Below are 72089 nucleotides of genomic sequence, written 5' to 3'. Positions count from 1 at the left end.
TCTGTCACCTCTCGTGCCAGAATTCTGATCGATTCCTCACTGTACTACATATCAGGCCAAATCTCAACATCCATCAAGGAGATAACATTTGAAGGGCCAGATCGGTATCGTCGTAACATAGACACATGAAAGACATTATGAATCTTTTTTAGTTCTAACGGTAAATCTAATTGATATGCAATAGGTCCGATTCTTTCAGTAATTTCATACGGTCTGATAAATCTTGGCCTTAGCTTTCCTTTGCGGCCGAACTGAAGAACTTTCTCCAGGGTGATACTTTCAAGTATACTCTATCGCCAACTTTCAATTCTATGTCTTTATGTTTAAGATCTGTATATGATTTCTGATGATCTGAAGTTGCTTTCAAACTATTTCGGATCATTTTTGCATTTTCTTCAGTCTCACGAGTCAAATCAACCCCGTGTATCTTTTTCTCACTGAGCTCAGTCCAATATAATTTTTTTTGCATTTACGACTATAAAGAGCTTCATACGGTGCCATCTTTATGCTCGACTGATAACTGTTATTATATGCTCGATTGATAACTATTACTATACACGAATTCAATCAATGCCAAATATTTGTCCCAGTGGTCTTCGAATCTAATACACAACAACGAAGCATATCCTTGAGTATTTGAATTTCTTGCTCAAACTGACCATCGGTCTGAGGATGAAATGTAATGCTAAAATGCAACTGCGTACCAAAAGCTTCTTGTAACTTTCTCCAAAATCGTGACATAAACTACGGATCTCTATTTGAAATAATGGAAACTAGTACCCCGTGCAATCTCAAAATCTCAAAAACATATAATTCAACTAACCTCCCAAGGGAGTAATCTATACGTACCAGAATGAAATGTGCAGACTTCGTCAGACGATTAACAACAACCCAATTTGCATCTTTCTCCCTCGGATATAAGGGTAAACCCGATACGGAGTCTATTGTAACTCGATCCCATTTCCATTCCGGTGTCATCACTGGCTGCAATAATATAGAAGGTACTTGATGTTCAGCCTTAACTTGTTGACATACTAAACATCTCAATAAAAAATCTAAAATCTTGCGTTTCATTCCTGGCCAGCAATACATCTATTTCAAATTATACATCTTATTACTTTTCGAATGAATAGACAAGCTACCATTATGAGCTTTGTGTAAGATTCTTTGAATGAGCTCTGGATTCTTGGGTACGTAAATTCTACCTCTAATCAATAAATAATCATTGGGTCTATCTGAAATTCTGAATCAAAAGTTGACTCACTCTGTGCTAGTTCATCTAGCAACTTGTCGTCACACTTTTGAGCTTTATAGATCTACTGTAAAAACATTGACCTAGCTTTCAACTCGGCTAAGATCGAGCCATCATCAGATAATGTCAGTCGTGTATTCATCACTTGTAGAGCAAATAAGGACTTTCTACTCAAAGCATTAGTAACTATGTTTGCTTTTCCCGAATAATAATCAATGATCAACTCGTAATCTTTTAACAGCTCAAGCCATCTGCGTTGTCTAAGATTCAAACCTTTCTGTGACATTAGATACTTCAAACTCTTATGATCAGTAAATACATGACATTTTTCTCCGAACAAATGATGTCGCTAAATTTTCAATGAAAACACAATAGCTACTAACTCTAGGTTATATGTCGGATAGTTCTTTTCATGCGGCTTTAACTGGGGGGAAGAATAAGCTATCACTTTTCCTTTCTGGATAAAACACAACCTAAACCATTTAAATATGTTTCGCTAAAAATTACAAATTCTTTACCCAATTCAGGCTAAACCAGAACTAGTGCCTCAGTCAACAGTGTTTTCAACTGATTGAAACTTTGCTGACATTTCTCAGACCATTCAAATTTTACATCTTTCTGTACAAGTTGCATCATTGGTGTAGCTATCATTGTAAACCCTTTTACGAATCTTTTGTAATAACCAGCTAATCTTAGGAAACTTTTAACTTCAGATACACTTCTTGATGGTTTCCAGTCAACAACTACAAAAATTTTACTCGGATCAACGTTGATGCATTCAGCCGATACTATGTGTCCCAAAAAATTGACTTCTCGGATCTATAACTTGCATCTGCTAAATTTAGTAAGCAGTTGTTTATCTCGTAGGGTTTACAAAACAATTCTCAAGTGTTTAGCATGTTCAGACTCATCTCAAAAATAGATCAGAATGTCATCAATAAATACCATAACAAATCTGTCTAAATATGGTCTGAAGATTCTGTTCATCAAGTCCATAAATACTGTAGGTGAATTAGTTAAACCAAACGGCATCACAAGAAATCCATAGTGCGCGTAACTAGTTTTGAATGTAGTTTTCAGCACATCCGAATCTTTCACTCGTAACTCATAATAGCCAGAATGAAGATCAATTTTTGAAAATACTGTGGTACATTTCAATTGATCAAACAGATCGTCAATTAGAGACAGTGGATATTTATTCTTGATTGTAACCTTGTTGAGCTGACGATAGTCAATACACAATCTCATCGATCCGTCTTTTTTCTTAATGAATAAAATCGATGCACCCTAAGGTGAGAAGCTGGATCGAGCAAAACTCCTATCTGTCAATTATTGTAACTATGCTTTCAACTTTTCAACTCAGTAGGAGTCATTCTATTCAATGCTATCGAGATCGATGATGTACCCGGTACTAATTCAATAGCAAACTCAACCTTTCTAATCGGCGATAATCCAAGTAACTCTTTTGGAAACACATCAAGATACTCACAAATCACTGGCACTATTTCAAACTTAAATTCAGAAACTTTAGTATCCAATACATAAGCAAGATAAGCATTGCAACCTTTTCTCACATATTTCTGTGCTGACATAGTTGAAATAACAATAGGAAACCCACTTACACTATCTGATTCAATATGAAGTGTCTCACCGTGCTGACATTTCAATACAATAAGCTTTCTTCTACAGTTTACAATAGCGTCATTTAGAGTTAACCAATCCATGCCCAAAATTTCATAAAACTCGTCGAATGACAATAACATCAAATCAGTTAGAGAATTGTAACCCTAAGTCATCAATGGACAATTCTTGCAAACTTTATCAACTAATACATGACCTAGGGGCTTCGACACTTTAACCACGAATTCAGTGGACTCAAAAAGTAAATTCTTACTAAACACTAAGTTCGTGCACACATATGAATGAGTTGATCCCGGATCAATCAAAGCAATAACATCGGTGCGAAAGATAGAGAAAGTACCCATAATAATATCTGGCACAGAAGCTTCCTCTCGTATGTGCATAAGCCCTAGTGGGTGCTCAAGCATCAGATTTCACATCAGAGTCCTTTGTTACACCATATCTACCACTCATATTTCTAGAGTTACGAGGTGGTCTACCCCTTATGGTAATGTTGTTGGTTCAAACATTCTGAACTTTTTCTTTCTCAAATATTTCTGGGCAATCACGAATAAAATGCTTAAGTGAACCATACTTGAAACATGCCCCATCTTTCGCTCTGAACTCGCCAAAATGTCGGTGTCCGCATCATTGACAATCAGGTTTATTATCTTTAACACTACCTACGTGAGCCACAGACGTACCTTGTATTTTAGAACCTACATAATGTTTGCCTCAGTCTCTATCAGGGTAACCTTCTAAAGTAATCAAGCGATTACGGTATTCTTTTGATCTCTTTGGCTGTGACTGATACGACTTCTCGGTCAACCTTTTTCTTGAATCTCTGGCTTCAAAATCAGCTTTTCTTTTCTCTTTGCTAAGCTCATCAACTTTATGAGCTTTTTCAACTAAAAAAATAAATTCTTTCAGCTTAAGGATCCCAACTAGAAGTTTTATATCCTCATTTAATCTGTCTTCAAACTATTTACACATTGCAGTCTCGATTGAAATGCACTTCTGAGCATATTTACTCAATTGAACAAATTCTCGTTCACCCTCTAACACTGTCATACGGCCTTGCTTAAGCTCGAAAAATTCTTTACACTTCTGATCAAGGAATCTTTCTTTCTGAACTCACTTTGAAAGAATTCCCAGTCGATATGCTCCCTCGGCATAACTGAAGTCAAGGTATTCCACCATTGGATATGTTGAATCTTTTAGTAGAGATATTGCACGCTTTACACATTCAGCTGGTGTACAAGATAAACTCATCAAAAACTTGGATGGTATTCTCTAACCAAAACTCAGCTCTCTCAGGATCATCATCAACTATAGCTCGAAATCCTTTAGCCCCATATTTGTGAATTTTATCAACTGGCGGTTTATTAGCTCGTACTGTTTCCACGCTTAAGGGAACGACAGGAACCTGTTTGGGAATAGTTGGGGGTAGAGGTCGTTAAGCTGTTGGGTTCATTCGTACGAAATTAGTAAATCACTCACTCATCATTTGAAAGAAAACTTCCTTCACTTCCCCTCCCCAGACCTCAGATACGGGCCTCGAACCACTTGATGCTACTCCGTGAACGGAGGCTTGCGCATTACTTTCAACTTTATCATAGTCGGCTTGGTTGGATGTCATTACTATATGAAAACATATTTTAAAATGATTAGGAGATATCACACTATCATAGGTTATATAATGGCATGTATAACTACACTCGTACAGGCCACGCTTAGTCCAAGAATCGACTAAACTGTAGCTCTGATACAAATAAATGTAACACCTCTAACCCATATCCGTCGCCGAAACAGGGTTACGAAGTATTATCAGAGATGACAAAACAAACAGACATAAATTTCAACATTTCAAAACACATCAATATTGATATAAAAAAATCATTCATATTGTCCCGTATATGAGCCCTCGAGGCCTAAAATATGCATTATTAATCAGTTAGGACTAAATTGGAAACTCAGAGAATTTTTCAGAGAACATTGAAAATTTTCAAAGCTGCAAGGGTCACACAGCCGTGTGACTCACATGGCCAAGAGACACGCTTGTGTCTTAGGCTATGTGGGCATTCGAAATGGGGACACATGGTCATGTCCCAACCCGTTTCTGTGCTTATGTAACTCTCTAACTTGGTCACATAGCCAAGCCACTCACCCATGTCCATTCTCGTGTAACTCTCTAACTTGGTCACATGGCCAAGCCACACGCCCATGTGCTAGGCCGTGTACCCTTCGAAGTAACCTCACACACTCGTGTGCTAGGCTGTGTAATAGCCTGACTTACAACCCTTTCAAAGCTACAAGGGAGACACGACCGTGTCACATGGCTGTGTCACACACGGTTGAGACACACGCCCATATCTCTACCTATGTGGACAAAAATAGGTCATTTTACAAGCCTTTTTATCTCATCCAAATTAGCATGTTCCTATAACCAAAATGCACATATGCAAATGCCTTAATAAGGCACCAAAATCAAGCATAAATAAGTTGTGTACATATGATATAGCATCCTACAACCAATATGCCCTTAGGCACCTCAAATGATAATGTATAAACATGTTTAACCATGTATTGAAATTTGCCAAAATGACTAACTAACTTTCAACTAAACTTGCTTCAATTCAAACTATTGAATTAACTTACCAAAGCCTATCAAATAGTACAACATATGTCATTCATTCACCAACATAAATAGACATATATAAATACCTTTCATAGCAAGATACCAAACCACAACAAGATATAAGGCTTATACAAAATGCATATTCATCTATCACAATTCAAACTTATTATTTACATGCCATAAACTAAGCTCATATCAACATCAAAATGCAAAATCACAAGCCAAACCAATTGGCTATTCCACAATCAAAACACATGGCCAACATTAGCCAAAATAACTATATGCCATTACAACCAAAGTTAAACATCTGTAAGTATCGAAAGAGCCTATAGATAGTGTGATAAATCTCCGAAGAATTTTCCTACCCGAACGAACTTTCGACAACTACAAAACACAGAAAATTAACACAAAGTAAGCATGTCATGCTTAGTAAGTTCGTAACACACATAGTCTAACCTTGCCAATACAATATACAACCACAAGGCATGTAAACCCAATCCAACTTAAGAATAACTAACTCAAAAACTTATATATGTACATTTATACTCTTAACTTTCAAAAGGTATGAATTACTTACCTTTCACCAAACTAATGTAATTTACATTTAAAACTCTTATTGAAGTTCACACGAGATAATAATACGATGGTTAACCCATCCCTTTTCATAATTTGATAACTGAAGTTATCCCTTTTTCATAGTTCGATAGTTGAAGCTGTCCCTTTTCATAACTTGATGGTCGTCACCATCTCTTTTCATAAATTGATAGCTGAAGTTATCCCTTTTCATAAATCGATAGCCGAAGCCATCTCTATTCATAGTTTGATGGCCGTCACCATCCCTTTTCATAATCGATAGTCGAAGTTATCCCTTTTCATATTTGTTAGCTTGAAGCTATCCATTTTCATTTGTCGATGATTGACGTTACCCAGTTGGATTTTTCCGTCAACATTCAATATTATATAATAATAACATTCAATTCAAATTTAAAAATGAAACTTAAACATATGAACTTACAAAGACAATAAATGTAGAAAATAAAGTCAACTAATCTGAAGCTTTTTCTTTGCCTCGATATAAAGTCGTTTGTGGTTTATGTTGATCTAAATTGTAATAGCCCTGTTTTAGCTAAATCAAAATAGTGATTTCGGAACCACAAATCTAAAGTCAAAAAAATATTTTAATATTATTTTTGTTGTTTATAGTATATGAATATGTATGTGTGAAACTTTCATGTGATAATTTTATCGTTTAATAGCTCAATTTGAGAAAAAGGACTAAATCCCGTAAAATGCAAATATGGCATTCTATTTGATAAAGGTGTCCATTTGCTATGGCTTATTAAATGGAAAGTCCTTATGTTGATATTAGACCATTAATTATGATAATGGACATTTATGGACATGCATTATAAAATTTTAAGTTAATTTATTAAGGATATATAGGTAAATGTCAAATTAAGTTAATAAATCATAACCAAATATGATTTTCTTATCCATCTTTCATCCATTACCCGAATTTTTTAAGAGAAAAAAATCATCTTATGCTCAACTAGGGTTTGGCTCATTGAATCTTTGATTAAGGTATGTATTTTGCTCGATTTTTGATGATTTCCACATTTTTGTGATCGTTACTTTGAGTACTAGCTAGCCCATGCCTCAATTTTTGAAAGTGTTGATGATTTTGAAAGTTTCCATTGATGAATTCATGTGTTCTTGAATGTTTGATGATGGAAAATGAGTATTTTTTGATAGATTATCATGTTTTGTAAAGTGATTTTTAGTGAAATTGCATAAAATGACTAATTTGTGAAAAGTGTACATTGAAGGGTTAAATGTGTGAAATATTGATAAATATGGACTGTTATGGAGCCTATAGATATTTTTTCAAGCATGGGTTAAATTGAATTTTATTAATTTTGTGTTTTTATGAAATAGGGACTAAATTGAGAAAATATGAAATTATAGGGGTTAATGTGTAAAATGTCTCAAATTGTGTGTTTCAGATGAAATTGAATGAATTGAGGAATAAAAGAGTTAATTTTAAATTTATATAGATCAAGAACAAAAGAAAACAGATTTAGATCGGGGAAAATTGAAAGTTGACGAATAGTCGATTCCATTCATTTATTTCGAACACGAGGTAAGTTCATATGCAAAAAAATTGTCTTTAAATTGAATTATACATGTTTAATTGTCATTGAATTGATATGAATTTTGAATGAGTATATATGAGCAAGAATCAACAAAGTTACGACATCCGAAAGTCCCGTACGAACCTTACGAATAATATAGGATACAAATGTCATGACATTAGGTTATCGAGATGTGATTACATGTAAGACCATGTCTGGGACATTGGCATTGTATTGTGATCATGTGTAAGACCATGTTGGACATTGGCATCGTTCTTCAATTTCATGTAAGACCCTATCTGGGACAGTGCCATCGATATGTAATAACATGTAAGACCATATCTGGGATATGGCATTGTACGAGCTTATGTAATTTTTAAGTATCCTTATTTATTCTAAATGGTTCAATGGGAAAATTCAAGTTGAGAAAGATTATGTGAATAAGCTAAGTGACTCAGGTACGTACGAAATTCATACGAGAATTAAAAAGAGTAGTGGTTGATGAAATTATAGGTGAATTTGAATATGTATTCATTGAGAAAGGTTTGTGTATCTATATGTGTTTACTTGTATCTGGTATATTAATAGAAATGTTGTGATTAATGTGGTAAATTTATTTGCATATGGCTTACTAAGCTTTTAAAGCTTACTTTGTTGTTCTTTCCATGTTTTATAGATTATTGAAGATAGCTCAGACTCGGGGATTGTCAGGAAACATCATCACACTATCGATCATCTTGTTGGTACTTTTGAAGCTTTGTATATATGGTACATGGCATGTATAGGCTAGTGTCATCTTGGTATGTTTTGAGTTTTGATATTAGCCATGAGATTTGGCTAGTAAATGGTGATGTATATGGCCTTTTGGAGTTGGTTTGAATTATATGATGGCAAGTGATATATGTGATGTTTATAAATTATCATGTGTTTTGGAATGTTTGACATGGTTGTTAGTATGGCTAAGTGGTTGCTCATTTGGTTAGTTATTAGTTGATATATTAATGCTTGAGAAATGGTATATTTTGGTATGATTTATAGATGATGAATTGGTAAGTTTGAGAAGCATGAATTGGTTGATAGAAAGGTGAGGAAATTCATTTAGGAAATATGTAAGATTGATGATTGTGGCATTAATTTGGTATGTTATTGAGTATGGAATGAAGTAGTTGAAATTGTTGTGAATAGATAGCATGATATGTGTAAGGAATAGTATGTTTTGGTTGCTTATATATGTGTTGAAAAGATACAAATTTGGTTGCTATGTGTGTATGAGAGTAGGGTGATAAATTTGGCTTATCGAATGACCTATTTTTGTCCACACAGGCATGTGTCTCAGTCGTGTGTGACACACGATCATGTTACAGGACCGTGTGTCCTGTAACACCCCCTTACCCGAGACCGTCGCCAGAGTCGAGCACGAGGCGTTAACAGACTTAAATTATCACTTAAACAATTTCAAACAATTTATTTCACCATTCGTAATAAACTGTCCACCTGCATCATAGTTGCTAAAAAAAATTATATCTCGAGTTACGAAAATTAAAATTAAAATTCGTAAATTTTCCCTGAAACTAGACTCATATATCTGTTTACTAATTTTTTTCTAGAATTTTTGGTTAGGCCAATTAGTACAGTTTATTAGTTAAAGTTTCCCTTGTTTCAGTATTTAACTACTCTGACCTCTATTCACTACAAATCACTTTTCTCTCTATACAGATTTCAAATGACTATTCCGTTTATTTCTCATAGAAGTAGACTGAATAACAAATCTATACATATAAAATAAGACTCCTAATTATTTTTTTAAAATTTTTAGTGAATTTCTAAAGTCGGAATAGGGGATTCAAAAATAGCTCTAACCCTATTCCACCAAAACTCACATTTGTCATAAAATACAACTCATTTACCTATATTGTTTCTTCCATATGAAAATAGACTCAATAATATTAAATTTCAAATTTTATTCATCATCTAATTCTATCTCTACTATGTTTAGTGATTTTTCAAACTCACATCATTGCTGTTGCATGATATTGTTTTATAGCAAATTTCACCTTTTTATGAATTTTCGTGGATTAGATAGCACATTAAGTATACATAACACCAAATATGATCTTGATCAGCCATTCCAATGGCTAATCATTACCAAACATATCCTTACCACACAATAGCCATATCATAAGATCATATACACAAAATGATTATAATGTTATACATGCCATACTCAAAATATACAAGCCACTATACCAAAATGGTCCACGGATAGTGTGAGCGAGCCTCCGACCGTTCCCAATTTCTAAGCTGGCTTGTCAAAACTACAAAGAATGGAAAGGAGGGAGTAAGCATAAATGCTTAGTAAGTTCACATGTAAATAGCAAGTAACATAATCATGCAATCCAACATAAAACATCATTTGCATAAATATCACCAAGCCATTCATGTTACATTTGCATTTACTATCTTACCACAATTTCATCATTCCAAGTTCTTAACCCGAGGGTTTAAGCACATACCTGTCCAATTTTCTCATTGATCACACTTACCAACATGTCACCTTCGTCTTAAGTATTCTCCATATTCACTTAAGATTCACCTGTTGAACACATCGGAATATAATTTGGATAAACGGATTGCATGCACATAAGTGCCATACCTGCAATGTAACACCCCGTACCCAAGACCGTTGCCGGAGTCGGACACGAGGGGTTCACAGACTAAATTCGCTTACTATCGCAGTCCATTTTAAAATTTTCCAGGCAGTTGGCTAACTGCGACACTGTCACCTTAAAAATCATATCTTGAGTTTCAGAACTCGAAAATCAGTTTCGTAATTTTTCCCTGAAACTAGACTCATATGTCCATCTACATATTTTTTTCTAGAATTTTTGTCGGGCCAATTAGTACAGTTTATTAGTCAAAGTCTCCCATGTTACAGGGATCGACTACACTGACCTTTGCGCATTACGACTTGGATATCTCCCTGCACAGAGCTTCAATACTGATTCCGTTTGTTTCTATAGAAACTAAACTCAGAGAGGAATCTATACATATATGGCATGACTCCTAATTATCTCTGGTTAATTTATAATGAATTTCCAAAGTCGGAACAGGGAATCTAGAAACCGTTCTGGCCCTGTCTCACGAGAACCTAAATATCTCTTAACATACTCTCCATATGATCGTTTTGTTACTTTCCTATGAAAATAGATTCATCAAGGTTCGTTTACATGATTTATTCATTATTTAATACCAATCCTACTATTTTTAGTGATTTTCCAAATCTACATCACTGCTGCTGCCAGCATCTGCCTTTAAGGTAGACTTTACCTATTTCATAGTTTCCATGATTCAACTAGCCCTTTTAGCATAAATAGCACAAATTATGATAGTGATTAACCATTCCATACCAAATGATTATAACATTATGCTCAAACATATATAAGTCATTTTCGCATGGCTATATACATTAACCAAAATATTCTTCCGCCACTAGTCTATTTTATACATGCCATAAGATAATCCAAAACATAGCAGTACCAAACAGTGGATAGTGATAGTGTGACTAGTTGCTGACGATCCCCGAGCCTGTAGCTTCGCAATGAGATCTATAAAACAGAGGAAACAGAGTAAACGGAGTAAGCATTACAATGCTTAGTAAGTTTTAAGCAGTGTCAACAGATAACAATCAAATTATAACATAGTTGTTCGTATTTTTATTTCACTCTTCCTTCGGGCATACCATCCCTTTACCGAATATGCACATCTCATCATATACAATAGGCAGATAAACTTTCACATAAAAGTGAGCTCATGTGACATAGATATATCGTATGATTTCACATCACCTCTCACACTGATCCGATGTCACATAATCATAGGAATAGTCTCATAGATTGCTCTCGTATGCATCACATAACTACCTTATGATTTAGTGCAAATCAAGCTCACATATAAACTTGGAGTACATACATGTTTAACCTTTCGCATTGAATATATTTATAAGCAATTCTTATTACGAAGTCTTACCCGGACATAATCTCCATACGAAGTTATCGGGTCTTACCCGGACAAAATTCCCACACGTAGTCATCGGGTCTTTAGAGCTCGGATATAGTACGAGCACGAAGCTTACGGACATTAATCAGTGATAATATTCTCGCATAAAGCCTGCGGAGTTTTAACCCGGATATAGTACTGACACAAATGCCCTTCGGGACTTATCACATTTATGCACTTTCACATCCATCTCGTTGTCCACTCGGCCCTGTCACATATATACACTTTCACATTCATCACATCGGCCATTAGGCCTTATCACATATATACACTTTCACATTCATCACATCGGCCATTAGGCCTTATCACATATATACACTTTCACATTCATCACATCGGCCATTAGGCCTTATCACATATATATACACTTTCACATTCATCACATCGGCCATTAGGCCTTATCACATATATACACTTTCACATTCATCACATCGGCTATTAGGCCTTATCACATATATATACACTTTCACATTCATCACATCGGCCATTAGGCCTTATCACATATATACACTTTCACATTCATCACATCGGCTATTAGGCCTTATCACATATATACACTTTCACATTCATCACATCGGCTATTAGGCCTTATCACACATATACACTTTCACATTCATCACATCGGCCATTAGGCCTTATCACATATATATACACTTTCACATTCATCAATACACTTTCACATTCATCACATCGGCTATTAGGCCTTATCACACATATACACTTTCACATTCATCACATCGGCCATTAGGCCTTATCACATATATATACACTTTCACATTCATCACATCGGCCATTAGGCCTTATCACATATATACACTTTCACATTCATCACATCGGCCATTAGGCCTTATCACATATATACACTTTCACATTCATCACATCGGCCATTAGGCCTTATCACATATATACACTTTCACATTCATCACATCGGCCATTAGGCCTTATCTCACATATACACTTTCACATTCATCACATCGGCCATTAGTCCTTATCACATAAATATACACTTTCACATTCATCACATCGGCCATTAGGCCTTATCACATATATACACTTTCACATTCATCACATCGGCTATTAGGTCTTATCACATATATACACTGTCTTGGCTGAATCTACATCTATCATTTTCCAATATCACAATTTAGAATTCACGTATGGGTTTAATCAATAGCTTATGAGCAACTAGAACAAGTTTATCAAGGTTTACAACACAATCTCAAATTCAGCACAAGCTGTTTTTCCTGAGCAATAGTCACTAAATCATTTATAACTGGAGCTACAAAACTCCAAATCACTTTCCGTTAATTTTTCCTGAATATAGACTTGTATATCTTCCATCCATAAAATTTCCAGAATTTTAGGTTTGGCCAATCAATACCAGATTTTTCTTAAAGTTTCCCCTATTTCACTGTTTGACTAATCTGACCACCCTTCACTACGAATCAGATTTCTCATTTTACAGAATTCAAAATGTGTTGTATTTGATTTCATTTGAAACTAGACTCATTAAGGAGTCTAAGCATATAAATTTTATCGTATAACCATTTTTGTAAAATTTATAATGATTTTCTAAAAACGGAACAGAGGATTACAGTGTCATTCTGCACTGTCTCACACAACTTTAAATATCTCATTATCGGAAATAAATTTTCTTACACGGTTTCTTTTATAAGAAACTAGACTCATTAAGCTTTAATTTCATAATTTATTCAGCCTCCCATTCAACTCCAACAATTTATGGTGATTTTCTAAATTCATGTTACTGCTGCTGTCCTGAGCAGGTTTATCACAATTTTACTCTTCTGACATATCCTTTTAGCACTTCATAATATCATATCCATTTGGCAACATATCATATCAATAACTTACCTATACTTCATAATAGGTATTAGGCTATATGCATAAAAATTTACAATAGAGTTATGATTCTTTTAATATGTGCTTAACATATCATACTCAATCACATTATAGGCTTTAATACTTAAAACTTACCTCGATCGCTAATGTACGTCAATTCCGACTATTCGACCAATTTCCCTTTTTCCACGATCCGACTTTGTTTCCATAAGCTCTTGATGCTCAATCAACAATTTTTAACTTCAAATTTGCAAACAGCAATGTCATCACTTTACATAACAGAAATTAAATTTCATTACTTAAACTATCCACGACAATCACCTTCCGAGCACCTTAATTTTCTTTAAGCTAAACCACCTCATAGTATACATATACACATTCGGCTAATTATAAAACAAATCAGCACTCATAACCGAATCATTGACTAAAATCACATTCGGTAATATGCTTTTAAATAATTTCAATATTTATTAACATCTAAAACTAATTTGCTTGGGGTGCCATGAATTATTCAAATCGGCCGAATATCATTGAATCTCTAAAATCATGCTTATAACCACTTGGCCGAGTTTCACATTTCAAAGCCACTTATATATATTATTCAAAGTATTTAACAACACTTAAAAATCCAAAACCATAAAACTCAATTCATATAACACCAAACTCAATGCTAAATCACCCTAGGCACATTCGGCACTAGCACAAGCACACACACATTTAACTTTTCTAAAATTCAACTTTAACAAGCTTCCTATGCTTCCATGATAAAAACCGAATGCTCATCTTACCACCAACATGCATATTTAATTATCTCAAGCCTCTCTTAATCAATTTTATTCATAATAGCATGAACTCAACAATCCATTACTCATACAAAACAACATAACCGAAAACCTTACTCATTCCAAAAATTCAAATCTCAACTTGGTCACAAAAATAACTTGATATCTCACCAACACAACATCAACACCAAGCAAGAATGATGCATCCATGGCCGAGTGTCATTTCCATCACATAGCAAGATTTAGACCATGGGCTAGGTAGAACTCAAGCTAACAACTAAAACATGCATGCATCTCATGGAACATCATCAAACATACCTTAGCCTTGTTACATGCATGGCCGAACCTCTTCAACCTTTCTTCTTTCTTCCTCCTTAAAATTTTCGGCCAAGGATGAACCAAAGGATGAACACTTTTTTTTTGTTTTTCTTTCCTTCAACTCACGGCAAGGGGGGGACAATCACACATATCCTTTCTTTTTTTTTTTTGTTTCTCATCCTACTAACACTAATATTTTATTGCCCATGCTCTTTATTTTATTGTTTCCTCCCATGATGCACCAACACAACATGTCTATGACATGTTTTGCCCATCACCCTTTGTCCATCCTAATGTCATGGCCGGCCACTACTAGATGGGGGAAAATTGACATGCAAGTCCCCCCTTTTTCAACATGCACTAATAGGTCCTTATGTTTTGATCTATCACATTTCAAAAATGTCATACATAAGTCCTATTGACTAAATTCACATGAAATTTACTAAATCGAAGCTTAAAATTTTCACACATTTATTTTAGACAATAAATATCATGTTCAAATAATTTGGTGACTCGGTTTAGCGGTCCCGAAACCGCTTTCCGACTAGGGTCAAATTAGGGGTGTCACATGCAACTAGACAAACTCAATAGGCTGTGGAAATTATGTAGCCAAGCTACCATGTAACTTGCCCATAAGCGAACTCGGACTCAATTCAACGAGCTCGGAACTCAAATATCCTAGTGACATGTCACTTGTATCCTAATCTATTCCCAAGGTTCAAACAGGATTTTCCTCAATCACACATCTTTTCCGTCTTCCACGGAATGTCGGAACCGATACTTGGTAGCATTTCATATTTATCAAGTAGCTCACATAATTTGCATATTATTAAATAATAACCACAAAGCATAATATTTCATGATAATAATCATTATATCATATAAATAACATTAAATTACTTAAAATGGAAATTATGTTACTACATTTACACATGAACTTACCTCGGTACAAAATGTTAGAAATCGAGCCTATTCTCGTAAACTTTATTTTTCCCTTGATCACAATGTGACACCCCTAAAGTGACCCTAGTCGGAAAGTGGTTTCGGGACCACAAAACCGAGTCACAAAAATAATTAGATGTTATATTCTGTGCTTATTGTATGTGGAATTTGTATGTGTGAATATTTCGTGCCTTGATTTTTATCAAGGCGGTGTTAATTTATAAGAAAGGACCCATGTGATAAGACTTGATAATGTGATAGGTGAAATTTAAAATGGCCAAATAATGCATGAGTTATTGACATGAGGGACTTGAATGTCAAATGGACCACTTTTAATTAGTGGCCGACCATAATGATAGTTGATAGATATTATATGCATTTCATTTTAGCATGATAATAGTTAGTGGCTTTATATTATGGAAGAAAGAATAATTAAAGAAGAAATGGGTGATAAAAACAAAGGTGGTTCATCCTCACTCTACCATTGCCGTAACTTGAGATTAGAAAGAAAAAAAAAGAGAACATGCATGTAGTTCATCTTGGAGGCCGAACAAAGGAGAAAGAAAATAAAATTTGTGGCTTTGAAGTTTCGGCCATTTGGAAGCAACAATTCAAGGTGAAATTCAAGTTGTTTTGTTAATTTTTAGTATCATTGAATCCCTTACTTAATTTTCTCTAAAACCCATGAGTTAAAATTTGTTTTGGTGAATAATTGATGTTCGGCCATGAGTTGATGAGCTAAGAAATTTGAGTTTGATGTTAGAATTTAAAAATCAAGTGTTAGATGAATGCCTTTTGTGTTACGATTTTATGTGATTTTTCCTAAATTGTCTATGAATTTTTGGTTGTTGATTTCATGGTAATGGTATATTGAATCCATGATTTGAATTCATGAAAATTTAGTAAGGTTGCATTCGGCAACTTGCTTGGAATTAAGAAATGATGTCTAAGCTTAGGTGATTTCGATGATGATATATATATTCATAAGTATATTTAGCTGATTCGGCTTTGGTATTTGCATAGAAAAAAATATGTGTGAAGTTAGTTGTTGTGTTTGGTTAAGGTACTATAAATAGCTTATGATTAATTCATCTTTGGTAAGTTTCATGTATGATATGCTATGGCTTTGAGAATGCATTTTATAAATTAGTTCGAAAAGGAGTGAAATAACAATTATATGTTTGACTATGTATTGGATATTTTGGTTTGGTTTGTCAATGCAATGTATGCGCTTAGGTTATGCTTAAATGGTTAGTGGAAGTAAATGATGTAATGTCAACCATAATTTTATATGTTAACAAATATTATGCTATTTGTTATGATTGGTATGAGTTAAAATGCGGATGTGTATAGATAAGCAAAAGGATATGTTTAGTATTTAGTTAAAGTAACGAAATTGTACTAAAGAGAGTATTAATGCATGTTTGGTACTTGAGATGATTGAGGTGGTGATCTCGAAGCTAAATGTTATAAGGAATAAGTGTATTTCTTGCTAACCGAATTATAATATAATCGAATGTGGTTTTACACAATAGTGATGTGATAAGTTTAAATTTGGTTCATTAGCTCAAGAACTCAAGGAAACAAAGTCGGATCGTGGAAAAAGGGAAATTGGTCGAATAGTCGGAATTGACGTACATTAGCGATCGAGGTAAGTTTTAAGTATTAAAGCCTATAATGTGATTGAGTATGATATGTTAAGCACATATTAAAAGAATCATAACTCTATTGTAAATCTTTATGCATATAGCCTAATGGTTATTATGAAGTATAGGTAAGTTATTGATATGATATGTTGCCAAATGGATATGATATTATGAAGTGCTGAAAGGATATGTCAGAAGAGTAAAATTGTGATAAACCTGCTCAGGACAGCAGCAGTAACATGAATTTAGAAAATCACCATAAATTCATGGATTTGAATTAGAGGCTGAATGAGACATGAAATTAAAGCTTAATGAGTCTAGTTTCTTATAAAAGAAACCGTGTAAGCAAAGGAATTTCTGATAATGAGAAATTTGATTCGTAGTGAAGAGTGGTCAGATTAGTCAAGCAGTGAAACAGGGGAAAACTTTAAGAAAAAAATCTGGTATTGATTGGCCAAACCTAAAATTCTGGATATTTTATGGATGGAAGACATACGAGTCTATATTCAGGAAAAATTTACGGAAAGTGATTTGGAGTTTTGTAGCTCCAGTTATAAATAATTTAGTGACTATTGCTCAGGATAAACAGCTTGTGCTGAATTTGAGATTGTGTTGTAAACCTTGATAAACTTGTTTTAGTTGCTTATAAGCTATTGATTAAACCCATATGTGAATTCTAAATTGTGATAATGCCTAATGGCCGATGTGATGAATGTGAAAGTGTATATATGTGATAAGGCTTAATGGCCGATGTGATGAATGTGAAAGTGTATATATGTGAATAGGGCCTAATGGCCGATGTGATGAATGTGAAAGTGTATATATGTGATAAGGCCTAATGGCCGATGTGATGAATGTGAAAGTGTATATATATGTGATAAGGCTTAATGGCCGATGTGATGAATGTGAAAGTGTATATGTGCGATAAGGCCTAATAGCCGATGTGATGAATGTGAAAGTGTATATATATGTGATAAGGCTTAATGGCCGATGTGATGAATGTGAAAGTGTATATGCGTGATAAGGCTTAATGGCCGATGTGATGAATGTGAAAGTGTATATATGTGACAGGGCCGAGTGGCCAATGTGATGGATGTGAAAGTGCATAAATGTGATAAGTCCCGAAGGGCATTTGTGTCAGTACTATATCCGGGTTAAAAACCCCGCAGGCTTTATGCGAGAATATTATCACTGATTAATGTCCTTAAGCTTCGTGCTTGTAGTATATCGAGCTCTAAAGACCCGATGACTACGTGTGGGGATTTTGTCCGGGTAAGACCCGATAACTTCGTGTGGAGATTATGTCCGGGTAAGACTTCGTAATAAGAATTGCTTATAAATATATTCAATGCGAAAGGTTAAACAGGTATGTACTCCAAGTTTATATGTGAGCTTGATTTGCACTAAATCATAAGGTAGTTATGTGATGCATACGAGAGCAATCTATGAGACTATTCCTATGATTATGTGACATCGGATCAGTGTGAGAGGTGATGTGAAATCATACGATATATCTATGTCACATGAGCTCACTTTTATGTGAAAGTTTATCTGCCTATTGTATATGATGAGATGTGCAGATTCGGTAAAGGGATGGTATGCCCGAAGGAAGAGTGAAATAAAAATACGAACAACTATGTTATAATTTGATTGTTATCTATTGACACTGCTTAAAACTTACTAAGCATTGTAATGCTTACTCCGTTTACTCTGTTTCCTCTGTTTTATAGATCTCATTGTGAAGTACAGGCTCGGGGATCGTCAGCAACTAGTCACACTATCACTATCCACTGTTTGGTACTGCTATGTTTCGGATTGTCTTATGGCATGTATAAAATAGACTAGTGGCGGAAGAATATTTTGGTTAATGTATATAGCCATGCGAAAATGGCTTATATATGTTCGAGCATAATGTTATAATCATTTGGTATGGAATGGTTAATCGCTATCATGATTTGTGCTATTTATGCAAAAAGGGCTAGTTGAATCATGGAAACTATGAAATAGGTAAAGTCTACCTTAAAGGCAGATGCTGGCAGCAGCAGTGATGTAGATTTAGAAAATCACTAAAAATAGTAGGATTGGAATTAAATAGTGAATAAATTATGTAAACAAAACTTGATGAATCTATTTTCATAGGAAAGTAACGAAATGATCATATGGACAGTATGTTAAGAGATATTCAGGTTCTCGTGAGACAGGGCCAGAACAGTTTCTGGATTCCCTGTTCCGACTTTGGAAATTCATTATAAATTAACCAGAGATAATTATGAGTTATGCCATATCTTTCTGGATTCCTCTCTGAGTCTAGTTTCTATAGAAACAAACGGCATCAGTATTGAAGCCCTGTGCAGGGAGATATCCAAGTCGTAATGTGCAAAGGTCAGTGTAGTCGATCCCTGTAACATGGGAGACTTTGACTAATAAACTGTACTAATTTACCTCACCAAAAATTCTAGAAAAAAATATGTAGATGGGCATCTGAGTCTAGTTTCAGGGAAAAATTACGAAACTGATTTTCGAGTTGTGAAACTCAATATATGATTTTTAAGGTGACAGTGTCGCAGTTAGCCAACTGCCTGGAAAATTTTAAAATGGACTGCAATAGTAAGGAATTTAGTCTGTGAACCCCTCGTGTCCGACTCCGGCAACGGTCTCGGGTACGGGGTGTTACACACAACTCGAATCTTGTTTGTCTTGATCTAAAATAAAAAATTTAGCTTATTTAATACTCACATTTATTAAAACAGTCCTTTACTCAAACTTTGGAAAAATTACATTTTTGCCCCTAAACTTTTACATATTTACACTTTTTCCCCAAGGCTCAGAAATTAAACTTCATCCTATTTTCTTATGTTTTATGACATGCTGATCATTTTTCTCTTGTATGGCAACATCAAATTCTCACTCTAACATGTACTTATGAACATTAGGTTTTTTTTACCGATTATGTCGTTTTACTCGTTTTCACGTAAAATCGTTTAGAAAAAAGTTGTTTAACACAATTTCAAGCTTCATATTCTACCATAAAACATCAAAATAAACACATTTCATCTATGGATATTTTTCCAAATATAAACCCTAGGTTAAATTATTGTTAGAATAAGCTTAATCAAGTTACTTGGACTCCAAAAACGTAAAGAACATTAAAAACGAGGCTAAAATGGACTTACAATCGAGCTTGGAAGCTTGAAAAAGATGGACAAAAATTGGCTTTTAATTTTTTTTAATTCATTTTAATAACTAAATGACCAAAATGTCCTTAATAAAAATTATGGTGTTTTATCTTCCTTTAGGTATTTTTGTCCAAACAAGTATAATGGTCTAATTACTATCCAAGGACCTCCACTTTAAAAACCCATTACTCACAAGTACTTAGTACCTTTGTGAACTAGAACACACATTTTACAACTTTTGCAATTTAGTCTTAAATATCAAATTGGACCTTCTAGCAATAAAATTTCTAAACAAAATTTTCACACAATCATGAAATCATGCCTTAGGCTTTAAAATGATAATAAAATAATTATTTCTATCTCAAATTTGTGGTCCTAAAACCACTATTTTGATTAGGCCCTAATTCGGGATATTACATGTCTCCTGTGAAATAATTAGGGATTCAAGTCAGTCTTGAGCACGGCCTAGACACACGGGCATGTCTGGTGGCCATGTGAATCATACAGCCTTGGCACATGGGCGTGTGTGGCCATTTTGAATGGTACACGGGATAGACACACGGGCATGTGGTCAGTCATGTGACCTAAGTCAATAACTCCTCCAGTTTTCCCACGGCCATGGAACATGGGCGTGTCTCCGGTCGTGTAGTACAAGTCAGTATGTATGTCCTATTTTCACACGGCCTATGACATGGGTGTGTCTGATAGCTGTGTGAGGCACATGGCCAGTTCACACGGGCGTGTGACCCTGAAATCAAAGAAAATTTTCTAAGTTTCCTAAAGTTTGCATATGTTATCGGTTTAGTCCCGAACCTCTTCTAAGCATATTTTAAGGTCCCGCAGAACCTTATAAGGGACAATGTCAATTATTTCAACGAGTTTTATATATGAATGCATAAATGAATACGTTATGTATGTGAATGATGTGTATTGATCGGTAATGCATCGTAACCCTATTCTGGTGACGAATACAGGTTAGGAGTGTTACATTAATGAATAAATTCAACTCAATTCAATAATCATTCTATTAAATTCAACTCAAATTCACATTTTAACAAAATTACAATTTTTCCCCTACATTTTTTTATTTCTTTACAACTTAGTCCTTAGGCTCGTAAAATGAAATTCATGCAATTTCGTCCTTACCCAAGCCTAGCCAAAAATCATACAAACTTATAGCAGCCCACACATTTCATTATTTCACGAATACACCATGAATATTTCACATTTTACAATTAAATCCCTAATTTAAAAATTCATCAAAAATCACTTAACAAAAGTTGTTTATTTAACAACAAAGATTCATTTTCTTCCATTAAACATCACAAATAACTAAAATTCTTTCATGGTAAAACCCTAGACATTCAAAATTTTTGCAAATTAGTCCCTGGGCTTAAGCTACAATGACTCCAAAAGTATAAGAATCATTAAAAATGGGACAAACAATTCTCACATGCAACCAAAATTGAGAAGGTCGAATGTTTAAGCTTCCATGGTCTTTTTCTTCTTTGATTTTTGGTGGTGAAGATGGAAGAAAGATGATATCTTTCTTTTCTTTATCTTATTTTAATTACTTATTTACTAATTTACTTAATTAACCTTGATATATAACCTTTAAAATCACTTAATAAATGTCTATATTTGTCCACTCAACATGTAAATGGTTTAATTACAACATAAACCCTCCAATCATTTAATTTTATAGCTATTAAATCCCTTTAGCTTATAGAACTCCAGTTTTGCACCTCTTACAATTTAGTCCTTTTTATCTAATTAAGCTTGCAAACGGTAAAATTTCTTAACGAAAGTTTTGTACTATATTACTAACATGTTGTAGACATTAAACTAATAATGAAATATATATTTTGAAATCAGATTTGTGTTCCCAAAACCACTATTTCAATTTCACTAAAAATGGGTTGTTACATTTTAAGTACACACCAGGACATAAATGTGTGAAGTCACAATTGTATTAGCTCATCATAGAGCCTTAGTTAGATTTCGAGGGCGAAGGCAGAAGTCCAACATCTAAAGAATTCCAGGATTGCCTTGAACAGTTAAAATCAATGGAGTAATAGACAAAACCCTCTTATAACATCCCGATTTTGGGCCTAGTCAGAACAGTGGTTTCGGTACCCCAAATTTGACGTAGTAGATCTTGTTTTTATTATATTTTCATCGTCTATAGTTTCACAAAATCATTTCGTGAAAAATTAGTTTGAAAATTCTGACGTTTGGGCACTCAGTTTAGTCAAAAGGACTAAATCGTAAAAAGTGAAAAAGTTGAGTTCTACTTGTTAGAGGTGTCCAGTTGATATGAGATTTTAAATTAGAGGTTCTTATATGGTAATTAGACCATTTTTTAAGTTATTGGACAAAAATGGGCATGGAGAGATAAAAATTTCAAAGAAAGGCTAACAGGGCATTTTGGTCATTGGTAAATAAAAGAATAAAAAAGGAAAAGCAAGTCAAAATTGTGTCCATCTTCTTCCTCCCTTAGCGAAAATTTTCAAGAAACCATAGCTAGGGTTTCTTCAACTTTCAAGCTTGATAGTAAGTGCATCCTAGCCCTGTTTTTAATGCTCTTTAAGTTTTTGAAGTCGTATTTACCCTATCTTTCCATTTCTACCATTATTTTGAAGTAGGGTTCATGTTTAAAAATTTACCCATGTGTGACATGCTTGTATTTTGATGTTTAATGTTAGAAAATGAAAGTTTCATGTGTAATAAACAACTTTTAGTAGGTGATTTTTCATGAAAATACCTAAAAGGGGCCTATTTGTAAAAGTTGTAAAATGTGTAGTAAAAATATGATTTGATGAAAAATGTGGGCTGATATGAGCATGTGTGTGGGTCAGCTAGGCTTGGATAACAAAGAAATTGAATGCATTTCATTTTACGAACCTAGGGACAAAAATATAAATATATCAAAGTTTAGGGGCAAAAATGTAATTTTTCCATAGTATGATTTTTGGACTGAGTTGAGTAATGTGATAATTAAATAAGCTAAATTTATTATTATAGATCAAGATAAACGAAGTTCAGACCTTGATCGAGGGAAAAACAAGGTTATTGATGATTAGATCCATTTCTACTATTTTTGTACCGAGGTAAGTTCGTGTGTAAATAATGCAACTTATATTATGTATTCAATATTTTTTTATTGCATGACTTGTGCAATTATCATTATCGATTAGTTTGGCAAAGATTCGGTACGATGAAATTACCGGTTGAACCTTAGGAATAGTTAGGATACAAATGTCATGACATTAGGGTTATGAGTTTACATGTAAGACCATATCTGAGATATGGCATCGTTATGAGATTTCATGTAAAACCATGTCTGGGACATGGCATCGATATGAGAATCGTGTAAAACCATAGCTGGGCTATTAGCATCGATATGAGATCCCATGTAAGACCATATCTGGGATATGACATTGGTATGATTCTATGTGTATGTGATTCCCGAGTATCCTTTAGTATTCCAAGTGGTTCAACGGGTGAATTAAAGATTATGTCAAAGATGTGAAAGGTTATGATTATGTTATGAAGTGGTACTGGTACGTACGCAAAACTCATGAGAAATGATCTCGGTTTAAGATGCACTATTGGTAAGGATGCAAATAAGTAAGATATGTTTATGATCACTTGATGATTTTTTGCTAATTTACATAATGTTAAGTGTAGGTTATTGTATGTTTAAATTTGATTATTATTTACATGCTAACTTACTAAGTTTAAAGATTACCCCCTCCCTTTTCATTTTTTTATAGTGTCAACAAGCTTGTAACAGCCCGATTTAGACCCTAATCGAAATGGTGGTTTTGGGACCACGAATCTGAGTTAGAAAAATATTTAAAAATTATATTTTGTGTTTATTTTGTGTGAATTTATATCTGTGAAATTTTCGTGATTTAATTTTGTCGTTTAGGTGTCCGATTAAATAAAAGGACTTAATTATTTAAATTGAAAATTTGGTGGTTTAAATTGTAAAGGGCTGAATGGTTATTGGTTTCTTAAGTTAAGGTATTTATTTTGCATTTATACCTTTAGATGGATGCTTGGACGGTAATGGGCATAGATTATAAAATTCTATTATTATTTTATAAAGGTTAAATAAGTAATTTATCAAATAACATATAATAAGCTAATATTAAAGTATATAATTCATTTTTATTATATAATCATCTTCCATTGCCGAAACTTAAAAGAAAAAGAAAAGAACAGAGAGCTAGGGCATTCGGCGATTGTTGGAGCTCAATCAAGATCAAGAACTAAAGAAATCGGATTTGGATCAGGGAAAAACGAAAGTTGTCGACTAGCTGCCCGATTCTGTTTTGCGACATCCGAGGTAAGTTTATAAGAAAATAGATGTGTTTATTGATAATTTAACGTTATGTTTACATGCTGTTATGAAATGATAAGTTTAAATTATGGTATGGCCGAATGTGATTGAATATTTTTACTACACTTCCGAGTTCGATTTGACTGAGATACGACATCTAAAAGCCCGGTATGAACCTTAGGAATAGCTGGGATACATATGTCATGACATAGGATTCCGATACATGTGTGTGAGTAAGTCCATGGCATCGATTTGTGATTTCAATATGTGTTTACGAGTAAGACCCTGTCTAGGACAGTGGCATCGATATGTGGCTACATGTAAGACCACGTCTGGGATGTTGGCATTGTATGATATATGTGTGACTATCCGAGTGTCCTACCCAATTCTGAATGGTTCATTGGGAAAATGTAATTGTGATCGGATGTGTTAAATGAACAAAAGAAGTGAAAGGTATGAATTAGCTTGCTAGATAGCAATGATAAGGTTTGTATGTGACTTGTTTGATAATTTAAGTATATATGATATAAAACATGAATTTCCATGTTTTAAATTAAGTGTATTCAGCTTGAACAAGTGGTGCGGATATTATGAAAATGATCCTTGGATATAGATATATATAATCATGTATATAATAGGTTATGGATATACTTTGTGTATGTGATGTTTTAAATGAACTCTTGAGCATATATAAATATGTATATTTGTGAAATAGATTACATATTGATAATTTAACTTAGGAAGCCGATTTATTTTTGGCTAATATGTTCATGGGAGAATTCGGCTAAGATAGCTTTGCACATGGAAATGTAGTATTTTATCAAATTGCATATGTTATTGAGCTGTTTATTTGCTTATAGCTTACTAAGCTACGATAGCTTATTTTGTGTTTATGTGACTCTCTTTTATAGATTTTGAAGTCAAGCTACAAGTTTGGGGATTGTCAGCCAAGCTCATCACACTATCTACTATTTTGGTACCTTTAAGCTAAACTTAAATTATGGCATGTATAGGCTAGCTTTTAGATTGAATATTTTGGGAAATGTTGTAAATTAGCCATGCGAAAATGGCTTAATTATATTGCTTGACTTGTTTTCAGTTTAGTTGTGGTTGAGGTTTATTTTGATTGAGATGCCTTATGCCATGAATATATATATACATATATATGTAAATTGTGCTAGGTGATCATATATCAAGTTTAGTCTTTGATCTTGAATGTGATATGATAAAATCAGTTATAAGCTTGTTAGATAGTTATGTATGTGTTTCATATTATTACATAGCATGTATGTGAATTTATTTATTATGCTTAGTTTCAATCTACATGTCTTTGATTAGAGCATATTAACGAATTCGAATGTTGGTAAGGTGCTAATGAAAGCTGGTATATGTATGAGACTCTCAGTATAATGATTCAGCCATAAAATAGTATGGGTACGGTGTGTATGTTTAATATGTTTAGATTGTTTAATAATGTGTATATTAAATGCGGCATTATTTTATTGATGGTTAGTAGTGATCTAGCTTATTTAATTCGATTATTAAGTGGCAAGTAATGTATGTGGTTCACGTTTAATCTAGTTGATTAATTGTTATATACATATATATGTTTGATGTTTAAAGGTTAGGTATAGTTTTGGCAGTTGAGTAAATGCTCATCTTACATGAATTCATCATAAATTAGTAATACATAAATGTTTGTTTTATATACCAAGAACGTAATGATAGTATATATTTGGCTTGTTGGATAACATGTATAATCGATCATGTAGTGCGTTGTTAAGTTATGAAATTGTTATAAATCGTGAAGCCAGGGTGTAAAGAGGATAGAAAATACATGATATGAACCTTGCAGCACAATTATGCATTAAACTATGCCATATGCATATGACATTTTGACTTGCTATTTTATTTAAATTTTTGAATGCTTTGAATATTTGTCAAGTGTTTACGAATATGAGAGCATATTACCTTTTTCATATGAGTATAGAAATTGATAAATAAATGCTAATAGTAAGTGTGTATTGTGATATATATATAAGATAAATATTTATCTTATTACATGAGAATGACGTATCTATTATGTAAACCTATGAAGTGAAATGTTCTCTTTAAGAAATGTGTTATTTTATGATTTAAATTTTGATTAACTCTCGAGACATGTGTTTACGATTAATTATATAATTCATATGTTTTTTTAAGAATGTACTTTATTTCGTAATACCTTAAGACTCCTTCCGGTGATGGACACGAGTTAGGGGTGTTACATTTTATTAATATCAGAGCTACAATTTAGTTGGTTCTAGGACTACGTAGTATGTGTGAGATTAGCTATGCATGCCATAATTATATACTATGATAGTGTGATGACTTCTGACATTTGAAATGTGTTTTCATATAGTAAATGGATCTCGACAGAGCTATAGCTGATGATGTCGAGAGTGTAGCACCTACTTCCGCACAAGGAACAATGCAGGCTGATTCTTGACCGACTTCAAGTAATCCAGAGAGTGAGGCTAAACAAGCCTTCTATCAAATGATGAATGACTGGTTCACTCAATAAATCTGGACTAACCCGGCTGCACAACAACCTCCAACCCCGACTAATCCATCTTCCATGCCTGCTATACCTCAAGTAAGTGATCCGTTGCGATTGAATAGACCACCTATTGATAAAATCAGAAAATATGAAGCTGAAAAGTTTAAAGCCACCGATGATGATGATGCTGAGCGGGCTGAATTCTGCCTTGATAATACCATCCGTGTGTTTAATGAGTTATCTTGTACTCCTGATGAATGTTTAAAATGTGCTATATCCTTGCTTCGAGACACAGCATACCACTGATGGAATACCCTAGTATCAGTAGTTCCGAGAGAGCAGGTGACCTAGGAATTCTTTCAGACTGAGTTCCGTAAGAAATATATCAGGCAAAGATTTATCGACCAGAAGCATAAAGAATTTCTAGAGTTGAAACAGGGTAGGATGACAGTGACAGACTATGAGCGAAAATTCGTGAGACTTAGCTGGTATGCCCGAGAGTGTGTTTCTACTGAAGCCATAATGTGTAAAAGATTTGAAGATGGGCTGAATGAAGATATCAAACTGTTAGTTGGCATACTTGAGATAAAAGAGTTCGTAGTCCTTGTTGAGCGAGCCTGCAAAGTTGAAGAGCTTGGGAAAGAGAAAAGAAAAGCTGACTTTAAAGCTAGAGATGCATGTAAAAGAACATCCGATAAGTCATTCCAGTCAGCATCAAATAAATTCTGAGATGATTTTATCCATTCTAAAGCCACTTCAGGTTAATCCAGACGGGATCAGAATAGGCCACCAGTGAGCTCGAGAGTTACCTTAGTAGCGAGTGTGGATAATGTCAGATCAAATGAAACCGAGTGTAAGTACTGTGGTAAACGACATCTCGGCAGTTTCAGGTTGCATGATCGGGCTTGTTTTACATGTGGATCGATAGATCATTATATTCAAGATTGCCCAGTGTTAGCTGAGGAAAATTTAGTGCAGAATACGAGATCAGGTAATACTGTAGCTCGAGGTAGACTACCCAGAAATGCTGGTAATATGAGTGGCAGTTAGAGAGGGACTAAAGATACGACAGTTAGATCTGACGCTCGCGCACCTGCCAGAGCCTATGCTATACGTGCACGAGAGGAGGCTTTATGTAACACCCCAAACCCGACCTAGACGTTATGGCCAGATCCGGCGTGCCACATCGAAGCGTTCAAAACATTTTATATTGTTGATCTAGAAAAACTTACTTAGTGTTTTTTAAAAAAAATAATTTCATTATAAGTTAAAGTGAATGGAAGCTGTGCACCAGGTAGGAAATCGAAAAAAGAGGAGGTGAATCCATCGGACTGCTTAAGTACCAAGCTCTCTTCGGATCCAATCCTAGACATGCACACCGCCATTGCCACACCTCAACGTCATGTATATTTTCAGGAAACCAATTTGATTAAGTCCTTTCTGGGAAAAGTGATTAATTTTGGAAAATATTTTCATTGCGGAAGCTTTGCTTGTTGTCGTGTTATTTTGAAATCAATTACTATTCTTGAAAACGCGCCCTAGAGATATCCAATTTCAACAGTTAAATATATGTAATACCTATCTTAACAAAACATATTAAAACCATCAAGAAAAATTAAGCGGCCATATTACATTTAAAAACCCAAAACCTTAAGCGTAAATAAAAGATGTCTAGTTCACCAGAAGAAAAATTGAATTTGCAGAACGTGTGGCCACTCCGAATCCCTCACAGCTCCAAGCCCACTATAGTTGGGGATTACCTGCGTGGATGAAAATAAAGGGGTGAGTTTGGGGAAACTCAATATGTAAACTAACCCAACCATAGCCTATATCGGTTCAAACCACAGAAAACAGAATAAATTGGCCTTAGCCCAGAACATAATTCAAATAAAGCCCATAGGCCCATAACAGATCAGAATAGATATTACATGTTTATGCAAAACCCAACCCATATCCAACCATATGCACCCCCATACCAACCTTTCACCATGTGGGGAGACTACTCGACCCACCCAACCGCTACACGCCACAGAAATATGCAGCATGGCTGCCAGAACAGATAATGTGACAGAGTCACCAGATACAGATAATCGTGGCAGAGCCACCAGAACAGATATATGTGGCAGAGCCACCAGATCAGATAATTGTGGCATAGCCACCAGGACGCTTCCTCCATAATATAGCCCATGTCCCCATGCAATAGATATACAATCATGGCATACATCATACGGAATCAGATCATCATGCTTTTTAGTTAAAAGTAACCCTAGGGGTATAGTGGTAATTTTGCACCTAGGGGTATAACAGTAATTTTCCATACATAGGGGTATTCAAGTAATTTAACTATTCTTAAGGTTTTCATGCATAACATAGCCATTTACGTACAACCAAAAACACTTACCGTGTTTTCTTACCGAATTGGGCCCGCTGGCCCATTATCCCGATTTTGGCCCAATAAGCCCAAAACATCGAAATGCACAAAATCGTGCACTCTACAGTCTTATCACTTTAATTTACCATATACATCACACTATTAATCTCACGAGCATTCGCACACTCGCAAGTTCTCAAAATATCGACTTTTCGGCATTTCGGCTTTTCAACTTTTGCCGATCTAGTCTATAAGAGGGTGTCGGTTACACACCTGTTTGCGATGATATGCTGACGAGATCCACTCACGAACTGCCTACAATTGGATTAATAACACATTAATCTAGCTATCAAAAACAAACTACGTATTAACCCCTTACCATAATCTGCCAATAGCACCTTAGGCACTAGCGACCCTACCTTTGCCGAAATTAGCGATTATGTCTAGATCCAGTCGTTCCACTTGTCCAAGCCTTTGATCAGCAGCCTCTAGATCACACTAGCATCAAAAATAAAATAGTTATCACAACCCTTAGAGCTTCAAGCCCAAATCGACAGTCTCCCTAACCTTTAGGGGTTTTGACTTTTTCTAAAACCTGAAATAAAGATTAGGCTTAAAAACTTACCACCGGCTCCTTTAGCCAATGATTCCAATTAACTTCTACTCGATTCTGATGCAGATCTAACCCCTCAAGTGATAAAAAAATTCGAGCCTTTAGTGATCTTAAAATTCGGCTATGTCCCTATGGCTATGCATTTTCGGTTTTTTTGTAACAGTGGAGAAAAGATGGGGGTTTTGTAGTGGCTTTGTGACAGAGGTTTAGGGTTCAAAAAAAGAAAGAATTGATCAAAAAGGATGAAGAAAAATCAGTAAGTTTTTGCTAGGAGAATTCGGCACAGACAATATGAACTTTCAGGATTTCAGCTTTTATGATATTCGGCTGAAAGGCTTAAAAATAATAGTAAGAAAGTGGTGTAGAGTAGAGTGGTAGAAGGATTCGGCTATGGAGAAAAGAAGAGGAGAAAGTAGATGGAGAGAAAAAGAAAAGAAGAGAAGAGGAGGAAGGATGGTCAGAAAACGGCACAACTTACCCCAAATGCCAAATTTGTACTTGGCATTTGACCTAGCCGAAATTTGCCCCACTAAAGAAACCCTTGGCAGGCCAACTCTTGCTCCTCAAGAGTCCACCATTCGGCCAATACTGCTCTCCCTAATTAGCTCCTAAACCTTCTCCCTTATCCTCTCCTTACTCAATCTCCTGAGCAGCTCAAACACCTCCTGACAAACTTTTACCTGAGTTCTATTACTTACCATTCCTACTCATAAAAATAATTCCCTTAATATGCTCTTATTGTGACTTGAACCTTGGTTCTCCCTAGCATCCACACGCCACTTTTATAGCCTTCCCAGTGGCGTCACATGCCACTTTGCCACCTGCTTCCTTGTGTTTTATTTTACCCAATTAATACTTAAAAGCCCAGTTAACCAGAACCCCTTCTTTCCTATAGAATTAAAATTAATTAAAAATATCAGGTTTTAACTGAAGCTTGGGCCTTCTAGAGGCCCACTAACATAATTAAACCTACGCCAAGTAGACAGAACACAGAAATTTTAAATTTTTCCAGCATACACAGAATTCCCAAAAAATTGGGGCGTTACAACTCTACCCTCCTTAAAGAAATTTCGTCCTCGAAATTTACCTGATCCAAACAGATGAGGGTATTGTTGTTGCATCGCCTCTTCTGGCTCCCAAGTAGCTTCCTCTCTGCCATGATTTCGCCAAAGCACTTTCACTAATAGGACAGATTTCCTTCTTAGAACCTTAACATCTCGAGCCAATATTTGCACAGGCTCCTCCTCGAAGGTTAAATCAATTTGCACTTCAATATCTGCAACCGGCACGACATGAGCAGGGTCAGAATGATAACGCCTTAACATAGAGACGTGAAAAACATCGTGAATCCTATCTAACTCAGGAGGCAATTCCAATTGATAAGCCACTGGGCCTACTCGTTTCAAAACCCGATAAGGCCCAATGAACCGCGGACTCAACTTGCCCTTCTTACCAAACCTTAATATCTTCTTCCAAGGAGAAACCTTTAAGAAGACCATATCACCTTCTGAGTACTCAATCTCCTTACACTTCAAATCTGCATACGACTTTTGCCTATCAGATGCTTCTTTTAACCGATCCCTAATTATTCTGACCTTATCCTCTGGTCCAAGAACTTGTCGCTCTCCTAGCTCAGTCCAACAACTAGGTGTACGACACATTCGTCCATACAGTGCTTCATACGGTGCATCCGAATACTCGCCTGGTAACTGTTATTGTACGCAAATTCTGCGAACGAAAAGTAATCCTCCCAACTACCTCGAAAGTCAATCACGCATCCCCTCAACATGTCTTCCAGAATCTGAATAACCCTTTTTGACTGACCATCAGTTTGGGGATAGAAAGCCATACTAAAGTTCAATTGCATCCCCAATGCCTCATGCAACTTTTACCAAACCCGAGATGTGAATCTGGGATCCCGGTCAAAGATAATCAAAATTGGGACTCCATGAAGTCACACAATCTCTGCCACATACAACTTGGCTAACTTTTGAAGTGAGAAGTCAGTATGTACAGGTATGAAATGGGCCGATTTGGTCAACCTATCCACAATCACCCACACCGAGTCTTTCTTCGATGGTGTCAAAGGCAGCCTACTCACAAAGTCCATGGTTACCCTCTCCCACTTTTAAAGTGGTATCTTCACTGGCTGCAACAGTCCAGGAGGTAATTGATGCTCAGCTTTCACTTGCTGGCATTTCAGACATTTCCCTACACACTCCGTTACTTCTCGTTTAAGCCCAGGCCACCAATACTACTCTCGCAAGTCGTGATACAACTTATTCGCTCCAGGATGCATGGCACAAAGTCCCCCATGAGCTTCCTTCAGTATTGTCTGCCTTAAGTCAGAGTCCTTCGGAACACAAATTCATCCTCAGAAACACATAACTCCTTCGACATTTAACCTAAACTCAGAAGTTTCCCCTTCCTTAACTTGTTGAAAACGAGTGACCAACGACTCATCTTCCAACTGCTTTTCCTTAATCTGGTCCACCCAGGTTGGCCTTACCTGCAATTCAGCCAACAAACTGCCATCATCATACAAACTCAGATGAGCAAACATTGCTCTCAGATCAGATACAGTTCTACGACTTACAGCATCGGCTACCACATTAGCCTTGCCTGGGTCATACTCGATCGAATAGTCATAATTCTTAAGCAACTCAATCCATCTCCTTTGCCTAAGGTTTAGCTCCTTTTGAGTCAACAAATACTTAAGACTCTTATGGTCTGTGTATATAATACACCTTTCTCCGTACAAGTAATGTCTCCAAATCTTAAGTACAAATATCACTGCTGCCAACTCCAGATCATGAGTAGGATAGTTCCCCTCGTGAGGCTTAAGCTGTCATGATGCATATGCCACCACCTTACCCTCTTGCATTAACACGCAGCCCAAACCTACTTGTGATACGTCACTAAACATAGCAAAATCCTTCCCAGACTCCGGCTGAATTAACACAGGTGCTTCAGTCAAAACTTTCTTCAACTTCTTAAAAGCTTCCTGCTGCTTCTCAGTCCATACAAACGGTACTCCTTTCCTTATGAGCTTTTTCAGAGGTGCTGCCATCACAGAAAAACCTTCCACAAACCTTTTGTAGTATCCTGCCAATCCTAGAAAACTCCGTATTTTCGACACTGACCTAGGCGGCTTCCACTCCAAAATCGCTTCAATTTTTCGAGGGTCCACCCTAATCCCCTCAGTAGAGACCACATGTCCTAAGAAGGTTGCTTCCCTCAACCAAAAATCACACTTGCTGAACTTCGTATAGAGTTCCTTCTCCCTTAACACTTGCAGCACAATGCAGAGATGCTCATCATGCTTTGCTTTAGTTTTAGAATATACCAAGATATCGTCAATAAAGATGACTAAAAACCGATCCAAAAATGGTTAAAACACACGATTCATCAGATCCATAAACGCTTCAGGAGCATTCGTCAGTCCAAATGGCATAACCAGAAACTCGAAATGACCATACCGAGTCCTGAATGCCGTCTTATGGATTTCTGCCTCCTTGACCCTTAACTGATGATATCCAGATCAAAGGTCGATCTTGGAAAATACAGAAGCTACTCTAAGCTGGTCGAACAGATTATCAATCCTTGGTAGTGGATACTTATTCTTAATCGTCAGTTTGTTGGTGATAATCAATCACATCCACATCGTACCATCCTTCTTTTTCACAAATAGCACCGGTGCTCCCTATGGGGACACGCTTGGCCTAATGAAGCCTCTATCCAACAACTCTTGAATTTGTGCCTTTAACTCCACTAACTCCTTCGGTGCCATCTTATATGGTGTGATGGACACCGGCGCCGTTCCAGGCAACAAGTCAATTCCAAACTCGACTTCTCGGTTCGGAGGCAATCCTGAAAGCTCCTTCGGAAAAACATCTTGGAACTCTTTTATGGTCTTAACCTTATCCACTGTCAGTCCCTCCTCTTCCGAATGACTTAAAAATGCCAAATAGGCCTTCAAACCTTTTCGAATCCACTTCTCGGCTCTTAATACTGACACCACATTGGACAAATAATCCCTTCGCTCACCTATCACCATAACCTCCTCACCCTCCGTGGTCCCTAACACCATTCATTTAGCAGCACAGTCCAGAGTCACCTTATGCTTAACAAGCCAGTCCATTCCCAGAATGAGGTCAAATTCTCTGAACGGTAACTCCATCAGATCTCCAGGGAAAGTCCTACCTTGAGTTTCTAAGGGTACATCCCTATACAGTTTGTCTACCCTAACTGAGTGACCCAAAGGACTTAGCACAGATACCCCACTCACAATCTTCTCAGAGTGCACACCCAACGACCCAAATATGGCACATGCAACATAGGAATGAGTAGATCCAATATCCATCAAAGCAGTATACGGCATGCTAGAAACCAAAAACGTACCAGTTATGACGTCAGGTGCGTCGCCCTCCTCTCGACTACGAGCTGCATACACCAACGCTGGCTATCGAGCTTCAGCATTTCCAGCACCCCTGCCAGGTTCCCTTCGACCTCGACCACTTCCATTTTTTCCCTTACCTTGTCCACGTCCTCTCGATGGTTGTGATCTACCTCTCATGGGTTGAGCAACCCTCTGTACAGAAACTTGAGCCTGATCAGCTCTCTGAGGACAATCTTTAACTCTATGCTCCATAGATCCGCATCGAAAACAAGCTCCGGAATGTTTCCTACACTCGCCCAAATGTACCTTACCACAGTCTCCACAGATTGGTGGTCTAACAACATTCATCGGTACTGCTCGAACTGGTTCCTCCACTTTTGCTCTCTTAACATTTCTATTCACATTTCTATTTGCTCCACTCGGAGGTCTGTAATCCTTCCAGAAACAGTTCTGATCTTTCTCTCGATTCTGTTTTTCAGCACACTTCACCTCCTCAGCTATCTTTGCCTTTCCACCAAGACCGCAAAGTCCCGCTCCCTCTGTGGAGTAATCGGTCATTCCTAAGACCATTCTCGAAGCGCACACTTCACTCATATTCCGTAGCGACTATGCCCACGGCATACCGACTCAGCCTCAGAAACTCAGCTTCGTACTCAGCAACTGTTTTACCTCCTTGCACCAGATTCAAGAATTCCTTTCTGCGGGTGTCCACATAACTTGCCCCAACATACTTCCCTTTAAAGGCTGTCTTAAACAGTTCCCAAGTTACCCTATCAGCTGGGGTCCCTTCTCTCACTGTGAGCGACCACTGATAAGCCTCGTCCCGTAGCAACGATACGGCTCCCTTCAACTTTTGCTCCACAGAGCAGTCCAAGTCGTCCATAATCCGTTCTGTGGCCTCCAACCAATATTCTGCCACATTCGGGGCTACACCAAACACGCCCTTAAAGATCTCCGCTCCGTTAGCCCGGAGTCGTTCAGAAATGGATCCTCGAATTCTGTTGCCCGCACTTGCCCCGGCAACCCTCTCCAGAACACGAAGCATTGCCTGCGACAGGGCATCATCCCCGGCATCGCGGTCATGAGACTCCACCTCTGTTGTCGATGGTATTGGTGCATTTGCCACCGGCATATGTCTCGAAGATGAAGATCCTGCTCGAGCACTTCTTCGGCCCTGTCCACGGCCTCTTCCACGTGCGGCTCTTGTACTCATACCGTATTATCTGATTACAAATTTTTATGCATTAATTCAATATTCCAGTGTTTATTACAGATGTTTTATGAATCAGACAGTAATTCAGAGTTTGTTTTCGCAGAATCGAAGTCTAGCTACAGTTTCAATCTCTTATCAAATTTTCCTATGGTTTCAGTATCATTCTATCTAGAGTATCCTAGTAGGGTTTCAATACAGACAGATAATTCAGGAAAATGTTCAGAGAAGTTCAGAGTAATACTTACAAGCTTGGGCCAGAAATTCAAAATGCCACCTTCTAAAGATCTAAATTTTGAAAACCGAGTTTTTTTAATCTTTATAAAATTTTTGTTTTCGAAAATCTTTGTTCTTGTAAGCCCATTCCATAGCTGAGTTGTTGCAACTTGGCTCTGATACCACTAAATGTAATACCCTAAACCCAGTCTAAATGATATGGCTGGATCCGACATGCCACATTGAATCGTTCAAAATATTTTATATTGTTGATCTAGAAAAACTTACTTAGTGTTTTAAAAAAATTAATTTCATTATAAGTTAAAGTGAATGGAAGCTGTGCACCAGGTAGGAAACCGAAAAAAGTGGAGGTGAGTCCATCGGACTGCTTAAGTACCAAGCTCCCTTCGGATCCAATCCTAGACATGCACACCGCCATTGGCACACCTCAATGTCATGTATATTTTCAGGAAACCAATTTGATTAAGTCCTTTTTGGAAAAAGTGATTAATTTTAGAAAATATTTTCATTGCGGAAGCTTTGCTTGTTGTCGTGTTATTTTGAAATCAATTACTGTTCTTGTAAACGCGCCCTAGAGATATCCAATTTCAACAGTTAAATATATGTAATACCTATCTTAACAAAACATATTAAAACCATCAAGAAAAATTAAGCGGCCATATTACATTTAAAAACCCAAAACCTTAAGCGTAAATAAAAGGATGTCCAGTTCACCAGAAGAAAAATCGGATTTGCAGAACGTGTGGCCACTCCGAATCCCTCACAGCTCCAAGCCCACTATAGTTGGGGATTACCTGCGTGGATGAAAATAAAGGGTTGAGTTTGGGGAAACTCAATATGTAAACTAACCTAACCATAGCCTATATCGGTTCAAACCACAGAAAACAGAATAAATTGGCCTTAGCCCAGAACATAATTCAAAATAAAGCCCATAGGCCCATAACAGATCAGAATAGATATTACATGTTTATGTAAAACCCAACCCATATCCAACCATATGCACCCCCATACCAACCTTTCACCATGTGGGGAGACTACTCGACCCACCCAACCGCTACACGCCACAGAAATATGCAGCATGGCTTCCAGAACAGATAATGTGACAGAGTCACTAGATACAGATAATCGTGGCAGAGCCACCAGAACAGATATATGTGGCAGAGCCACCAGATTAGATAATTGTGGCATGGCCACCAGGACGCTTCCTCCATAATATAACCCATGTCCCCATGCAACAGATATACAATCATGGCATACATCATACAGAATCAGATCATCATGCTTTTCAGTCAAAAGTAACCCTAGGGGTATAATTGTAATTTTGCACCTAGGGGTATAGTAGTAATTTTCCATACATAGGGGTATTCAAGTAATTTAACTATTCTTAAGGTTTTCATGCATAACATAGCCATTTATGTACGACCAGAAACACTTACCGCGTTTTCTTACCGAATTAAGCCCGCTGGCCCATTATCCCGATTTTGGCCCAATAAGCCCAAAACATCAAATGCACAAAATCGTGCACTGTAGAGTCTTATCACTTTAATTTACCATATACATCACACTATTAATCTCACGAGCATTCGCACACTCGCAAGTTCTCAAAATATTGGCTTTTCGGCATTTCAGCTTTTTAGCTTTTATCGATCTAGTCTATAAGAGGGTGTCGGTTACACACCTGTTTGCAATGATATGCTGACAAGATCTGCACACAAACTTCCTACAATTAGATTACTAACACGTTAATCTAGCTATCGAAAATGAACTACGTATTAACCCCTTACCATAATCGGCCAATAGCACCTTAGGCACTAGCGATCCTACCTTTGCCGAAATTAGCGATTATGTCTAGATCCAGTCGTTCCACTTGTCCAAGCCTTTGATCAGTAGCCTCTAGATTACACTAGCATCAAAAATAAAATAGTTATCACAACCCTTAGAGCTTCAAGCCCAAATCAACAGTCTCCTTAACCTTTAGGGGTTTCGGCTTTTTCTAAAACCTGAAATAAAGATTAGTGATACGAGCTCGTTTCAGATGTAAAGACGAGTCGTAATCTTTCCCGATCGAAATTAGGTAGTGTCAGAATTGAATCAAATTCAAGTCTTGGTGTTTGAAGTTGGATGGCTTTAGGAACAAAGGAGTTTAATGGGTTGTTGTTTGCTGGGTAATTCGATGAAACAAGATCGAACCCTTATTATCAAATAAGGACCCGGGCTTAAGGTTTCAAGGAAAGAAATGGAAATAGGATAAAAACCGAGACCCTCTATTTAGCAAAATAGGAACCTACGGTATGAAGAACGCCACACCAATGGGTGATAAGTTCGAACAAAGTCAGATTGACGCCACTCGTTGAAGATAAGTCAATTTGAGCTTTGGAGAATAAAGAGAGTGAATTTCTCACTAAAATTATGTTTCATTCAGAAATTTGGCAAAAAGTCCTTTTACAAGAAATTCAGCAACTATTTATAGCTTGAGTGACTAGTAGCCGAATAGACAAGTTCAAGACTTAATATCTAAGCAAACATTGAAATAAATTCAGCTTAAATCCATGTATATTGGCCAATGTAGATTCGGCTGAATGGTGACCAAAAATTAAAGCTTCCAAATTGATCAAATGAATTTCGGAGATTCATGTAGCAGCCAAGTTCACCTAATGAGTTTAATTGACTCATTCATTAGGCAACTCTTGATGAAAAACGACCAGCATTAAAAGAGGACTTGAGCAGCCTTTTGGGGTGTGAATGGAAGGTTTTGAAGAGTCCCCATGGTGTGAACATGGCTGAACCGAACAGCCATGGTGTGAATAGCCTTTATGCTCCCTTGAGAAGAGAATCGGCCAAGCTTGGAGGAATGAACAACTTGGACACTTTTGGCCGAATAGTTGCCTTGAAAAACACTAAAATTAATCAACTTTAATGCATTAAACCAGCTGCACATGCACCTTCACATTCATTGAATCTACATGCATGAATCTGCCCAATGTATCTTCAAATTCGGGTGCACCTACATAACACAAATGAACTTAATTAAAAACATAATGTGAACATCCTAATTATCATTGTGACAACTTGAATATTAATAAACATGACACATAAATTCGGCTGGACAGATTTAATGCATGTATAAATTTAGACAAGCTAAATAAAATCAAGACATCTTTAATTTAACTAGATCAAGACAAATTAATTAACTCAACTTATTAATGCCGAAAATAATAAGACACATTAAATGACTTAAAGGCACAATTAACACCTAGTTAAATTAGTTAATTAGCTTAAACTAAATTAACTAAAATTTATTCCAGCAAAATAAAAAAAATGCAAAACTAAAAGAAACTAAAATGAGTTTATTGAGCTAGTTCGAGCTCATTGAGGTTGTAAAGAGCTGGAAACAAGCTAATTGAAGCTCCACAAAATAAAATTGAGCTACGTCCAGCTTGCAAACACGATGAGCCTCGCTTGTAGGCTGAAACAATAGCCGTTCCCGGGGGCGGGTCGTATCATCCCCTCCCTCTTTAAAGCGATTTGTCCCCAAATCGGGCCATTTGCTCGCGAAGTATCCTTCCTTAACAAAGCCCCCTTGGTTGTTAAATTTAACAAACTTATGCCCAACAACCTGAAATTCATGAATAGATTGAAAATAACACCGATTAGTTACTTGCCCTCCCTCTTTAGGGCAAAGCCACTTCAAGGTGTCACCTACACAATAAAGAAAATTATGAATGACACGATGAACTAAAAACTTGCAAACTCTTACCAAATTTTCAATCACAATTGGAGCAGATAAGCTATTGTCGAATTCAAGAATATAGATAAGCCTTACCTTTCCAAATGGATTTTCCAATTTCATCAATGACCTAGTCATGGGAAATAATTCTTCAAATATGAACAGTTCATTCAAATAAACACATATCCCAACCCACACTTGATCAAAAGGATTCAAACACTCGTGATTCAAACAATTAAATTGCTTTATCACACCTTTACCATGCAAAGTCTCATCCAATGAAGAAAATGATTTTAAAGAGTAACCACAAGTCGACAATAATTCATTTGAGCCAATATGTAGGACAAGTATTAGTCGGCCCAAACAAACAAGATCACTAAATAGAATCAAGTTTTGCACATTTAAATTTAACAATGGCCAACAACCTTTCACTTCTTCATCAAACTCATCATAGTCACGAACATCATCACTTCTTGAGCAAAACAGAGATGTTTTTAGTTTTTCAGAAATCAAACCTTGTTTATCCTTGAAATTAGGGATTTGAAGATCGGTTTTACCATTCTCTCGCAATATGAACCTTCTCTTCTCAGGAATATAATGTAATCGTAATTCCTTGCTTGGTTTAACCTGAAAAAATGAAGAGATAGGAAGACAACGATTAATCAAAACATTTTTCTTTCTCTCACTCAAATTTCTTTCACTTTCTTTTCTTTGATCTTGTTTTTCTCACAATCTAGATTCTTTTCTTTTGAATCATTTTTCTTTTCTTTTTCACTCTCTCTCAATTTCTTTTTTTGTTCATTCAAATCTTCCAAGGATTGCTTTAATCATTGTTGATCTTCCATCACTTGTTGTGGAGACAATGGGGCCAAAGTGATATTTTTGCCCTTGTGCTTGAACGAATATTGGTTAGAAAACCCATCGTGCTTGACTCGCCGATCAAATTGCCACGGCCTCCCAAGCAGTAAATGGCCCGCATGCATGGGCACAACGTCGCACAAAATCTCGTCTTGGTACTTTCCAATTGAAAAGGAAATCAAGGCTTGTTTGGTTACCTTAAGTTCGACTCCTTCATTGAGCCATTGCATCTTATAGGGACTTGGGTGCTTAAGGGTCGGCAAAGACAACTTCTTGATCATAAGTGTGCTTGCAACATTTGTGCAACTCCCGCCATCGATCACAACGCTACAAACCCTTCCATGAACATAACATCGGGTATGAAACAAATTCTCGCGTTGCGGTTCACCTATAGAGCTTTGTGCACTAAGACTTCTTTTAACAATGAGCATTTCACCTTCAACAGCAAATTCTACTTCATCTTCATTTTCGGATGGATGTTGAACTTCTTCTTCGTTTTTGTCTACTTCATCCTCCGATTCAATCTCACCATTGGGAAGCATGATCATTGTGTTACGATTTGGGCATTGGCTTGCGATGTGCCCTCTCCCTTGGCACTTAAAACACTTAATATCACGTGTTCGGGATTGAGTATTTTCAATGGCCTTACCTTTGCTAGATTCAGCCACAGACTTGTTGGACTTCATGGGCACCACAGTTTCTTTTGATTGATTTGTTGAAACATTCTTACTTGCCCCTTGGTTCCACTTAGATGCATTCGAAGAGGAATAACCACGTACGGCTCCTTTCATTTTGAGTTGCTTTTCGACCTTGATCGCCATGTGAACCATATCGACGATCTCTACGTAGTGTTGCAACTCAACTATGTTGGCAATTTCACGGTTAAGTCCGGCTAAGAAACGAGCCATAGTTGCCTCTCGATCTTCCTCCACATCCGCTCGAATCATGGCCACTTCCATCTCCTTGAAGTAATCCTCCACGCTTCTCGTCCCTTGTGTAAGATTTTGAAGTTTTTGGTACAACTCCCGATGGTAGTACGAAGGGATGAAACGTCGTCGCATTACAGCCTTCATCTCGGACCATGTTTGGATAGGACGCTCGCCATTTCGCCTTCGGCTAGTTGTAAGTTGGTCCCACCACACCATTGCGTAGTCCGAAAATTCGATAGCAGCCAACTTAACTTTCTTGGCCTCAGAATAGTTATGGCATTCAAATATAAGCTCGATCTTTTTCTCCCACTCGAGATAAGCTTCGGGATCCGATCGGCCTTGGAATGAAGGGATTGACAACTTAATGCTTTTCAAGTCATCATCGAACCTCCCTCGATTTCGTTGGCCTCGGTTGCGTTGGCCTCTTCGTTGAACATTCGCATTGGACCCTTGATCACTTTCGTGTTCAATCGACTCGAAAGATTCATCATCTAAATCAGATTGTCGTCCTCGATTTCTTGGAGGGCTTAAGGGAGTTCTCCTTCCTTGGGCTCTTCCTTCCACACGATCAAGTCTATCTTGAATCGGTTCTAACTTTTGATCGAACAATCGTTCCACCTCGCGTAGCAATGCTTGCAAATTCAAGTCCGGCACATTTCGAACAGGTTGCCTTTCTGCCATGTTTATTGTAGGATTTCTTGATATATGAAATTATAACCTCTCAACAAAAACTCACAAGTCACTCAAAAAGAAAAAAATAATTCGGCACTCCACTCGTGTTTACACTCTTTAATGGCTTTTATCTTGATGTACTCTCTTGCCTTTTACCTCTCAAATCCAACTCTCAATATTCTAAAAAGCTACCTTAGACTTATCCCACTTGTGGGTCGGCTTCAAAGGCTAAACAAAGGAAAATCGTATGGTTTAGGGTAGGCTCGAAAGAAAGAAAGGTTTAAAGATGTGGCGTATAAAATGAATTCACGAATTGAAATTTTTTTTTTAATAGTGTGAAATTTCACTCAAAGGGGTATAAAAGGGTGTATAATATGATTTTGGAAAAATTTTTGTTGAAGTGTTTCCAGACTCTTTTTTTTTTTTTTTTTTTTTTTTTTTTTTTACGGATATTTCACGTTCTTTTCGTACGCACCTAGACCGTATGCAATTTTTTTTTTGCAATTTTTTTCCTTCTTTTTTTTCTTTTTTTTTTCGGATTTTTTTTTTCGAAACTTTTTTTTTAACTTTTTTTTTTCGAAGCTACGATTTACGTACCTAATTTAGCTAGCTCTGATACCAACTGATACAAGCTCGTTTCAGATGTAAAGATGAGTCGTAATCTTTCCCGATCGAAATTAGGTAGTGTCGGAATTGAATCAAATTCAAGTCTTGGTGTTTGAAGTTGGATGGCTTTAGGAACAAAGGAGTTTAATGGGTTGTTGTTTGCTGGGTAATTCGATGAAACAAGATCGAACCCTTATTATCAAATAAGGACCCGGGCTTAAGGTTTCAAAGAAATAAATGGAAATAGGATAAAAACCGAGACCCTCTATTTAGCAAAATAGGAACCTACGGTATGAAGAACGCCACACCAATGGGTGATAAGTTCGAATAAAGTCAGTGATGTGATCCGGCTCGGTTGATTGAGTCGATTCACTTGATTGCCCGATCGTCAACGAGAAGTTCGTTCGAAATTGTTTTAAGATGAAGATTGTTTTCAGTTTAAGCGGAAGACTTTTAAAAGGGTTCAAAAGATAGGCTAAATTCGAATATTTTGTAGGTTCGGTTTAATAAAAAAAATAAAGTTTATATTTAATAAATAGGATGGAGATGAAAAAAATGAACTTAAGTATTAAGAACGATTCAATACTATGTAAAGTATTGCCCCGAGTCTTATATTGCTTAAGGTGAATTTTGATGAAGGATAGAAGCGGACCTTGACCCGTTACCTATATGGAGGTAAGAACCAAAGGTATAGGAAGATGGTTGAACGCCACACCGATTCGGTGATAAGTTCAATGGAGTTCGGATTGACACCACTAGCAAGCTAGATAAGTCGCTTCGAGACTCGAACGAAAGAAGAGAGGAGGTAACCTCACAAGAACAAAAGTTCTATTAAGTTTAATTGATCAAATTCTGTAACCTTTTACAATAAACAAAATAAACTATTTATAGGCTCTCTAATGCCTATTAAAATTCAGCTACTAATGTGTTCACACAACAATTAAAAATGTTCACACTTCAAGCATTAAATCTCTGTTCATGGATAGTGTAAGTTCATGCATGGTTGAATAATCATGTTTCTTCCCAAAACCCGTTCATGCATGCTTAACCAATAAGAAAGCTTCCTTGTTCCATGAATGTGCATCTTCAATTCATATCCAACCCCTCTTGGACAAATGCTAGGTGCATGGGTCATGTATCTCTCTTAATTAAAGCTTTAATGATGGGCTGGTTCATGAATGGAAGCATGTACCTTCTAAATTCGTTCTCCCCTTTGTACATGCACATTATACATTCAATGTGATGAATTAAGGTAATATTTCCTCCCTTTGGACGTTCATGAATCCACCCATACATGTATAGGAGCTGATTGGTCAAATTGAGGTGTGAATGGCTTAGATGCTGCCTTGGGAATACGATCGGCCAAGCTTGTGCTTTAAATTGCTGGACACCTTTTGGCCAAATAGGTGCCTTGGGGAGCCAAATGGATAAGCCACCATTCATTGAAAGAGGCCTTACATGCATCGTCCCATACATTGAACCTATCATGCATGAACCTTGTTTTATTACTCTCCAAATTCAGCTCACCTACAAAAACACATGAACCAAAATTAAATCACATAAAATTCAGCTGAACAAACATTAATATAATTTAGACACACTAATTAAACATAAATTAAATTAGACAAATTTAATAAAGTCTTAACAAGACATATTAAATTTGGCCAAGACACATTTAAAACATGTAATAAGTCAAAACATAATTATGAGCTGTAGTAATTTAAACTAAATTAATAAATTACTTAATTTATTCAGACATTAAAATAAATGAGTTGAAATAAACTTAAGCCAAGCTCAAACGAGCTAAAGTAAGCTAAATTGAGCTCAAACGAGCTAAATTAAGCTCATGTGAGCTAAATCGAGCTGGGAAAAACTAAGATTGAGCTTGTTGAGTTGAGATTGAGCTTCATCTTGCACTTGGGGCCCTCGTGTTTAGGCCAATCATGATAGCAACGAGTGGTGCCACAACATGATGCGATTGAGATCACATCATACCCTCCCTCTTGAAGACGATTTGTCCTCAAATCGGGCCATTTTCTCAAAAAAAATTTACATCGTCACCAGCCCTTTGTCGATGGAATTGGCATAGTTGCTCCCAAAAACCTGGAAATCAGACATGCCTTGAGTAGGACACAATTTATGTTTATACCCTCCCTCTTTAGGAGGGAACCACTTCGAAGTGTCACCTACACAAAAATTAAATAGATTAGTGACACCATGGTTTATAAGTTCAAAAGGTCTTCTTAAGATCTTATGCAAAAATTGAACCAATGAACCAGTGCCGGGATCAAAAGTAAAAACCGTTCTTACCTTTTTCTCCAATGGACACAAACCTAAATCACAAGTCAGTCGAAAAGCATAATCTCGAAAATCAAAATTGCAAAATCCAAACCCTTTTAACAAGAACAAAGAATAATAATCTCCGGGGTCAAAAACAAAGCTTCCTCTTGCTTGGCTTGACGTTAACTTAGGAATGTATATCCCGGGTTTAAAAACGCGATTTTCATTGATCGTTTCGCAACGCAACAAAAATTTCTTCTTCACCAAGACTTCACACATGTCAAGCAAATAGGAGTTAGGCATACATACATTTGAGCAATCAAACCCTTCATATTTCATTCGCACACGTAAACAAGAAAAGTTCACACCACAATTTAGATAATTCACATGATCATCACAAACACACAGATTAGATGTCAACTTTTCATCACACAATCCCAAATTTTGTTCGGGCTTACCTGGACTTACTTCTTGATCAATCTTGACAATGATAGGCTCATGAGCAGAAAGATATTTCACATTACTATGTAAAACACATTTATCAACAATCAAATTATGATTTCCAATCAGATCAAGATGAAAAACTTTCTCACAAACTAAGTCTTTGCTAATCTCGTCATCAAGAATCAAGTAAGATTGGGAAGACTCAAATTTTTCACGTTCTTTTCGTACGCACCTAGACCGTATGCAATTTTTTTTTTTTGCAATTTTTTTTTCCTTCTTTTTTTTCGGATTTTTTTTTTCGAAACTTTTTTTTTAACTTTTTTTTTTGAAGCTACGATTTACGTACCTAATTTAGCTAGCTCTGATACCAACTGATACGAGCTCGTTTCGGATGTAAAGACGAGTCGTAATCTTTCCCGATCGAAATTAGGTAGTGTCGGAATTGAATCAAATTCAAGTCTTGGTGTTTGAAGTTGGATGGCTTTAGGAACAAAGGAGTTTAATGGGTTGTTGTTTGCTGGGTAATTCGATGAAACAAGATCGAACCCTTATTATCAAATAAGGACACGGGCTTAAGGTTTCAAAGAAAGAAATGGAAATAGGATAAAAACCGAGACCCTCTATTTAGCAGAATAGGAACCTACGGTATGAAGAACGCCACACCAATGGGTGATAAGTTCGAACAAAGTCAGATTGACGCCACTCGTTGAAGATAAGTCAATTTGAGCTTTGGAGAATAAAGAGAGTGAATTTCTCACTAAAATTATGTTTCATTCAGAAATTTGGCAAAAAGTCCTTTTACAAGAAATTCAGCAACTATTTATAGCTTGAGTGACTAGTAGCCGAATAGACAAGTTCAAGACTTAATATCTAAGCAAACATTGAAATAAATTCAGCTTAAATCCATGTATATTGGCCAATGTAGATTCGGCTGAATGGTGACCAAAAATTAAAGCTTCCAAATTGATCAAATGAATTTCGGAGATTCATGTAGCAGCCAAGTTCACCTAATGAGTTTAATTGACTCATTCATTAGGCAACTCTTGATGAAAAACGACCAGCATTAAAAGAGGAATTGAGCAGCCTTTTTGGGGTGTGAATGGAAGGTTTTGAAGAGTCCCCATGGTGTGAACATGGCTGAACCGAACAGCCATGGTGTGAATAGCCTTTATGCTCCCTTGAGAAGAGAATCGGCCAAGCTTGGAGGGATGAACAACTTGGACACTTTTGGCCGAATAGTTGCCTTGAAAAACACTAAAATTAATCAACTTTAATGCATTAAACCAGCTGCACATGCACCTTCACATTCATTGAATCTACATGCATGAATCTGCCCAATGTATCTTCAAATTCGGGTGCACCTACATAACACAAATGAACTTAATTAAAAACATAATGTGAACATCCTAATTATCATTGTGACAACTTGAATATTAATAAACATGACACATAAATTCGGCTGGACAGATTTAATGCATGTATAAATTTAGACAAACTAAATAAAATCAAGACATCTTTAATTTAACTAGATCAAGACAAATTAATTAACTCAACTTATTAATGCCGAAAATAATAAGACACATTAAATGACTTAAAGGCACAATTAACACCTAGTTAAATTAGTTAATTAGCTTAAACTAAATTAACTAAAATTTATTCCAGCAAAATAATAAAAAAAATGCAAAACTAAAAGAAACTAAAATGAGTTTATTGAGCTAGTTCGAGCTCATTGAGGTTGTAAAGAGCTGGAAATAAGCTAATTGAAGCTCCACAAAATAAAATTGAGCTACGTCCAGCTTGCAAACACGATGAGCCTCGCTTGTAGGCTGAAACAATAGCCGTTCCCGGGGGCGGGTCGTATCAGTATTTAATTTAGATATAATTAAAACACTTAATTAATTATTTGTCCAGATTTTAACAAATTAACTAACTTAAGATAAACAACTAATTTAACTAATGACAAATTAAATGGTTTATTTCAACAAAATAATTGCAAGCTAAAGAAAGCTAAAAATAAGCTCATTGGGTTAAGATTGAGCTGAATTGAGCTTGAGTGAGTTGACTTGAGCTCGAGTGAGCTAGAAACGAGCTAAACGGAGCTTAACGAAATGAAATTGAACTAATTCAGCTCGCATGGATTTGCAAACAATGCTTAGGGAGCTGATCCAAAAGTGTGCCCGGGGCATGGTCGTATCACCTTCTTTAGAACGACTTGTCCTCAAGTCGAGCCGTTGGTTCACTCGATCATAGCTCCGCTTACTCATCTTTCCTCGATCAAACGGAATCGAACACAAATAAAATAAACCACCAAACTGTTTTGTTACATCTTCACCATACAAAGTCTCATCAAACGAAGGAATTATTTTAAATGAGTAATCACAAATCATTAAGAATTCATTTGAGGAAATATGTGGCCCAAGTACCATTTGGGTAGAACATTCATAATCCTTGCAAGAAGGTATTTTCCAAATTTCATACCCACAATCGATTGAACAAAGCTTTTTGCAAGTTATGATTTTACCACTTAATCGGCTTAAATCTTGCATAGTTAAGCTTAACAGTGGCCATTGATCTTTCACCTTTTCAACAAACTTGTCATCAAGGAGAATCTTACCAAAAATTTTCAAGAGACATGTGGACACATTCAACTTAATCCGTTCATCGATCAAGCAGATAAACTCCTCACCACAACTTATTGAATACAAATTTTTATCACAAACAGATGAATGCACAGTAAAACCTTGCAATGGAAATTGGACGATTGGTTCTTCCAAAATCGCATCATCAGCATCAATAAAAATAGATGATTCATTTTTAAATAAAGCTGAACAGTTAAACACATCACAATTTAAATTCCTTGCAACAACCAATTCTTCAACAAAAATTTTATTACCAACCGAATAGGGCAGAGAAATTTTAAAGTTATCGTAAGTCATACCTTGTTTACCTCGAGGGATGGAAAAGCAAGGATCATTTTTACCTTTGTCGATCATCATAAATCTTCTCTCCTCGGAAATGTAGTCTAGTCGAATCTCTGTGGCTGAATTAACCTTAACGAAATGAAATGCGAACTTCAAATACAACCACAAAAATGGATTAAGGAATGAATTTAAATTGAAATCAAATTTTTCATACCTCAGTTCCTTATTCAACACCCAATTATCAAAACAACAGAATTTTTTCACACAAAATTGATGAAGCTTGACTTTCCCATAAAACGAACCAAAATAGATTCCGGGTTTAAAAACTTGATTTTGAGTATTCATGCCAAAATGTAGCAAAAATTTCATTAAACCAAACACGTTAAACCAATGGGATTTTGCATACACAGGGACAAACAATTAAAACTTTTGACATTCATCAATTCATACTTGCACAAATTCATGGATTTTCCACAAAGTGTTAATTGGTGCACAAAATTGTCACAAATGAAAAATTTAATCGCCTTTCGTGAAAAACCGTCATCATGCAAAATTAAATATTTGGTTTGTTGATTGGAACAAAAATCAACCACATTCAGGGAGTAGCAATTAATCAGACCAAAATAAGGAGAGCGTTTAGAAATTAAGTCACTAAAAAGTATTTCATCCTATTTTCGATAACTCAACTATTCCTCGTCGACGATCGGGCAATTACGTGAAACGACTCAATTAATCCGGGCCGAATTAACTCTTGGGGCACGTTTTCATCTTCAACCTTACCTATACTGACCATATGAAAATGTCTTTCATCGGAAAGGTAGTGAAGTTGAAAATTATCGTTTGATATCTCGGGCACCTGGAAAGAAGAAATAGAATGATGAGATCCGGCTCGATTGATTGAGTCGATTCACTTGATTGCCCGATCGTCGACGAGAAGTTTGTTCGATTTTGTAGATAGATGGAGTTAGATGATTTTTTTATAGCGGAAGTTGAGAAAATGGGTCAAAAGATGGTTTGGATAGATGTTTGATAGGCTCGGTGAAATAAAGAAATATTGTTTATAATTTAATAGTTAAAATGGAATGGAAAAATAGAACTCAAGCGAAGAACGATTCAATACTATATGAAGTATTGCCCCGGGACTTATATTGCTCAAGGTGGATTAAATGGATTGTCGAAGATGGACCTTGACCCGTTACCTATAGAGAGGTAGGAACCAAAGGTATAAAAAGGTGGATGAACGCCACACCAGGATGGTGATAAGTTCAAGAAGTCGGGTTGACGCCACTAGCGAGCTAGATAAGTCAGAACGAGACTCGTACGAAATAGGATAGGAGGAAACCTCACAATCAAGTTTTCAATAATCAAATTCTGTAACCTTTTACAATAAACAAGTAATCTATTTATAAGCCTAAAATGCCTATTAATATTCGGCATCCATGTTGTTCACACTAACTTAAATTCTGTTCACACAGGTATTTAACATGTTCACACAAATAGCATTAAAATCCAGTTCATGCTTGAAGATGGTACATGAATTGGCCGAACCATCATGATGCTTCACTTGATGCATTCATGCATCCTTAGCCTTGAAGAATCTCCATAATTCCATGAATGTGCAGCTCTTTAATGATCCTACATCTCCCTTGGCTGAATGAGGCATTAATGTGCCTAAAATACTTGAATGGTCATCTTGAAAATGCATGAATCATGCATGAAACGTCCCATGTATTTTCCCCCATAAATATGATCCATGAATCTTCAAATACATGAACTTTCAGCAACTCCCTCTTGCATGAACGTCCCAAATGCATGTGCTCCTTTAAATGCCATCCATTGAACCTCAATTGTGCATGCACACTCCCATACATTGCACCAATCCGTTCATGAACCTGCAGCAAATTAAATCAGCAAGTTAAATGCATTTCAAACACATTAAATTAGCAGCATATGAACTCAATAATTTGCACATTAAATTTGGCCATACATATTAACAATTTCAGACATATTTAAAACATCATAATTTATTAAGTATTTAATTTAGATATAATTAAAACACTTAATTAATTATTTCTCCAGATTTTAACAAATTAACTAACTTAAGATAAACAACAAATTTAACTAATGACAAATTAAATGGTTTATTTCAGCAAAATAAATGCAAGCTAAAGAAAGCTAAAAATAAGCTCATTGGGTTAAGATTGAGCTGAATTGAGCTTGAATGAGTTGACTTGAGCTCGAGTGAGCTGGAAACGAGCTAAACGGAGCTTAACGAAATGAAATTGAACTAATTCAGCTAGCATGGATTTGCAAACAATGCTTAGGGAGCTGATCCAAAAGTGTGCCCGGGGCATGGTCGTATCACAGAACAAGAACAAGTTTCATATGGATTAGTCGAAATGCTCCTCACTTTTTCTGGTTCGTTTATCTCTTTTTCTCTCGTTTCTTTTCTAATCTCAACTTCGTTTTTTCTCTTTTCATTTCCTCTCTCATTTTCAATTTTATTTTCGACCTCACTCTCTTTTTGGATTTCTTTTTCTTTTTCAATATTTTCTTCTTTTCTTTCGATTTCTCTTTCTCGCTCGCACTCTTGTACAATCTCAATTTCTTTTTCGAATTCTTTCTCTTCATTTTCTTTTTCTCTCACTTTTTTGATTTCATTACAATGTGCAGTCGACACGAAAGAATCAAAAAGATAATCATTTTCCCCAAAGGAAGAGAAAATATTTTCATAGGCTTCTCGTCCATTTCTTCGGGAACAATCCTCCGGGGAGGACTTCTCTGAATCATACGATGAATAACTCGTCCTCTCTCGTTCGTCATGTCGAGAAGTTGCAAGCTCTAGGCTGTCGCGTCTTGAATTCCTTGACGAATAGGAATCCCGATAAGAATCTCTTAACGAGTAGTCTTTGGACGCGTATCGCCGCAATGATCTCGACTCCATTTCTCGATTTGGTAGATTTTGTTTTCGTCTGGCTCTTTCCTCCACTCTATCCAATCGATCATGCAATTTATCAAAATTTGATTTCACCATTCTACGTATCTCTTGCTTCAAATATTGGAAATCTGATTCGAAAAATTCTTGTGACATGATTTTTTTTTGCAAAAAAAATGATTAAAATAAAATAGAAAGTAAATACCTCACCACAAAAATCTCACGTTTCACTCACAAAGAAAATTGGATAACACTCCACTCGTGTTTACACTTGTTTAATGGCTTTTGCTCGCTCTAATGTACTCACCACTCGTGCCTTTTTCCGCTCGTCTCACTCTCGTGAATTCGTATTTTGTTTCAAGAAGACTTATTGCGGCTTAGAGGGTCGGCTTCAAATGGGTTACAAGGGATAACGTCGGGTGTAGGGTAGGCTAAACAAAGAAAATAAAAATCAAAGTATGTGTGGCGTTTTGGGGGGGTAGAGGGAATGGTAGAATGAATGGATGCTCGGAAGCAACAAGAAATAATAACAAAATAAAACTCACAAGACTTTTCACTCCTTTTTTTTATATACTTCAATTTTTTTTAATTTTTTTTTTCAATTTTTTTTCGAATTTCCTCTTCTTCTTTTTTTGATTTTTTTTTCAATTACAATATGCTGAAATATAAAGGAAGAAAAAAAATTACAACCTGAATTTTTTTTTACGTTACGAACCTACTCCGAGCTTGATACGAACCTCGGCACTCCTCGTTTTAGTAGCTCTGATACCAAATGATGTGATCTGGCCCGGATTAATTGAGTCATTTCACGTAATTGCCCGATCGTCGACGAGGAATAGTTGAGTTATCGAAAATAGGATGAAATAAGGCTAAAGATGCGGAAGCTTTCAAATGGTTTTAAAGGTTGGCTAAGGTGATGGTAAATTTATAAGGGTAGTAGGCTCGATTTAAGGATAAAAATAAGAAAAATGGAAGTTGATAAATGAAGGCTCGGTTTAGTAAAAAGATATTATAGTTGGGTAAAATCTAGGATAGTCGGTGGAATGGATAAATGAGCTTAAACACCAGAAACGATTCAACACTAAAAAGTGTCACCCCGATTTCTATTCGGTTCAAGGTGGGATTACGGAATTGTAGAAGGGTTGAACGCCACACCAAAGCAAGGTGATAAGTTCAAAAGAGAACGATAGACGCCACTAGCACGCTAGATAAGTCAGATCGAAACTCGTACGAATTTAGAGAGGAGAAAACTCACTCTTTGAGCAAAGTTCATTCAAATGATCAAAAATCAAAAGTCCTTTTACAATGAAAATGAACAACTATTTATAGTGATCAGCTAGGTAGCTGAATGGCCAAAACAAAGACTTAATGTCTAAGTAATTAATTAGGCTAGAAAATTGCTAGAAAATTTTGGAAATAAAAAACTAAATTGCTGGAGCTAAATTCAGCTGAATTTGAAGCTCAAGGGACGATTTCTAGAAGAGCAAATGCACTTGGAGAAATGGCAGCAGCTAGGTTCAGCCAATTGAGCTTAAATGAGCTCATTAAAATGTAATTCTTGGCTGAAAAGAGACCAGCATTAAAGGTGAACGTGAACAGCCTTGAAGGTGTGGAAAAGGAGTTGGAAAAGTCTTTGGAAGTGTGAACAATGATCAGCCAAATGGTCCTTGGTGTGAACTCCAAATGTGAATGCATAGGTGCTGTTTTGGGAAGTGCATCGGCCAGCTTTTGGAGAATGAATTTAGTTGCTCTTCTTGGCTGAATTAACACCTTGAATTATCATAAAATGAGCCATATCCATGAATCCAACCATTCATGTATTTAGCCATTCATGTATACTCCCATACGTTGTATTGAACCATTCATGCACTTGGACTTTAATGCTCCTTCATGCATTCAGCCATCCTACAAGAAAAAAACATGAACTAAATTAAGTGCAATGTATATTCGGCTGAACTAAATGGTATTAAGACAAATTAAATATAATCTAGCCACCTAATTAAATTCGGCTAACACAACATAATTATAACATGTAATAAGCTGACAAGTAATTAAGAGCTGTAACTAAATTAACTAATTAACTTAAATAATTAATTTATTCCAGCAAATAAAATTAATTTAGCTAAAAAGCTAATAATGAGCTGAATTGAATTTAAACCAAGCTCAAACGAGCTGAATTAAGCTCATGTGAGCTAAAATAAAATTCGGTGAGCTGAACCAAGCTAAATGGAGCTTGAGGAGCTGAATTCAAGCTGAAATCAAGGGCATCCTTGGCCAGGGTCGTATCAACAATTTTCAAACCTGGTGGCCGTGACTCGATCGTTAACATTTCCTCACCTCTCTTACCTTTGAACTCTTGGGGCACGTTTTCATCTTCAACCTTACCTATACTGACTGATGTGATCCGGCTCGGTTGATGGAGTCGAGTTCACTTAAGTTGCTCGATCGTCGACAAGAAGTATTGGTTGATGTCGAATGGAGATAACTTTATGGAGTTGTTTTAAGCAGAAGTAATTAAAAGGGTTCAAAAATGGCTTGGTTTGGAGAATGGATAGGTTCGGTTTAACAAAGAAAATAAAGTTTAAGTAGATAGATAAAATGGAATGGAAATTGAACTCAAGCGAAGAACGATTCAATACCATGTAAAGTATTGCCCCGGGACTTATATTGCTTAAGGTGGGTTTAATGGAAGTCGAAGATGGACCTTGACCCGTTACCTATAGAGAGGTAGGAACCAAAGGTATAAAAAGGTGGATGAACGCCACACCAGGATGGTGATAAGTTCAAGAAGTCGAGTTGACGCCACTAGTGAGCTAGATAAGTCAGACGAGACTCAAACGAAATCGGATTGGAGGTAACCTCACAATAAGTTTAATAATCAGAAATGTCTAACCTTTTTACAAAGAGAAATGAACTATTTATAGAGTTCAGATGATAGCTGAATAGTCATACTAAACAAGCTTAAAGACTAAGTAATTCAGCTTTAAATGTGTAAAACTAAACTAGAAATGTATCCATTAAAAGTGATGTCCAAATTCGGCTGTATGGATGTTCAATGGCCAACTTCATGAGTAAGGAAATGTACTTGAGGGCTGATGAATGCATGGGATGCCAATAGCTTTGTCTAGATTCGGGCAAGGTGTGAATGGACACTTCAAAAGATGTCTTTTGGCTGAATAGGTGCATAGGAAATTCAATGGTCAGCAACCGATGCATGTAGGTGGATATTCATGCACTCTTCCATTCATTGTATTGAATTATTCATGCATCATCTTTAAGGCAACCATTCGTTGTAGGTAGTCATGCATGTACCCGAACATACATTGAACCAGAAATGTTCATGAATCCTCATTAATTGTGTTCCCACATGTGGATGTACCTACAAAAGATATAAACAAATTAGATTCAAGGTACATTCAGCTTAAATTAAATAATATCAAGACATATTTAACAAATTAAAATAAAGACATAAATAAAATATAATTAATAATAAATTCGGCTAGCTCAATGATAGTCAAAATTCTTGATGAGTTGAATTGAGCTAGAAAATTCGGTTATGAGCTGTAGTAAAAATAATTAAAATAAAACTTGATACGAGCTCGTTTCGGATGTAAAGACGAGTCGTAATCTTTCCCGATCGAAATTAGGTAGTGTCGGAATTGAATCAAATTCAAGTCTTGGTGTTTGAAGTTGGATGGCTTTAGGAACAAAGGAGTTTGATGGGTTGTTGTTTGCTGGGTAATTCGATGAAACAAGATCGAACCCTTATTATCAAATAAGGACCCGGGCTTAAGGTTTCAAAGAAAGAAATGGAAATAGGATAAAAACCGAGACCCTCTATTTAGCAAAATAGGAACCTACGGTATGAAGAACGCCACACCAATGGGTGATAAGTTCGAACAAAGTCAGATTGACGCCACTCGTTGAAGATAAGTCAATTTGAGCTTTGGAGAATAAAGAGAGTGAATTTCTCACTAAAATTATATTTCATTCAGAAATTTGGCAAAAAGTCCTTTTACAAGAAATTCAAGAACTATTTATAGTTGATGATACGGCCACGCCTTGGGCACACTTTTGGACCAGCTTCCTAAGCATTGTTTGCAAATCCATGCAAGCTGAATTAGTTCAATTCCTTCTCATTGAGTTCTATTTAGCTTGTTTCCAGCTCACTCGAGCTCAAGTCAACTCATTCAAGCTCAATTCAGCTCAATCTTAACCTAATGAGCTTATTTTTAGCTTTCTTTAGCTTGCATTTATTTTCCTGAAATAAATCATTTAATTTGTCTTTAGTTGAATTAGTTGTTTATTTTAAGTTAATTAATTTGTTAAATCTGGACAAATAATTAATTAAGTGTTTTAATTATATCTAAATTAAATACTTAATTAATTATGATGTTTTAAATATGTATGAAATTGTTAATATGTATGGCCAAATTTAATGTGCAAATTATTGAGTTCATATGCTGCTAATTTAATGTGTTTGAAATGCATTTAACTTGCTGATTTAATTTGCTGCAGGTTCATGAACGGATTGGTGCAATGTATGGGAGTGTGCATGCACAATTGAGGTTCAATGGATGGCATTTAAAGGAGCACATGCATTTGGGACGTTCATGCAAGAGGGAGTTGCTGAAAGTTCATGTATTTGAAGATTCATGGATCATATTTATGGGGGAAAATTACATGGGACGTTTCATGCATGATTCATGCATTTTCAAGATGACCATTCAAGTATTTTAGGCACATTAATGCCTCATTCAGCCAAGGGAGATGTAGGATCATTAAAGAGCTGCACATTCATGGAATTATGGAGATTCTTCAAGGCCAAGGATGCATGAATGCATCAAGTGAAGCATCATGATGGTTCGGCCAATTCATGTACCATCTTCAAGCATGAACTGAATTTTAATGCTATTTGTGTGAACATGTTAAATACTTGTGTGAACAGAATTTAAGTTAGTGTGAACAACATAGATGCCGAATATCAATAGGCATTTTAGGCTTATAAATAGCTTACTTGTTTATTGTAAAAGGTTACAGAATTTGATTATTGAAAACTTGATTGTGAGGTTTCCTCCTATCCTATTTCGTACGAGTCTCGTTCTGACTTATCTAGCTCGCTAGTGGCGTCAACCCGACTTCTTGAACTTATCACCATCATGATGTGGCGTTCATCCACCTTTTTATACCTTTGGTTCCTACCTTTCTATAGGTAACGGGTCAAGGTCCATCTTCGACAATCCATTAAACCCACCTTAAGCAATATAAGTCCCGGGGCAATACTTCATATAGTATTGAATCATTCTTCGCTTGAGTTCTATTTTTCCATTCCATTTTCACTATTAAATTATAAACAATATTTCTTTATTTCACCGAGCCTATCAAACATCTATCCAAACCATCTTTTGAACCCATTTTCTCAACTTCAGCTATAAAAAATCATCTAACTCCATCTATCTACAAATTCGAACAAACTTCTCGTCGACGATCGGGCATCTTAAGTGAACCCGACTCCATCAATCGAGCCGGATCACATCAAAACTATCACTCAAATTATTCAAATAATAAAATTAACGAGCTGGAAAGAAGCTAAATTGAGCTCAAATAGGTGGAATTGAGCTCAAGTGAGCTGATTGAAGTCGAATTGAGCTAAGGGAGCTAGAATTGAGCTGAAATTAGCTTGCACTAAGGTGCATGGTTTCTTCAAGGAGTTGGATCGAGCTTCCCCATCTTCAACGAGCTGATTCTCCTTCCAAAACTTGAACAATAAAGCTAAAATAGCTTCATGAATTTGCTTGGACCTAACTCGAGTCATTGGTCCCTTTGGGAGCTCAAGGGAAACAAGATTCAAGCTTGGTGGTGCTTGGGACGTGGTCACATATTCCCCCTTCTTCAAAACGACTTGTCCTCAAGTCGAGCTGTTTGTTCTCTAGAAAATAATCCGTCTTATGCAACTCTCCTTGAATGAATGGAACAATTAGTCGTTCATAAGCCTTTGCAAAAGAACTGATGTGATCCGGCCCGATTGATTGAGTCGGGTTCACTTAAGATGCCCGATCGTCGACGAGAAGCTCGTTCAAATTTGTAGATAGATGGAGTTTGAATGTTTTATAAGCGGAAGGTAGGCAAAATGGGTTCAAAGGATGGGTTTTGGTTTGATGAAAGATAGGTTCGGTTTAACAAAGAATTAAGTTACAAAGATGATAAATAGATGGAAATGGATAAAGAACTCAAACTTTAAGAATGATTCAATACTAAAAAGTATTGCCCCGAGTCTTATATTGCTTAAGGTGAATTTTGATGAAGGATAGAAGCGGACCGTGACCCGTTACCTATATGGAGGTAAGAACCAAAGGTATAGGAAGATGGTTGAACGCCACACCGATTCAGTGATAAGTTCAATGGAGTTCGGATTGACACCACTAGCAAGCTAGATAAGTCGCTTCGATACTCGAACGAAAGAAGAGAGAAGGTAACCTCACAAGAACAAAAGTTCTATTAAGTTTAATTGATCAAATTCTGTAACCTTTTACAATAAACAAGTAAGCTATTTATAAGCCTAAAATGCCTATTGATATTTGGCATCTATGTTGTTCACACTAACTTAAATTCTGTTCACACAGGTATTTAACATGTTCACACAAATAGCATTAAAATCCAGTTCATGCTTGAAGATGGTACATGAATTGGCCGAACCATCATGATGCTTCACTTGATGCATTCATGCATCCTTGGCCTTGAAAAATCTCCATAATTCCATGAATGTGCAGCTCTTTAATGATCCTACATCTCCCTTGGCTGAATGAGGCATTAATGTGCCTAAAATACTTGAATGGTCATCTTGAAAATGCATGAATCATGCATGAAACGTCCCATGTATTTTCCCCCATAAATATGATCCATGAATCTTCAAATACATGAACTTTCAGCAACTCCCTCTTGCATGAACGTCCCAAATGCATGTGCTCCTTTAAATGCCATCCATTGAACCTCAATTGTGCATGCACACTCCCATACATTGCACCAATCCGTTCATGAACCTGCAGCAAATTAAATCAGCAAGTTAAATGCATTTCAAACACATTAAATTAGCAGCATATGAACTCAATAATTTGCACATTAAATTTGGCCATACATATTAACAATTTTAGACATATTTAAAACATCATAATTAATTAAGTATTTAATTTAGATATAATTAAAACACTTAATTAATTATTTGTCCAGATTTTAACAAATTAACTAACTTAAGATAAACAACTAATTTAACTAATGACAAATTAAATGGTTTATTTCAGCAAAATAAATGCAAGCTAAAGAAAGCTAAAAATAAGCTCATTGGGTTAAGATTGAGCTGAATTGAGCTTGAGTGAGTTGACTTGAGCTCGAGTGAGCTGGAAACGAGCTAAACGGAGCTTAACGAAATGAAATTGAACTAATTCAGCTCGCATGGATTTGCAAACAATGCTTAGGGAGCTGATCCAAAAGTGTGCCCGGGGCATGGTCGTATCATCCCCTCCCTCTTTAAAGCGATTTGTCCCCAAATCGGGCCATTTACTTGCGAAAAATCGTTGAAGATTCTGAAAGCCACAATTAACTCGGATCAAAAGAAGCTCATTTGCATGCCCTCCCTCTTTAGGAGGGTACCACTTCACATTGTCACCTTTAAAAGAATAAAACGAATTAGTGACACGATGAAGATTAAACACAAAGGAACTTTTTGAGATTTGATTCACAGTTTGAACAAATAATCCAATACCGGGGTCGAAAATAGAAATCGTTCTTACCTTTTTCTTCGATGGAAACAAACATAAATCACAAGGCATTTGATAGCTATGGTTTTTGAAGTCAACTTTCCATGGTTCGATTACCTTAGGCAATGATATAGAATGGTGTTCACCGGGGTCAAAGACAAAATTTTCTCTTGCCATTTCAATTTGATTTGGCAATTTCATGACCGACTTCATAGAAAGAGCATTAAGAAACTCAAAATCATTATCATTCAAAACATGTTCGGATCTTTTAGTCCACAGTTGAGAACATTCTCCGAAAACAAAATTTTGATTTTGACTTAACAAACCAACAAGATTCACATGGCTCATTTTCAAACTTAAAGACAAAGTATCATACAAACAAAGATTGTTTACACATTCATTCAAACAAATTTTACGATGCTTGCTTTCTTTCATGGATGATTCATAATAGCAAACTCCAGGATTAAAGACATGATTTTGACTATTCGATCCAAATGGCAAAAAGAGTCCTTTTATCTCCAACAATTTACACAAATTAAACAACGAGGGTGTTAACATACTCAAATTCAAACAAGCAAACCCTTTAAATTTCATTCGAAAAGATTTACAAAAACATGGAAATTTCACACCAAAAATTAGATAATCCACATGATCAACACAACCAAGCAGATGATATGTCAACTTTTGATCACACAATTCCAGATTTTGTTGGTGTTGATTTATTAGCTCTTCATCAAAAATCTTGCCAATGGCGTATTCATCAATACATTTCCATTCCTTTTCAACATGATCAGTGAGAATGAACATTTTATATGGACTTTCATCTTGCAGATCCAAAACATGTATTCCATTGCAAGTTAAAGACAAACAACTAATATCATCAAGAAAATAATATTTTTCAAAAGCAAGAATCTTTTTATCATCAGACAAAACAAATGGGTCATCATCAATCAAAGAATGACAAGTAGCCACGTCAAAGTTTAGATTCTTTCTAAAGACCAAATCATCAACAAAGGACCCATCAACAATCGAAAAAGGCAGAGGTGCTTTAAAAATTTCAAGACTCATACCTTGCTTACCTTTTGGCATAGGCGAACTAGGATCGTTGAGAACACTACCTTTTTCAGCCAAAGTGAACCTTCTATCCATGGAAAGGTATTGAAGTTGAAACTTGTCAATCGGTTCCTTGGAAACCTGGAAAGAAGAAAATTTACACGGCAAACTTGCAAATGGGTTAGTTAGAACATTCCTCACTTTTGCTCGATTGCTTTCTCCCTTTTCACTCTTCTCTTTTTCAAACTCTTTTCTAATCTCAACTTCTTTTTTTCTCTCTTCATTTCCTCTCTCATTTTCAATTTTATTTTTGACCTCACTCTCTTTTTGGATTTCTTTTTCTTTTTCAATCTTTTCTTCTTTTCTTTCGATTTCTCTTTCTCGCTTGCATTCTTGTTCAATCTCAATTTCTTTTTCGAATTCTTTCTCTTCATTTTCTTTTTCTCTCACTTTTTTGATTTCTTGTTCCTTTTCTTTCATTTCTTTTTTTCGTCTCTCGATTTCATTCCATATATGCTCATTTTCTCTCATCAACATTTCTTGTCTTTCTTTTCTTCTTATTTCTTTTTCTTTTTGCCTCGCTCCTTCATTATAGGATGGAGATGTTACAAATGAATCAGCACTAAATGACTCTTGTTGGGTATAATTGGATTGACTTTCATAAAAAAAATGATCACCTCTTCGAGATTGATTCTTGGCAGATGAATACCTTGGTGCATACGAATGACTACTTGTGATTTCTCGTTCGTCACCTTGAAAAGCTTCAAACTCAAAACTTGCTTTGCTTCGTCTTGAGTTCCTCATTGAATAGGAATCATGGTATGAATCTCTTCTCGAATAATCATTGGATGTGTGCTTTCGTGATGATCTTGTCTTCGTCTCTTGACCCGGTGAGTTTGGCTTCCATCGGGCTCTTTCCTCCACTCGATCCAATCGATCATGCAACTTATCAAATTTTGATTTCACCATTCTACGCATCTCTTGCATCAAATATTGGAATTCTGATTCGGAAAATGTTTCTCGAGACATGATTAAGTAATGGAAAAGAAAATGTTAAAAAAATAAAGAAAATAAATACCTTACCACAAACCTCACAAATTCGCTCAAAAAGAAAAATTCACTCACTCTCGAGTTTGAACTCTCTTTTAGGCTTTTGCTCACTCTAATGTACTCACGCTCTCTTGCCTTTTACCACTCAACCTCGTCTCACAAATTCGTAATTCGTCTCGATAGACTTAATTTGCTGCTTGAGGGTCGGTTTCAAAATGGGTTACAAGGGATAACGTCGGGTGTAGGGTAGGCTAAATAAAGAAAAAAATTGGTTTAAAGTGTGGCGTTGGGATGGGTAAATAATGGTAGGAAGGGAAACTTGATGATCGGAGTAATAAGAGATGAAAATAAAACTCACAAGACTTTTCACTTTTTTTTGTTCTTTTTTTTACTTTTTTTGCTCACTTCTTTTTTTTTTGAATTTCAATTTTTTTTTGATACTCCAATACAATAGTAAGGTAAATACAATAAAAAAAGAGAAAATAAAATAAAATTACAACTCGAGATTTTTTTGATTTTTTTTTGAAACTTTTTTTTACAAACCTATCTTTCGAGATAGCTACGAACGTCGGTGCTCCTCGTTTTGCAAGCTCTGATACCAAATGATGTGATCCGGCCCGATTGATTGAGTCAGGTTCACTTAAGATGCCCGATCGTCGACGAGAAGCTCGTTCAAATTTGTAGATAGATGGAGTTTGAATGTTTTATAAGCGGAAGGTAGGCAAAATGGGTTCAAAGGATGGGTTTTGGTTTGATGAAAGATAGGTTCGGTTTAACAAAGAATTAAGTTACAAAGATGATAAATAGATGGAAATGGATAAAGAACTCAAACTTTAAGAATGATTCAATACTAAAAAGTATTGCCCCGAGTCTTATATTGCTTAAGGTGAATTTTGATGAAGGATAGAAGCGGACCGTGACCCGTTACCTATATGGAGGTAAGAACCAAAGGTATAGGAAGATGGTTGAACGCCACACTGATTCGGTGATAAGTTCAATGGAGTTCGGATTGACACCACTAGCAAGCTAGATAAGTCGCTTCGAGACTCGAACGAAAGAAGAGAGGAGGTAACCTCACAAGAACAAAAGTTCTATTAAGTTTAATTGATCAAATTCTGTAACCTTTTACAATAAACAAGTAAGCTATTTATAAGCCTAAAATGCCTATTGATATTCGGCATCTATGTTGTTCACACTAACTTAAATTCTGTTCACACAGGTATTTAACATGTTCACACAAATAGCATTAAAATCCAGTTCATGCTTGAAGATGGTACATGAATTGGCCGAACCATCATGATGCTTCACTTGATGCATTCATGCATCCTTAGCCTTGAAGAATCTCCATAATTCCATGAATGTGCAGATCTTTAATGATCCTACATCTCCCTTGGCTGAATGAGGCATTAATGTGCCTAAAATACTTGAATGGTCATCTTGAAAATGCATGAATCATGCATGAAACGTCCCATGTATTTTCCCCCATAAATATGATCCATGATTCTTCAAATACATGAACTTTCAGCAACTCCCTCTTGCATGAACGTCCCAAATGCATGTGCTCCTTTAAATGCCATCCATTAAACCTCAATTGTGCATGCACACTCCCATACATTGCACCAATCCGTTCATGAACCTGCAGCAAATTAAATCAGCAAGTTAAATGCATTTCAAACACATTAAATTAGCAGCATATGAACTCAATAATTTGCACATTAAATTTGGCCATACATATTAACAATTTTAGACATATTTAAAACATCATAATTAATTAAGTATTTAATTTAGATATAATTAAAACACTTAATTAATTATTTGTCCAGATTTTAACAAATTAACTAACTTAAGATAAACAACTAATTTAACTAATGACAAATTAAATGGTTTATTTCAGCAAAATAAATGCAAGCTAAAGAAAGCTAAAAATAAGCTCATTGGGTTAAGATTGAGCTGAATTGAGCTTGAGTGAGTTGACTTGAGCTCGAGTGAGCTGGAAACGAGCTAAACGGAGCTTAACGAAATGAAATTGAACTAATTCAGCTCGCATGGATTTGCAAACAATGCTTAGGGAGCTGATCCAAAAGTGTGCCCGGGGCATGGTCGTATCAAGAACTCACAATATTCGGCATTAGAGATGGCAAATGAATCAATGAAAATAGACAACCATTAATCATCAAGAAATGATCAGAACAACTATGTGGATCATGCATGGTCATAACAAGACAAGTATGAGTTATGTAAAAAGGCAAACTTAAAACATCATTCTTACAATCATATGGACAAAACTCCTTCCATATCCATAACTCATCAAATGGTTGAGACAAAGAGAAATATGTTTTTAAGCATTCGAACCTTTCAATTTGCTTCCACAAGTCATTGTTCAAGTAAATGGAATGCGAGTAATGGAACAAGAAATTTAAATCTTCATCACAAACACACAAATGAAAAGTTTCATATGATTCATGATTTCGCATGTTTGGCACTCGCAATTGTCGTTTGGTTATGTGATATGACCTCGGTTTAGGAGTTGAACCCGAGTCGTTTAATTCCCGATCGTAAACGAAGAAGTAGAATAGACGAGAAGAAGATAGAATATAATTGAGTTTCAAGAAGTAAAGTAAGTCCGTGCAAAGTTGGATATGGATTTGTTTTAAGTCGAAATGGTATGACTAGAATGGTCGAGTTCGGTTTAAGATTAATTAGAAAATGGTATTTGGTTTTGGTATGTTTTGGTAATGGTTCAAAAAGGTCAAGAGTGAACCAACACTAAAGAAAGTGTCGACCCGAAACTTATAGGACCAAATTGAGTTGGAAATGGTTGATAAGGACCTTGACCCGATACTTAGTAAAGTATGAACCAAAGGTATCAAAGGTGAACGCCACACTCGAGTTTTAGGAGTGATAAGTTCGGAAAAGACTCGGAAAGACGCCACTAAAAGCTTAGATAAGTCTTACGGGTCTCGAACGAAATTTGAGAGAAAATGCCTCACAAATTTGGCAGCAATTCGCTAATTAAAATGTCAAAAAAAGTTCTTTACAAAGTAAAATTTCAGCTATTTATAAGCAACACCTAAGCTAGCCGAATGGTCACTTACATTCCTTAAAAATTAAGCAAATGAATCACTTAAATGAACTAGCTAGATTCGGCTGAACATGGAGCTCCATTAGACACCTTCTAGATGAAGCATTGGACTTGGAAAAACTTGGATGATGCATGGATAGCTAGGTTCGGCCAATGGGCATAAATTAGCTCATTTATGTTGCAACTTTTGGCTGAAAAGTGACCAGCAATTAAGAGGGTAATGAGCAGCCAATTCAAGTGTGAAAGCTTAACATTGAAGAGTCATGGAGTGTGAACACATGGAACCGAAAAGCCAAGATGCATCCAGCAAATGTGAAAGGATTAATTGACAGCTTTGGAGTTGGAAACATTAGCTCTCTTGACCGAATAGTCACCTAGGAATGCCAAATTCAGCTCACCAATTTGATGCATGTATCTCCAAGTTCATTGAATCTATTGTGCATGCACCAAGCTAAATGAATCTCCACATTCGGCTCACCTTGCTAAATGAACCCCCACATTCGGCCAACCTACATAAATAGGAAAAAACTAAGATTAATGTGGTATTTAGCTGAACTAAATTAAGAATAAAAACAAGACACATTAATTCGGTCAACAATGACACTAAAATCAGCTCATTAAATTCGGCAGCTTTAAAGCAATTTTAAATCATGTAATAAAACTTGACAAATTAAAAACATGCAACAAACATATTAATAAGCTGTAATAAACTAATTAAATCGACTTAAATATTCAGCTATTAAATTAATGTCTAGTTGATATTGAGCTGAATTGAAAATGTTTGAGCTGAAGTTGAGCTAATTCGAGCTTATTGAGCTTGAAAGGAGCTGGAAACGAGCTAAATGAAGCTCCACAAAAATATAATTGAGCTACGTCCAGCTTGCAAACACGACGAGCCTCGCTTGTAGGCTGATGCAATGGCCGTTCCCAAGGGCGGGTCGTATCATTATGTTCTCAACAATGAATTCATCACATTTTCCAAAGAGAAAAATCGTCTTATCATTACTCAAAATGGATTTATCATCATCAAGCAAAATCAAATAATTAACCACAACAGGATTCAAGCGATTTTCAGCAATCAAGGTGTCTTCAAAAATTTTAGTTACATTCGACTTAAGAAAAGATGGTCGCATAACATCAGAATTCATACCTGACTCACCTTTAGGAGTGGAAAATTGAGAATCAATTTTACCTTTTTCAATCAAAGTGAACCTTTTCTCCTTGAGAAGGTATTGAAGTCGAAGCTCATTACACAATCCTTGAAAAACCTGAAACGAAGGGTAAACACAAAGGCAACTTGCATTTTTCGAAGTGTTGGGTTCATAATGCTGAAAGAGGGTAATGTCTCCATAGAAGTTGAACTCAAAGGAACAGGCTAAAACACTATTCACATATTGAACATATGTAACGATACCAGGTTCAAAAACATGAGTTGATCTTACCTTTTCGAAATGAAAAATGAATTTCATGTACAGCCACATAAAATGATCAAAGAACAATTTTAAATTATAAACAGAGTCTTTAAATTTCAGAGGCCAAACATCAAACAGACATAAATTTGTCGCATAAAATTTAGGATGCTTGAGTTCCGCACATATCAACCTAAAACGATAAATTCCAGGTTTGAACACACGAGTTTGATTACTTACGCCAAAGTGTTTTAGTAAATCAAACATGTCAAACCAAAAGGGTTTTCGTGTCCATAGATACAAACATTCAAATCTCTTTATATTCATCAAATCAAACTTGCACAAATTCATGGATTTGTCACATGACAATAATGGATGCACAAAATTATCATATTTGAAAAATTGAATCGCTTTTCGTGAAAACCCGACATCATGCAAAACCAAATCTTTAGTTTGTCGTTCGTACTGAATAACATCAACCACATTCAAAGAATAGCAATTAATCGAATGAAAATAAGAGAATTTTTTTAAAACAAAGTCATTTTCAACAACTTTCAAACTTGATGGCCATGACTCGGTTTTTAAAATTCCTTACCTCGTTTACCTTCAAGCTTGTGTGGTTCGATTTCAACTTCATCCTTACCTTTTTCGGTCATGCAAAAACGTCGCTCGTTAGGAAGATATTGAAGTTGATATTCGTCACAGAGATTTGTCAGAACCTGAAAAGAAGGAACAGAACAAAAACAAACATCACGGGGGTTAGTTAAAATTTTGTTCTCCTTTTCTTGTTCTCGCTCACTATCTTCATTTTCTCTCGTTTCTTCTTCAACATCTTTTTCTTTTTCAATTTTTTTCTCAATCTCAATTTCTTTTTCAATTTTCTTTTCTTCATTTTCTTTTTCTCTCACTATTTTGATTTCTTTTTCTTTTTCATTACAATGTGCGGGTGACACGAAAGAATCAAAGAGATAATCATTTGGCTCAAAGAAAGAGAAAATATTTTTATAAACTTCTCGTCCATTTCTTCGAGAACAATCCTTTGGGAAGGACTTCTTTGAAGCATACAAGGAATAGCTCGTCCTTTCTCGCTCATCTCGAGTGATTTTTGACTCGAAGTTTTCTTCTCGCGGTCTCGAAAGCCTTGTTGAATAGGAGTCTTGATATGTGTCTCTTCTCGAATAATGTCGTCGTGATGAACTTAACTTTATTTCTCGACTCGGTGGAGTTTGCTTCCGTCGGGCTTTTTCCTCCACTCGGTCCAAATGTCTTTTTAATGGGCTTAGTTTTTCCTCCAATATTCGGCCCATCTCGTTCACCAAGTATTGAAATTCATCGGTAGAGAATTCTTCTTGAGACATGATTCAAGAAAATGTTAGAAAATCGAAAGATAGAATAAATAGTAAATGAACCTCTCCAATTCAAAATCCTCACCAATCTCTCACAAAGAAATAATGATTTTCACTCGCACTCGTGTTTAGACTCAATTTTTGGCTTTTTCTTTTGATGTATTTCACTCTTGCCTTTTACCACTCGACCTCTTCTCTCAATTTCGTGATTTGTCTCGATAGACTTAATTTGCTGCTTGAGGGTCGGTTTCAAAATGGGTTACAAGGGATAATGTCGGGTGTAGGGTAGGCTGAACAAAGAAGAAAATTGGTTTAAAATGTGGCGTTGGGATGGTAAATAATGGTACGAAGGGAAACTTGATGATCGGAGTAATAAGTGATAATGATAAAAACTCGCAAGACTTTTCCTTTTTTTCTTTCTTCTTTTTTTAACTCGATTTTTTTTGTCACTTCCTTTTTTTTTCCTTTTTTCAATTTTTTTGAATTTTTTTTGAATTTCTTCTCTTTTTTTAAATCCAATACAATAGTAAACAAAATACAAGGAAGAGAAAAAAAATTAAATTCCAACTGAAATTTTTTTTTGATTTTTTTGACTTTTTTTTCATTACGAACCTACTCCGAGCTTGATACGAATGTCGGCACTCCTCATTTTAGTAGCTCTGATACCAAATGATGTGATCCGGCTCGGTTGATGGAGTCGAGTTCACTTAAGTTGCCCGATCGTCGACGAGAAGTATTGGTTGATGTCGAATGGAGATAACTTTATGGAGTTGTTTTAAGCGGAAGTAATTAAAAGGGTTCAAAAATGGCTTGGTTTGGAGAATGGATAGGTTCGGTTTAACAAAGAAAATAAAGTTTAAGTAGATAGATAAAATGGAATGGAAATTGAACTCAAGCGAAGAACGATTCAATACCATGTAAAGTATTGCCCCGGGACTTATATTGCTTAAGGTGGGTTTAATGGAAGTCGAAGATGGACCTTGACCCGTTACCTATAGAGAGATAGGAACCAAAGGTATAAAAAGGTGGATGAACGGCACACCAGGATGGTGATAAGTTCAAGAAGTCGAGTTGACGCCACTAGCGAGCTAGATAAGTCAGACGAGACTCAAACGAAATCGGATTGGAGGTAACCTCACAATAAGTTTAATAATCAGAAATGTCTAACCTTTTTACAAAGAGAAATGAACTATTTATAGAGTTCAAATGATAGCTGAATAGTCATACTAAACAAGCTTAAAGACTAAGTAATTCGGCTTTAAATGTGTAAAACTAAACTAGAAATGTATCCATTAAAAGTGATGTCCAAATTCGGCTGTATGGATGTTCAATGGCCAACTCCATGAGTAAGGAAATGTACTTGAGGGCTGATGAATGCATGGGATGCCAATAGCTTTGTCTAGATTCGGGCAAGGTGTGAATGGACACTTCAAAAGATGTCTTTTGGCCGAATAGGTGCATAGGAAATTCAATGGTCAGCAACCGATGCATGTAGGTGGATATTCATGCACTCTTCCATTCATTGTATTGAATTATTCATGCATCATCTTTAAGGCAACCATTCGTTGTAGGTAGTCATGCATGTACCCGAACATACATTGAACCAGAAATGTTCATGAATCCTCATTAATTGTGTTCCCACATGTGGATGTACCTACAAAAGATATAAACAAATTAGATTCAAGGTACATTCAGCTTAAATTAAATAATATCAAGACATATTTAACAAATTAAAATAAAGACATAAATAAAATATAATTAATAATAAATTCGGCTAGCTCAATGATAGTCAAAATTCTTGATGAGCTGAATTGAGCTAGAAAATTCGGTTATGAGCTGTAGTAAAAATAATTAAAATAAAACTATCACTCAAATTATTCAAATAATAAAATTAACGAGCTGGAAAGAAGCTAAATTGAGCTCAAATAGGTGGAATTGAGCTCAAGTGAGCTGATTGAAGTCGAATTGAGCTAAGGGAGCTAGAATTGAGCTGAAATTAGCTTGCACTAAGGTGCATGGTTTCTTCAAGGAGTTGGATCGAGCTTCCCCATCTTCAACGAGCTGATTCTCCTTCCAAAACTTGAACAATAAAGCTAAAATAGCTTCATGAATTTGCTTGGACCTAACTCGAGTCATTGGTCCCTTTGGGAGCTCAAAGGAAACAAGATTCAAGCTTGGTGGTGCTTGGGACGTGGTCACATCACTGACCATATGAAAATGTCTTTCATCGGAAAGGTAGTGAAGTTGAAAATTATCGTTTGATATCTCGGGCACCTGGAAAGAAGAAACAGAACAAGAACAAGTTTCCTATGGATTAGTCGAAATGCTCCTCACTTTTTCTGGTTCGTTTATCTCTTTTTCTCTCGTTTCTTTCTAATCTCAACTTCTTTTTTCTCTTTTCATTTCCTCTCTCATTTTCAATTTTATTTTCGACCTCACTCTCTTTTTGGATTTCTTTTTCTTTTTCAATCTTTTCTTCTTTTCTTTCGATTTCTCTTTCTCGCTCGCACTCTTGTACAATCTCAATTTCTTTTTCGAATTCTTTCTCTTCATTTTCTTTTGTCTCACTTTTTGATTTCATTACAATGTGCAGTCGACACGAAAGAATCAAAAGATAATCATTTGCCCCAAAGGAAGAGAAAATATTTCATAGGCTTCTCGTCCATTTCTTCGGGAACAATCCTCCGGGAAGGACTTCTTTGAATCATACGATGAATAACTTGTCCTCTCTCGTTCGTCATGTCGAGAAGTTGCAAGCTCTAGGCTGTCGCGTCTTGAATTCCTTGACGAATAGGAATCCCGATAAGAATCTCTTAGCGAGTAGTCTTTGGACGCGTATCGCCGCAATGATCTCGACTCCATTTCTCGATTTGGTAGATTTTGTTTTCGTCTGGCTCTTTCCTCCACTCGATCCAGTCGATCATGCAATTTATCAAAATTTGATTTCACCATTCTACGTATCTCTTGCTTCAAATATTGGAAATCTGATTCGGAAAATTCTTGTGACATGATTTTTTTTTTTGCAAAAAATGATTAAAATAAAATAGAAAGTAAATACCTCACCACAAAATCTCACGTTTCACTCACAAAGAAAATTGGATAACACTCCACTCGTGTTTACACTTGTTTAATGGCTTTTGCTCGCTCTAATGTACTCACCACTCGTGCCTTTTTCCGCTCGTCTCACTCTCGTGAATTCGTATTTTGTTTCAAGAAGACTTATTGCGGCTTAGAGGGTCGGCTTCAAATGGGTTACAAGGGATAACGTCGGGTGTAGGGTAGGCTAAACAAAGAAAATAAAAATCAAAGTATGTGTGGCGTTTTGGGGGGTAGAGGGAATGGTAGAATAAATGGATGCTCGGAAGCAACAAGAAATAATAACAAAATAAAACTCACAAGACTTTTCACTCCTTTTTTTATATACTTCGATTTTTTTAATTTTTTTTCAATTTTTTTTAAATTTTTTTTTTCGAATTTCCTCTTCTTTTTTTTTTTGATTTTTTTTTCAATTACAATATGCTGAAATATAAAGGAAGAAAAAAAATTACAACCTAAATTTTTTTTTACATTACGATCCTACACCGAGCTTGATACGAATGTCGGGGTTCCTCGTTTTAGTAGCTCTGATACCAAATGATGTGATCAGGCCCGGATTAATTGAGTCGTTTCACGTAATTACCCGATCGTCGACGAGGAATAGTTGAGTTATCGAAAATAGGATGAAATAAGGCTAAAGATGCGGAAGCTTTCAAATGGTTTTAAAGGTTGGCTAAGGTGATGGTAAATTATAAGGGTAGTAGGCTCGATTTAAGGATAAAATAAGAAAAAAATGGAAGTTGGTAAATGACGGCTCGGTTTGTAAAAAGATATTATAGTTGGGTAAAATCTAGGATAGTCGGTGGAATGGATAAATGAGCTTAAACACCAGAAACGATTCAACACTAAAAAGTGTCACCCCGATTTCTATTCGGTTCAAGGTGGGATTGCGGAATTGTAGAAGGGTTGAACGCCACACCAAAGCAAGGTGATAAGTTCAAAAGAGAACGATAGATGCCACTAGCACGCTAGATAAGTCAGATCGAAACTCGTACGAATTTAGAGAGGAGAAAACCCACTCTTTGAACAAAGTTCATTCAAATGATCAAAAGTCAAAAGTCCTTTTACAATGAAAATGAACAACTATTTATAGTGTTCAGCTAGGTAGCCGAATGGCCAAAACAAAGACTTAATGTCTAAGTAATTAATTAGGCTAGAAAAATGCTAGAAAATTTTGGAAATAAAAAACTAAATTGCTGGAGCTAAATTCAGCTGAATTTGAAGCTCAAGGGACGATTTCTAGAAGAGCAAATGCACTTGGAGAAATGGCAGCAGCTAGGTTCAGCCAATTGAGCTTAAATGAGCTCATTAAAATGTAATTCTTGCTGAAAAGAGACCAGCATTAAAGGTGAACGTGAACAGCCTTGAAGGTGTGAAAAAGGAGTTGGAAAAGTCTTTGGAAGTGTGAACAATGATCAACCAAATGGTCCTTGGTGTGAACTCCAAATGTGAACGCATAGGTGCTGTTTTGGGAAGTGCATCGGCCAGCTTTTGGAGAATGAATTTAGTTGCTCTTCTTGGCTGAATTAACACCTTGAATTATCATAAAATGAGCCATATCCATGAATCCAACCATTCATGTATACTCCCACACGTTGTATTGAACCATTCATGCACTTGGACTTTAATGCTCCTTCATGCATTCAGCCATCCTACAAGAAAAAAACATGAACTAAATTAAGTGCAATGTATATTCGGCTGAACTAAATGGTATTAAGACAAATTAAATATAATCCAGCCATCTAATTAAATTCGGCTAACACAACTTAATTATAACATGTAATAAGC

The sequence above is a fragment of the Gossypium hirsutum genome, chromosome A07, assembly GCF_007990345.1.
Source record: "Gossypium hirsutum isolate 1008001.06 chromosome A07, Gossypium_hirsutum_v2.1, whole genome shotgun sequence".
NCBI lineage: Eukaryota > Viridiplantae > Streptophyta > Magnoliopsida > Malvales > Malvaceae > Gossypium > Gossypium hirsutum.
Note: the sequence above shows the minus strand (reverse complement) of the source record.